Here is a 72,089-nt window from a genome sequence, read left to right as displayed (position 1 = left end):
AGCTGAGGATCCAAGACACTGAGTGGATGTGTTTTAATGTGTGAAGGAATCACCAGGAAGGTGCAGGTCATCTCCGCTTGCTTCTTGGGAAGGTGTTGTTATTGTGCCTTCCTAGAAAAGCTTGCTTTGATTGACATTGAAAGGGGTGTGTCCCTAAGTAGCATCTCAGAGAGGAAGTGAGACAAGTGGTACTTGAGGGGGTCACCCAGGGTGAAGTGGTGACTTCTGGCCAGGGGATGACTCTTGAGGCAGGTCCACTCGGTGCAGAGAAGCTACCACTGCATTTGCACACTCAACCAGAACATGGTGTTGACTAAGAGTCCTGGCTGGTGACATTAACATTAGATGGCAATGGCTGACACTTCAGTTCCCACCCGGAGGGACTCTATGTGTGGTCACAGCTTTATACATGAATAAAGGAAAATAAGTTCCTTCCATTTTGATGTTGATTTTAGTGACTGACTTGGGCCTTGGGCAAAATTTGAGAAGTTCTGGATGTCCACCATGAAGCAGCACCTGGGACATGCTTCACAGCAGCAGTTAGTATCAATGATTCACCGTTTCTTGATCCAGGAGACTGAATCCAGAGGCCACGTCGAATAACAGTGTGTGGTGGAGGGAAAGTGATTCGGTGGTTGCTTGTTCCTGTTCCACACTGTGGGGTGGAGCGAAGAGGAGACCAGGCTCCTACTGACTCACCTGCAGATCAATCGCAAACAGATATTTAAAAAAAACAGTGCTCTGTGGCCTTCGCATTCTAGGGTAAGATGCTGTGGATTTAGTTTGATAACTAATTTTCTTTAAGGCTTGGTTTTAAGCAGCATTTTTGAAATAGCATATATTTGTCCTAATATGAGTCCTGGCTAGGTGTCTCCAAAGACAGGAGTGTATTACGGGAAAGAGGAAGAAGCGGGGAGAGGGAAACCTTTTTTTTTTTTTTTCTCTGACTACTATTTATTCTTCTTTTTAAATTTATATATAACAGCAGAATGCATTACAATTCTTATTACATATATAGAGCATAATTTTTCATATTCTGGTTGTATACAAAGTATATTCACACTAATTCATGTCTTCATACGTGTACTTTGGATGATAATGATCATCATATTCCACCATCATTAATAACCCCATGCCCCCTCCCTTCCCCTCCCACCCCTCTGCCCTATCTAGAGTTCCTCTATTTCCCTCATGCTCCCCATCCCTAGCCCACTATGAATCAGCCTCCTTATAGCAGAGAAAGCATTTGGCATTTGGTTTTTTGAGATTGGCTAACTTCACTTAGCATTATCTTCTCCAACTCCGTCCATTTACCTACAAATGCCATGATTTTATTCTCTTTAGTTGCTGAGTAATATTTCATTGTGTATATATGTCACAGTTTCTTTATCCACTCATCTATTGAAGGGCATTTAGGTTGGTTCCACACTTTAGCTATTGTGAATTGTGCTGCTATGAACATTGATGGGGCTATGTCCCTGTAGTATGCTGTTTTTAAGTCCTTTGGGTATAGACCGAGGAGAGGAATAGCTGGGTCAAATGGTAGTTCCATTCCTAGTTTTCCAAGAAATCTCCATACTGCTTCCCTATTGGATGCAACAGTTTGCAGGCCCATCAGCGGTGTATGAGTGTGCCTTTTGAGTGTGCCTTTTCCCCACATCCTCACCAACACTTATTGTTGTTTGTATTCATAATAGCTGCCATTCTGATTGTAGTGAGATGAAATCTTACAGTGGTTTTGATTTGCATTTCTCTAATTGCTAGAGATGAACATTTTTTTCTTATATTTATTGGTTGATTGTATATCCTCTTCTGAGAAGTGTCCATTCAGGTCCTTGGCCCATTTATTGATTGGGTTATTTGTTTTTTTGGTACTTAGTTTGAGTTCTTTATATACCTTAGAGATTAGTGCTCTATATGATGTGTGAGGGGTAAAAATTTGCTCCCAAGATGTAGGCTCTCTATTCACCTCACATATTGTTTCTTTTGCTGAGAAGAAACTTTTTAATTCTTGTGCTACAGGGGTCTTATTAAGGAAGTGGGGGCCTAATCCCACATGATGAAGATCAGGGCCTACTTTTTCTTCTAGTTTAATTCCTAGGTCCTTGACCCATTTTGAGTTAAGTTTTGTGTATGGGGAGAAAGATGGGTTTAATTTCATTTTGTTGCATATGGTTTTTCACCTTTCCCAAAACCATTTGTTGAAGATGCTATCTTTCCTCTAATGCATGTTTTTGGCACTTTTGTCTAAAATAAGATAATTATAATTTTGTGGGTTAGTCTATGTGTTCTGTATTCTATACCATTGGATTACCAGTCTGCTTTGGTGCCAATACCATGCTGTTTTTATTGCTATTGCTCTGTAGTATAGTTTAAGTTCTGGTATTGTGATGCCACCTGCTTCACTCTTCCTGTTAAGGATCGCTTTATTCTGGGTTTCTTATTTTTCCAGATGGATTTTCTATTTCTATGAGGAATGTCATTGGGATTTTGATCAGAATTGCATTAAATCTGTATAGTGCTTTTGGTAGTATGGTCATTTTGATATTAATTCTGCTTATCCAAGAGCAAGGTAGATCTTTCCATCTTCTAAGATCTTCTTTGACTTCTTTCTTTAGGGTTCTGTAATTTTCATTATATAGATCTTTCACTAAGTTGATTCTCAATATTTTATTTTTTTTGAGGCCGTTGTAAATGGGGTAGTTTTCCTTGTTTCTATTTTTGAGGATTTAGCTTATATACAGAAATGCCTTTGATTTATGGGTGTTGATTTTATATCCTGCTACTTTGCTGAATTCATTTACTAGTTCTAAAAGTTTTCTGGTGGATCTTTTAGGGTCTTCTAGGTATAGAATGATATCATCATCAAATAGTGCCAATTTGAGTTCTTCTTTTCTTATGTGTATTCCTTTAATTTCTTTCGTCTAATTGCTCTGGCCAGTGTTTCAAGAACTATATTAAATAGAAGTGGTGAAAGGGGGCATCTGAGAGAGAACTTTTACCAGGGCTGAAACCCATGTATGGCCTCACATGTAAGCATCTCAAAAGACCATCACTATATTTGGACATCTATGTCTAAAAAACATATGTTGAATGTAAACATTTAAAATATTGCATGTTTTAATGACGTTCTTTGATTTTAATAGAGTTACGTGTTAGTCAGCTTTTTATCACTATGACAAAATACCTGAGAAAGTCAACTCAAAAGAGAAAAGGTTTGTTGGCTCATGGTTTCAGAGGTGTCAGTCCATGGTGGTTTGGCTCTGTCACTTTAGGGCCTGTGGGAGCTTAGCACGTCATGGCGGGTGGCACAGCGGAGAGGGCCACTCACCTCATGGCATCTGGCAGCAAAGAAAGGAGAGATGGTGTCCCCATGATCCCCTTGAGTACACACTTGCAGTGATCTAACCCTCCCGACGAGGCCCCACTTCCTGAAGGTTCTACCACTTCTGAGTAGTATCAAGCCTGAGCCTTTGTGGGCCTACTAAAGTCCATATCCAGCTTTAAGTAGGCTTACCAGTCCCTCTGGGCTAGGCTTCCCCAGTCTTGGGAGATAAGACCTAAACTTTCTGGAACTCTGACCACCCCAGCCTGTCACACCCCCTTCCACTGAGTCAAAGAACTTCATAGACTTATCTTTTCTAGAACTGAACCAGCAACCCCAATATCAGTGGGATGGCCAGGGGTCTCCTCTAGGAAGCTCCCTGTGGGCATCCATCTCTGCCTGCAGACTGGGAGCTCTGTGACCCATGCAGCTTGTCCTTATCGTGCTCGGTGTGTCCACACAGGGCTGGGTGGACACAGTGATTGTTTAAAAATGGACTTATGGGGACACAATGCAGCCTTAGGATCAGTGAGAATATAGATGCAGACAGGAAGAATGATAGTGTAGGACATGAGCCAGCTGGGAAGTCGACTTATAGTAGTCATTTGTGGTCAGTAGGCAGCATCAGTGACCCCAACATTGTCGTTTCCTGTTCCTTCTGGTTCTGAATCACAGCCCCAGCATTGCGACTGGCTGAAAGGCTTCTGTACCTGAAGGAAGCCCTTCCTGAAGTCTTCCCCTCCTCCTGGCAGGAATGAGCTCCCACCGCGCTCTCCTGCAGGAATTCTCCCCACTGCTTGCACAGAGTGGGGTGCGGGGTCCTCCTTCATCTGCCCCGCAGGCAGACCACTCAGACAGGGGAAGCCCTGGGGTCTCTTGGGGGGAGGCACCAAGGTCTCCAGGGACACAGCGGAGGACGTGGATGTGAGTGGAGACAGCTGTCCTGGATGGCTGAGAGCTGCCCCGTGGAAGGGCAGGCCCATGCCAGGCCACCGCTGCAGGCCTCCTCTGAGTGTCCAGGGAACTCAGAAATGTGGGTGCTTTTATGTAGCCATCACCTTTTAGAAACTGTTAAGCACCACGTAGGAGCGTGCAGGGGGCTTCCAGCTCAGCAGGCCTCGTCCTCTACTATACAGATTTAATGCAATTCTGATCAAAATCCCAATGACATTCCTCATAGAAATAGAAAATCCATCTGGAAAAATAAGAAACCCAGAATGCTTGAAAGTTTTGATATTGTCAAATGTTCTTCAAAAAGTTAAACTAATTTATGACCCTACCAGAAGGATAGGAGAATATTTGTTTTCGAATGCTATAAGCAGATGGGATGGTATCAGGCCTCAAACCCTGCAAAGTCAGGTCCAGCCCTTGGCCAGTCCTGGGCCACAGCAGGTGACCTGTGTTAACACTGAGACTTGGGGCATTTGCTTGAAATTTGGAGGGGCTGAGGGTGGAATAGGGTGCAGGCCACTGAGGTGGACCCCAGTGCAAACTCTGGCCGCCAGGCTCAGGTGAGCTTCCTCGGTGTCAGTGCCTGACACTGCTGCCACCGGCTCTGCTGGGAGGCTGAGCACCATCAGTGTCACCTCACAGGGACAGGTGGGAGCTGCGGTGTGGCGCTGTGCTGGCTCCATTCTCTGTGCTTTGTACCGATGCCATCATTTTGCTTCAATCCACCATTCCCCTGAGCCAAATGGCTTCTGTGAGTCTGGGTCCTGGAGACCCCTTCACCCTGAAGGCAATCCGAGGGACACCTGGCCACAATTTAAAGGAAAATGTCCATGTGTGGTCCACACAGTTGTCCTGTGATAAAACCAGCTCTGAGCCGCCTTTTCAGCATCTCTGATTCATCATCTTAAGGTACCAGGTGTCCTTACGGTGAAGCTGAGAGTGAGCTCACCTGAGGCTGAGTGGCCTCGACTGGCTTTGCACAGTCTGTCCCTGCTGTCCCCTCCACCCAGCTGCATCCCAGCCAGGGCAGCCCCTGGGAGGTTCATGGTACCAATCAAGTGTGTCATTAGAGATAATACAGATATTGAAAACTGGTGGTCCTTGAGCTGCCTCCAAATCATAGACCTGCTCCATTTGACCTGCTGCATGAGAGATGGCCCCTCAAGGAGCCTGCTCTCAGCTCAAGTGTCCACCTTTCCACTCAGTCACTTATTCATTCACTCCACCAGTACCGAGGGGGCATCTCCCAAGTGCCAGAGCTGCTCTGATCCCTAGAGATACAGCTGTGAACACAAAACTTGCCCACAGAGAGCTTTCCTCCCAGAGGGGAGGACTCAGACAAGAAGCACTTTAACAATCAAGGATGTTCCAGGTGCTAAAAGTTATTAAGGGAAAAACTAAATAGGAAATGGGAACAGCTTCTTGGGGGAGAGAGAAAACAGGTGCACCTCACTTTGGGGCAAACACCTGAAGGCGGTGAGGCTGTAGCATGTCTCTTGGGGTGGAAAAGGGCCGCAGGTGGCATTAGGGCAAATGCTATGGTCCTTAGTGGAGGTGTTTTAGGCTCATCCTGGGGTCAGGTGAGAAGGAGGGCAGAGAAGTCAGGCTGGGAAGGAACAGCAGGCCTGGGCTTTGGCTGTTGCTCTGATCAGGATGAGGGTCTTGGAGGGTGTGGGGCAGAGCATGACAAGATCTTCATTGGGCCTGAGGGGAATTCTTCCCTGCAGTGCCTCTCAGAGCGGCCCTGCCCCACCTTGTCTGCCCTGTTGTTTCTGAGGCCAGAATCGCCTCTCCCAGGACATCATCTCTCTGGCCCTGCAGCCATCCACTCTGCAGCCCCAGTTGGCTAGCAAAGGGCAGGACTGAAAGGTGTCTGGGGTGAAAGGGAGGGTTCACTCTTCCATGTCCCCTCTACAGAGCCTCCTCCTTATTTATGGGCTTTTCGGATTGGGAAGAAATTAGCTCACAATCAGGACTGACATATTTTATAAGGAGAAAAATGCAATACAAACAAAAGTTCATGCATAAAACATTATTATTTTATCCTCAGACCCTGAGGATTTTAACTGAGAGGCCAATAAACATACCATTGTGTGTCTTTCCAGAATTTAGAAAGTTTCTGGCAATACCGGTGACATTTAGACACATACATCCTGATGACAATTTAAAGGTCAGAAAAATCTCAGGGTCAGATGCTCTTGCCTTTGCCCTCAAACAATATGGAGTAAACCTTGGCACCTTCTTCTTAGCAGTGCTTGTTAGAGTTTAATAGGCCTGCAGCCAGGATCTGGTGGGACTAGCCTGGGAGCTTTCTCTGGGTCTGGGCTCCTCACTGGTGATGTCTGGAGCTGTCCTGGTACTCTGCACTTCCATGGCCCTCCCCACCCAACAGCCTCTGTGGAGAAGAATTACCTTGTGGGGCTGGTTTTGAGACCAGGACCCAGGCTGGGCTTCCTTTGAGCTAAGGAGCCAGGTTGAACAGTACTACAGGCTGAAGCCATCCCACTGTGTTTAGATTGAGTTGATTGCCCTCTGTCCTACAGTAGCCCCTGGCTTGGCTTTTGAGTTTCACTCACTGGCCCCTTCCTTGGGAACTTTTACCCACTGTGCTGATCTGCAACCTGATACCTCTTTCCTTAGATCCTGGCCTGGCTGCTCCACTCAGATGCTCCCCCCTCCATAGGCAGCTCCGCTGTCCACCCAGTCACCTTCTATAGCACCACTCTTTGACCTCCTGTATAGATGTACCTCTGTTTGAAATTACTGTGTCTGGTTCTTTGCTAATGGCTATGTCCTTCCCCTCCCAGTAGGATCAAATAGCTCCTGTCCAGGCTAACAATTCTGGTTGTCACCAGACTACTCCTGATTCCTAACAGGTCCTCAGTAAAGATCTGTTAAGTAAGTAAGTAGGCTGAAGCTACTACACAGCAAATGGTTGCCATTTCTACTGAATGGCTGATGTGACTTTATGCAAACATCTGCCCGACTGCATTTCCCCCGAATAATGCAGCAATAAATACTCTTGTGCATATAGTTCTGGTTGCTTGTGAAAAATGTAAACTGGATATATTCTTAAAAGTGGATTTCTATGTGCTTGAAAGTTTTGATATTGTCAAATGTTCTTCAAAAAGTTAAACTAATTTATGACCCTACCAGAAGGATAGGAGAATATTTGTTTTCGAATGCTGTAAGCAGATGGGATGGTATCAATGTCTGGCCTTTGGAATGGAGGTTGAAAGTAGTGTAAAAATGTCTTCTCCTTCTGGAGAATTTCTTGGGATACAAGTCTCAGAGATATTTCAGAAACTGAATATGATAAACATTTGTCAAAATGTGTGTGTGTGTGTGTGTGTGTGTGTGTAGACTTGAATTCATAGAAGCTAAGCTCCCAGACATACTCACAAGCTGCAGGGAGTGCCATGCTGATCTGGAATTAACTTCCTTCAGGTAGGGTGCTGGAGGGCAGTCAGGACCTCAGGCCCTGCTGAACTCCTTTGAGGCTCAGGATTGGCAGCAAGGTCAATATTATTAGTCTGTACTGGAAGAGAATCCGAGGGTCTCACCTTACAGGACATGGTTGCATGACTACCACAGATGAAGAAAAGTTATTCCAGGTTTAGAGGAAGCCTGAAAAGCATAATATCTGGTTATTCAAAATTCACATCAATGTGTCTGGAAATATTAAGCAAGAACTCAGATCCGGCACGAAACCTGACATTCTTTAAAAATTTCAACTTTAATAATAATAATAATAATAATAATAATAATAATAATAATGTTTGTACTTAACATATAAATGTATTTTCAAATCTCACTTCAGTGCCCACTTAAAATGTAGTCATACCCCCATTTAATAATTCATCATAATTTTAAAGCTTTAAAATGGACAGATTTGGTCATCACAGTGGTTTTGCCACATTGACTAATAAACAGATACACCTCTGCCTCTTTATGAGGATTAAATTAGATTTACACAAATGTATTATTTTCCACTTTGAGGAACACAGTCTCACAAAAATTGGCCTCCTCTGTATTAAAAATTTGGCAGAAACAAAAACCTTGGTACTCCTTGCCTTGAATAAGCACTAAAATGATTTTGAAATGGCTGGATTATGGCAAAAAATGAAGAGGTTAGAAGTGGATGAACTATTTTAAAATCTGCATAATGTAATAGATTTTTACTGAGTACTTAATAAGTTAGTACTTCATGTTCTAGGAAATACGTTAAATGCTTTGTGGGCATTTACCTGAGTTAATACTAGAAATAATCCAAGAGATGGAGCCATTAACTGAAGAGGACACAGGGGCTTAGGAGGTCAAGGACTCCTTCTCTACTTACACTGTCAATTCCAAAACCAGCCTTGAGCAAAGACTCATTCATCTCCTTCTCCCCCCAAAGAACAAAAGTAAACAAATAAGTAAAAAGGAAATGAGAGGATTCTGGGGAAGGGAAGCAAACTGTCATCTCTACAGCCACAGTGTAGACTAATGTGTGTTTGAGAAAATTTCTGAGAAAAGAATCATCCTGGGCAAAAGCATTAGCCATCTCTAACACTGAGTGTATCAGGCAGCTCAGGATTCTATAATAAAATACCATAGAGGGGTGCCTTTAAAAAACAAAAACCATTTCTAACGTTTTAGAAGATGGGAAGTCTAATGACAAGGTCCAGCATGATCAACTTCTGGTAAGGGCACTCTTTCTAGCTTACAGATGGCCACATTCTCACTGTGTCCTCACATGGTGGATGGAGAGGGAGTTCTGGTTTCTCCTCTTATGAATACACTAGTCCCACCTTCTGACCTCATCACAAGATAAGTGCCTCTCAAAGGCTTCACCTCCTAGTGCTACGTCATAAGGATTATGGATAAAATATCTGAATTTTAGAAGTTTCTGTAACACTGAGAGAGAGGGAAAAAGGACAAAGGATACCCTACTTTGAGATGTGAGGACAAAGGGAATGTCTAAATCTGAGGTTGTAGCAGAACAAAAAGGACCCTTCCACCCTCGACCACCAGGAGTAACAAGGGTAGTTACCTTCCCCTGCCTCTGGAGATGGGACCCTCTCTGAGCTTCAGAGGCCCAGGGATTGCCTAAAGCTTGGGGTGAAGACAGGATCACCAACACCCACACTTGGCATAGCCCATGTCATGACAACCTGAAGCCAGTGATGCGCACAGGACCAGAAAACCCAGACTTGGCTCCACCCTGACTAGGCTGACGCACCCCGACCCCAGCAGCAGAAGCTCCTCCATGAGAGTAGATGACACACCTACCTCAGTGACTGTGTCACACAGTGTTCAGCTTTCCACCAAAGATGATGAGATGGAGGAAAAAATAATGACAACAATCAAAAGCAACACACTCCAGAGAGAGAAACCCATCACAAAATCAGACTCAGTTGACCTGGGTGTTGGAATTATTAAAAAAAAAAAGAAAAATAATGATTAATGTGCTAATAATTATAATAGTAAAGGTGGGCAACATGCTTGAACACACAGAGAATCTCAGTGTAATGTGGAAATGATGATGTTCTAGGAAGGGTAACAGATGAAGAATGCCATCAGTAGATTCATCTTAGACTGAAATGGCATTGGAAGAACAGCAAAGTGCGGGTTGGTAAATAGAAACCCACAGGAACCTGAGGAGGAAAAGCAGGGGGTAGCAGAGCATCTGAGGAAACCATATTAAAGTGGTCTAAGACCCAAAGAAAACAGAAGAGAAGTCAGATGACCTTAGAGGCAGAACTAATATTACAGCTGGCTTTTCCTCAGAAACTAGGCAAACCAGAAAACGGGTGTGGCTTCTTTAAGATGTTTTGGATGGAGGGAGGAGAAAAGTTGTCAATTCCCTAATTCTGGGTGCAGAGAGACTATCTTTTGAAACAGGTAAAATAATAATGAAGTTTTCGGGGAAAATAAAGCTTTAGAATTATCAGCATATCTGTATTACGTGAAATGCTAACTTTATATTGAATATTAAGTTCTTCAGGTAACAGGAATAAAATACTAGAGAGAGCTTACCTGTACACAAAGAAATGGAGACTCAGGATAATGGCTAAAGGCTCTTAATTTTAATCATTCTAAGCAACAGTTGCCACCTAAAGAAAAAATGCCAGCATGAATTATGGCTTTAGCATATGTAAAGATAAATTAAGCAACGCTACTACTAACAGAAGATGAGATGGGGGTGAGGCTCTTACACCACTTGTGAAGCAATATTACTTCAAGGCAGTCTGTAGTTAATTAAACTTATGCTCCGTAAACCTCAAGGAAACCATGAAGTTTTAAAAATGACTCAATAGTAAACATGAAAATATATTTTAAAAGTCAAAACTATCCAGAGAGATCAAGCAAAAATAAAATACAAAATCAAGGAATGAAAGAAAAAATAAATAAGAGATCCAAATAGAATGCACATTTTACGTGGGGGCAGATCTTCAGCCAACCGTGATAATTACACTAAGTGTAAATGATCTAAACACACAAAGTGTGGATTTTCAGACTGGATTAAAAGTGATCATATGTTATCTACCAAAAAAAGCACTTTAAATAGTTTTCGATAGACTAGAAGGCCAAGGATAAAAACAAAAAATATGTATGATGAAAATACTAGGAAAATGAAAGCTAAAACAACTGTGTCAAAACCAGACAAAGCAGATTTCTGAAGGACTATTTCCAGGGTTAGAGTGACATTAAATGATGGTGAGGGGTCAATCTGCCTGGAAGGCTTAACAAGCTGAAATGAATGTACCCTTAAAAACTGACTTCCCAAACAGTCAAGATCAGTAATAGAAACGAAAAGAGTAACAAGAGGAATGCCAAAGATTCAGCTGCCAGTGACTCTTCTTCCAGTGATGGATAGAAAATCCACTAGAAATTGGTAACAAGTTAGGAGCCCTGAGTGACTAGGAGACCTCATCCACTTCAGTGCACTTGATACTTATTAACATTCCGCTCACTAACGGCAGGATGCTGATCTTTTTCAACAGTTGGCAAGATCAAAGCTAAGTCCAACATCGATTCCCTTTATGAACACAGAGGCAAGATCCCCATGAAATAGCAGACAAGAGAACATTAATATTGATATATTACTATTAATTACCCATCATTAATATTGGTATAGAATCATAATATTGGTATATTTCTAATATATATAGAATTGTAACATGTTCTGCCCAAGTTGGCCACACCCTAAAATACAGTGTTGTTTCAACAGTCAGTCATCATAAAAACCATTTAACAAGAACAGATAAAAATCCAGTCTGGGTATAAAAACTTGCATAACCTAGGAATACAAATGCTGTTGTCTTGTAAAGACATCTGGACTGACGGCAAACAATGACCCTATGGGTCTGCCTTCCCTTATGGTCCTGAGCAAGACAGGGTGACCCACCCTCATGGCACAGAGGAAGACAGTAGCGTTAGGAGAGAACTAGATGGCATGCTTACTGGAGAGGAGGGGAGAGCTGTCGACAAACAGCACATAGAAAATGCAAAAGAATCTCTAAAAGCTACTGAACTTGCGAGTGCCTTTAACTCTGCCAAGGTACATGTGTTCATGTGCAAGGATAGAGGGTATGCTCTTTGTTCTAACAACGGACATGGGACGTTGAAATTCAGCAACCCCTTCCACAATAGCAAGTGATCTTGGAATTCTTAGGTTTAAATCTAGAATAGATGAGCAGGTTCTTCAACTTGAAAATTATAAAACAGTGGTGAAAAAAATCCCTTAAAAATCGTGGCGGTCATATGCTATGCTCACAGTCGGATGAGCTGTCAGTGCACGCCCACATAATCTGCAGGCTCAGTGCCACCACCACCAACACACTGGCAACATTTTTATAAGATATTGACAAGGTGGATCTAAAACTTATATTAAAAGGCAAAGAAAATAGAGTAGCCAAAATGATTTTTAAAAGAACAAAGTGGAGCACTTAGACTGTCTGATCCTGAGACTTCCTATGTAGCTGGGACAGTTAAGACAGAGTGGTATTTGCAGAATCCTGCAGCTGTCAGTCAACAGAATGAAATGGAGTTCAGAAATGGCTTGCACATGTATGATGCACTGAGTTCTGTCAAAGTTGCAAGGACGATTCAAAATATAAAGGATGTCTTTTTCAAAAAAGTTTTTGAACAAATGGACACTCATAGGGCTAAAACATACCTCAAATCTTAGCTTATACCATATAAAACCCTGAAAGAATCATAGCTCCAAATGTAAAATGCAGAACTATACAACTTCTAGAAGGAAACATAAGAAATAAAAAGTCTTTCTTTTTGACCTTGGGCTAGGCAGAGACTTCTTATGTATCCCACTGAAACATAAAAATATATAAATGGGACTTCATTAAATTTAAAAACTTCTGCTTTTCCAAAGGCACAATTGAAAGGATGACCGGGTGATACTGACTTGGACAAAATATTCATAACACACTTATCTGATACGGGACTTTTATTGAAAGTATATAAGGATCTTTCAACTCAACAATGAAAAAATAAACCAATTTAAAAGGGGGAAAAATATTTGAATGGACATTTCACCAAAGATGTTCCACTGATTCCTAATGCACGTCAGCATATGAAAAGGTGCCGAACATGAGGGTCACTGAGAAGTAGAAAATAACTTCATAATGATATTCCACTTCATACTTACTAAATGGTTAATAGTTTTATAATTCTGACAATAGCCCAGGCTCCCAAGGGAGCTGCAGGCGTTGCTAATGGGAATGCAGAGTGGTGTGGAGTGGGGGGTGCCTGGTGGTTCCTGATGAAGTCCATCATGTCCTTACCAGACTGCCATCACCTCTCGGCACCTCTACCCCTAAGTGTTCAGCCTCAGCAAAGAAATGCTTCAGTACACATTAAAACTCATAATCTCCAAACACTATCTGTGTGTAAGAGCATGGACACATGTGCATGTGTGTGCATGCATGTATGTGCATGCATATGTTTGTATATGACCTGGGTCCCATGGTCAGTGCCCTTCATTACTTGCCTGTAGTAGGCAGAGGTCCACTTTCCCCTCTCTGCAGACTCACCTTGTGATTATGTTCCACTCCCTGAGAGAGTCAAACTATTTTTTTTTTTAATTATTATTTTTCTGAAGTCCATCTGTTCTGTTTTTCTTGTAACTAAGAGCTTCGGGGGAAACTGACACCCAGGCCGGCTTCAGTTCCCTGCATTCTTTGTGATCTTAGGAAGAAGCTACGTTGGCTGCTCTTTTGTTGAATCATCGTGTTTCAGGATGCCCCAGGATGGAGTTGGAGTGGGCAAGCAGGGGCGTTTGTCTCAGCAAAGGAGACTAAGGGGCGGGCTTCACCCCGTCTCCACATTTCTCTCCAGGGAACTATAAGTCCTAAACAAGAACGGGCACAGTGGCCCTTTTCGGTGGTACATGGCTGCCTTGCAGCCGGTTTCCTGTCACCTGACCTCTGGGCAGAATTTGGAGCAGGAGGCTCTCTTCCTTGGCTAAACTAGACTTCTGTGACAGGAGTCGTTTTTGGTTCCCCTCCTACCTCCCAGCTACTCACCGCCTCTGTCACTGATCTTCACTCCTCCTCATTCTAGATTTTGGAATCCCCTGGGCATCAATTCCTGGACCTCCTTTCCGTTGACACGTACCCCTAGGTGATCTATGTCTGTCTCAGGGCTTCAAATGCCAGGTGGCTCTTCAGTGTCCCTCAGTAGCCCACATCCCTTACTGAAGTACAGACTCCCACTTCCAACTGCCTAACATCTCTCACTGCCTGGTGAACAGCATCTCAAGTACATGTCTAAGACCAGCCCATAAGTTACCCACTAAATCCGTTCTATCCAAACATTTCCTCATCACAGGAGATGCTACCTCCATGCTTCCAATAGCACAGGCCAAAAGCTCTTGGTCTCCCTGGACCCCTTTCTCCCTCCCACTCCAAACTCTCCAGAACCAATTCTGTCCTGTCAATCCCCCAAAACACGCTAAAAACCCAACAGCTCCCCTCTATTTCACCTGCCCTCCTTCTGGCCCATGCCACATTTCCTTTCCTTTGGGTTGTTGCAGGAGCATCTTGCTGGGTGTTTTATTCTTCTCCAGCCCATTCTCCATGCAGCAGCCAGAGGATCCTGTTAAAGCACAAGTTAATCATGTCCCCCAGTTGCTGGAAACCCTTTAGTGGCTCCCTCTCCTAGAGGTATTGTTTCCAGTGGATGATTTTTGAGCATAGAGTTTACACATGAGCCTAGTGGGATCAGAGTGGAGCTATGCTGGGGGCGACAACTTTTATCAGTACTTGTAGGGTGCGTCTGCCAAGGTCAGACTGGTTTCCTTGAAAGACAGCGGTGATGGGTACTTGATAGTACTGAAGAAAAAGATCAGAGAGCCTCAAGATAAAAAAAAATGTACATGGTAGTTCTGGGGAAACCAGGTGCTGGAAAAATCAACTCTGCCAATTTTGGCTTTGGAGATGCTCCATGTAGGACTTAAATTCTATGGAAAAACCCAATGGGCCTGGCCTGGTCACACTTTTATCTCTGGTGATGGATTTACCATCGCCAGCTGGGTGGGGCCTGCAAGATGATGCATGCAGAGGAAACAAGAGGTCCTGACTCTAATGCCATCAGACAAAGATAGGAGTGGAAGGGGATATATAAGGAAATGCTTGGTTGCCATTCTCTATGGAAGCCCTGAAGTTTGAGAATTATTTACTTTCCATACAAACTAGAATAGGTTATCCCTTAAAAAACAAAACAAAGCAGAAAAACCCCTTTCCTGGCATCCTTTCTAGAGTAGGAAAGAAAGAAATGGAATCAGAGAGGACACTCTTGAAATTCACACTTGTGGTGAGAATTTCTGCCCACGAGTCCTGAGCAGTTGTGACTGTCTTGGGTTACTGTGGGGTTTTCTTTCCCCCACTAGTTTCTTTGGAGTTTGGCTTAAGTGATGAAAACGTGTGTCACCTAACACTTGTAGCATGGCTAAATAAATATATAACAAAAAAAGCAGTAAGAGATTTTCTCATTTATTAAGACACAGGAATTGGAATATAAAGATCATAACAGCCTGGTGACTCTTTGATCTCTGGTATAGGGCAGATTTGGGAGAAGCACATGGAGGACATCCCCAGGTCTCTCAATATGGAGGTCTTAGAAAGGCTTGGGATGGATTTTGGGTGGTCTTAAGTGCTTTTGGGGAGTGTTAAAGGCGCTAAGGCTTTGGTCTGGATTAGACACTCTAAGAAATTGGAAGCAGTTCCATTAGAGGGCATCTCAGAAGGTCTGTCCTTCTGCTCATGAGTAGTAACATAGTCCAGGTCAGTGGAAATGACAGCCATCCCAGGAGTTGCTGACAAATGCCAATGAAATCAAAGGCAGTTTTCATTCCCCCTCCATCCCTGGCTGGTGTGTGTGCCGACTGCTAAATGCTTCTCGGTGGCACAAACATGTTGTTTCATTTGTCACAATTAAGAGGCCTATTTTGATGATGCACATATAGTAACCTCAGATGCACATGCTGTTAGGGAAATTTCACAAGAGATTTTTATAACTGTCATTTTCCCTCAAGGGTACAGTGGCCAAGCGACACACCCTGAAAGATCTTATATTTTCAGCATCTGGAGCAAAAGAAGCCATTAGCCTGCGAATGTGTTTCTACCTCATTTCTTGTGTTTCCTATTTTTTTTAATTGTTATTATTTTTATTAGTTCATTTTAGTTATAGATAATAATAGGACTCATTTTGACATAAAAGAGAAGATACAATTTGCTTGTTTCCTGTTTTTTAAAGTTGATAGTAATCTTGAGTTCGGGAGCTGACAGATGTTTATCTAATTCATTCCTCGGAAACTGACAGAAAATAGTTGATATTTGAAATATGAGGTTACCTTCCCCTTTACATTAAGTAACTATTACATCATCATAATCTTCTCCAAAACCTAACGTTTAAAGCAGCCAATGTTTCTTACCTCACAGTCCCCGTGGGTCAGGACCCTGAATGCAGCCCAGTAAAGGCCTGGCCTCATGGCCTGGGGGAGGCGCCACTGGGCAGGAGCCAGGGCTGCCGCATCTTGCGGCTCCTGAAGGATCTCAGGGCCCTGGCCATCCTCCAGCAGAGAGAATGAACCAGGGAAGGCGAGAAGGGCAGAAGCTCTTGTCCTTCTATAATGTAACCTTGGCCGTGATGTCTCCTCTCTCCTGCCATGCTCTGGGTGGTGAGAGTCTGTCATTTGATCAAACCTACCCTGCAGGACTTCAATTCCAGGGAGAAGGGGTCTTCGGGCATCTTAGAGGCTACCTGCCTCCTAGAACAAGAAGGTGAGAATCCAGGGGAGTGGGTAACTTTGTTTTTGCCTGGGTGCTGAGCTCCTATCTAGCTCCTTGGTTTCTGTGAGAAAGAATATCTTCTCATCTGTAGAGAAATCATGGTAGCTATTTTAGAGCCCCTGAGAAATGACCCTCCTTTTTCTTTTGGGCACAGACAGAATGTAAAGACTCAGATATTATCAAACTACTTAGCACTACGTCAGTCAGGTTGGGATGGCCATCCCATCTCTGGGGCCTAGCTGTGGGCTCATGTATTTCTATTAGAATCAGAATCCTTCAGATTCCTAAATATAATCCCTTTGGGGGGATAACAGATGCATTTTTCAATTTTATCTTGCAAATTATTCTGGGGCACAGTCTTCTGGAAACATCCAATATAGGAACCTTGGATGATGATGTCATCATCCTGATCCTCAGTTAACTTCCTTATTGTCAGAAGTGGGCAAGGAAATAGCATTCTAATGATCAAACTCCATGAGAATTTGAAGCAGCATCTGCAGAACTAAAGCCATACCTCGGGGCCTTGGTGAGTAGGGGGCCAAGGCCTCATGGGCCAACAAGGGTCCTCTGAAGAGCTCAGGGTCAGTAGGGGCTTTGGCCCAACTCACACTGCTGCGGAGCCATGCCTTACTGCCATACCCTCTGACGCCACCTTATAAGTGGGTAGTTGAATGTCAGACCTGTTTCCTGGTGGCATATTCTAGGCACCACAGGGGGCTGCAAGACATCTGTAAGTGCAAGGCTACCTCGTAGAACCCACTGCCTCGTTAGAGGAATGTCAGGCTAGCACAAAGGTCTCATCCAACCTGGAGCAGGAGGAAGTCTGGCAAACAGAACGTCCAACAGCTAAGAACGTACCAAAGTCCATCAGAGGTACAAGATGCCGAGTTCTGATGACCCACAATGCCAAGAGCGATCCAGGCTCCCTCAGCTTTCCTTACTGTCACCGTAGCTCATCCTGTTGTTGCTGATCCTACCATGAGCTCACCCCATGGCTGGTTTTCTCCACAGCAGGATGGCAGCTCCACATCCCATCCTCCACCCCAATGGGAGGGGAGATGGCAAAGGATGAAAACCAAGTCCTCTGCTGTGGTCATCCTGTCGACAGCTTCTGGGTTAAGCTCTCAGTCAACATCGGCTTGTATGTATTTGGTCAAAACTGTGTTATAGATGTTAGCAGAAGAGAGGCTGGGAAATGTAATTTTAAAAAATGTGAAATAAACTGTCACCAAGAAGGAAAGACTAAATATGGGAAGGCCACAAAATGCACTTGGCAGGAACAGAAGACCAAAATCGAAAGATCATGGCTCATGAAGGGCAGTGAATGCAAAGTTACCCAGGAGAAGTGTGAATGCAGGCCTGGGAGAGGCGGGGCACATTCTACAGGAAGTGGCCTCCAGCAGGGACTTACGCGGCTGGCACTGGAGAATACAGACCTTTTTTTGGTTGTCAGAATCGGTTGCTTCTTGTGCTTCTTGCGTTGAGTAATGGAGGACATGTGGAAAGATGGTATTCTATTTTTAGGAAACTCAGCGTCCCAATTCTATTTCCACTTCAATCACAAGAAAATCTCCTTAGCTAACCTTCAGTTACTTATCTCACATCCCACCCAATGGAATCCTTTTGGATCCTTTCTTATGGATAAGCAGAGTCAACCCTCCATGCACACTGAAATCCTCCTGGGGAATTTTTAGAAATTTTATGGCTAGACCATTCTCCAGAGAAATAATGATGTATAGAAGGAGCTTTGGCGCTTTAAAAAAAAGTCAACATTGAGAACCACTAGTCTAGAATCAGGGTCAGAAGAGTTATGACCTGTGGGCAGAAAAGAGTCGTCATTCTGTCTCTGGAGATAGTTTTACTGGAACCCAGCTGCGCATCCTCCATGACAGCGCTCACTCTGCAAGAGCAGAGCTGGGCAGCTGTGATGGAGAGTTTAGGTCTATCAAAATCTGAAATATTTACTATCTGGCTCTTTTAAGATAAAATTTCCCAGATTCTTGTTTAGGCTATAGGATGATAGCCCACAAGAGTTCATCTGGAAACCCCTTAAGACAATCAGTGTGATCGTCTCATTTTATAGTTCCAGGTACAGGGAGGAGTTTGGAATTACCCAAGGTCAGCGGAGAAGATTTTGACCTCCAGGCACCTTCTAGCTCCAGCATGTGTGTGGATGGTTCTTGCATAGAAAGTGTAAGTTTCCCCCATTGCAGTGGTCCTCCTTAACCTCAGCTTTGTTTTCATCTATCCATGGCCTGAAAATATTAATTACAAGTGTATGGAAATAAATAGTTCATGAGTTTTAAACTACACTCTATTCTGAGTACCATGAAGGAATCTTGTATTGTCTTGCTTCATCCTCTCAAGACATGGATCATCCCTCTGTCCAGCGTGTCCATGGTGTATAGGCTACCCACCCATTAATCAGCTGTCTGAGTTATTAGATCAACCATGGTTATAGCACAGTGTTTGTGTATGAGTAACTCTTACTTAATAATGGCTCCAAATTTCAAGTGTAGTGATGCTGGCAAATGCCATAGTGAAGTTGTAAAGTGCTTCCTCTACGTGAAAAGGTAAACACTCTCAACTTAGTAAGAAAAAAAATACTGTGTGAAGGTTGCTAAGATCCATGGTAAGTTCTTGCTTTCCTCTTACTGTGCCTAATTTATAAATTAAATGTTATCGTAGACAACTATGCCTTGGAAAAATGGCATATATGGGCTCCATGCCATCTGAGGGGACCCAGAGTGTGTCCCCTGTTGACAAGGGGGCTACAAAGATATCATTGTGTATAAGTATGCCATTTGTCACAGCCAATGAGCCAGCACTGTGCACTATTATTAAACTAAGGTTCACTCTCTCTTCAGAGTTCTGCTTTTACCTAATGTTCTGTTTGGTTCCAGGGTCCCACCATGGCGCCTTGCTCATCATGTCACTTGGGGTCCTCAGCGCTGTGACACGTTCTCAGTCCTCCCTTAATTTTGATAACTTTGGCAGTTGTGAGGGTTATTGATCTGGGCTTTTCTGATGTTCTCCTCATGTTGTGTTGGGGGCTGTGGGTTTGGGGTAGAATGACATGGTCATTACGTCTCACCACATCAAGGCCTATACTGTGGGGGCAGCTTAGCATGGTGGTGCTGCCCTTTCTTACCTGGCTAATGTGATGTTTCTCAGGTTTCTCCACCACAGTGTCTGTCTTCCCTCCCTTTCCATACTGCACATGCCCTGAAGAGGAGGGGGATTGTGCTCTGCCTTCTGCCTTGAGGATGCTTTATTGACGTAAATTATCTCTCTGAGTAGGAGACTTGTCTGCTGACCCCACTTATCTACGCCATGATTTATTTATGTTGGTGTAGGCTCATGGATGTTTGCATTCTGATGTTCATTCACTCACCAGACATTTATGGAGCATGATTTCTGAGCCAAAGACTGTGCCCATAGGCAGAGACAAAGCAGTCACTGGGCCCCAGAGAATGCAGGTCAGTGGGCCCAGCATTGGGTGTGAAAGGCCAAGTTTCATTGTCGGAGATTAAAATGCACACATACAGATAGCAGTGACAAAGATGAAGTACTTTAGTGCAAGCTGGTTCTAGCTTATATAGAAAGTGAGAGTCAGTTATCTTAAACCAGGAAGCTCCCTGGGCCAATCATAGTAAAGGTCAGGTCATCACCTATGGTGCACGCACGTCTGCCCTGCATAAGATTCATGGGGGCACGAACTGTCCAGCAGCGCGGAAGATGGGAGGACCAATTAGAAAACTTTCAAAACAACTTGTTATCCACCCACTGGAAACTTGCCCACCTCCATGTTGTATTAGGGGCTCCTTATCTGAAAGGCCCAGGGAGTTCTCAGGGAGACTCCCAACAGGGTGAGCAATCAGATGCCGGCCACGGGGAGGGGTGTGGTGATGCAGGCTCAGAGAGGGGTTGGGGTGTATTGTACTGTGGACTCACTCCTTCCTCAGGGTGCAATGGATGCCACTGTCGCCTCCATGTGTTCATGGGGAAGAGGAGGTTGAGGGCTGGAGGAGCCCCACCATGGAGCCCAGAAGTTCTGCAGACACCTGCACCAGGAGGAGAGGACAGGGAGTTCCAACGGCCAAGCTGGAGCGCATCTGGCCTGACCTTGTGCCCTCTGTAGCGTGGTGAGAATTCTAAGGGGCCAGGAGGGCTCTTACCGTAGGACAGAGGTGAGTGGGAGGCTGGTCCAGTGAAGGTGATGGGTAGGACCTGTTCTCTGCCTGTCCCATGCTACTGGCTTCTTTTTGAATAAGAGTGTGTGCCTCTTCCTGTGAGCCACAGGCAGGCTGTCTGGGTGGCCTGTCCTCCTCCTCCTCACGTGCTTGGCTAGTGTGATAAACACAGGTCTGCAACCGTGGGAGACACTTTACAAAGGATGACAGCACCTGTTCCCCTCAGCCCGGGAGGTCCTCGAAGGCTGGGAGTCACAAGGAGGCTCTTGATGTCACAGCAAGGAGTCAGGAGACATGAAGACAGAGCTGTCCTTCCTCTCTGGCTGCCATGGTCAGGACACTGAGCATCCTGCCACAGGTCTGAACAAAGAGGGCACAGCTCAGTCCACTCCTGAGGAGGTGATGGAGGGTTGGGAAGGCAGGGGAAGGCAGGAGCCAGGGAAGGGAGGAGGGCATTCTGCAGACAACCAGGGGCCTGGAGGATCAAAGGCCATAAAGAGGGTTGGGGGACAGCTCCTGTGTGCAGGGCTCTCTGTCTAGTCTGGGGCTGCAGGGATGCAGATGGGAAGGTGACTGGGAGTCCCACCCCCAGGGGAAGGGTCCACTGCCCACGCAGGGGAGTCGGGGAAAGCCAGTGTTTGACTTGGAGAATGGCAGAGAAGGTACCATCTGGGAGAGGGGAAGGGCACTCCAGGACAGGCACAGGAGATGGGGCATCATCTGAGAGAGGGGAAGGGGGCTCTGGGACAGGCCCAGGAGACGGGGAACCATGAAGGCAGTGGAGGCGGGCTGTGTGGGGAGGCAGCATGTGTCTGTAGGACTCCCCTGGTGGCCGTGACTGAGACCACTCCTGCTGCCACAGGGAACAGGGTACATTATTGGGTCCAGGACCCATCTGCCCCTCAGCATGGGTCCTAGTTTGCTCCTTTCTCCTGTGTCTGCCTCATTGCCTGATGGCTTCCTCCAAGGGGGACGAAGAGTCCCAGCTGCAGCAGTTCCCATCTGAGAAGCTGAGGCACAGAAAAAACATCTTTTCCTACTGGGCTGGTGAGAGGCATGGGCAGGGCGTGGCTTGTATGCTTGTCCCTGAGTGGTCACTGTGGCCAAGGCACTGTGGTGCTTGGTTTTGGGTCTAGAAGTGGGGCTTTCCCCGTGGTCTGCAGGTAGGTCACCAAACAAGGTGTGTGGCGGGGGGAGGGGCTTCTCCCCTAAGACAGCAGGTTCTGCTTAGAGAAGGGACATGGCCGGGTCAAGGAGAAGGGTTGAGAGTCCTTAAGAAGCAGGGGTTGGAAGGTGAAATCAGAAGGAAATTTGGGGTCAGCTTGTTCTCCAAACTGAAATTTCTTCAGCTTTGGGCCTCAGAGAATGCAGGTTAGAGGCAGGATGTCAAGAGACAAAATTCCAGTTCTTTTGGTATTGTTTTACTCTGTTATTAAAACAAACGGTTGTTAAAGCAATTCAATATATGTGTGTGTATATATATATAAATTTTTTTTGGAACAGAGGTATTGGATTTTCCATCTGCCCACAGTGTGCCATGCTGCAAGAACAGGAACATGCAGTGGTGTTATTAAACGGAGGTACAAAGTTTTATTTGTCAAAGTTGTGGATGGAGGAGACTGGATGAGTGGTGGATGAGGGCACTTGAAGCCCGCCCACCTCCCCTCCCACCCACCCTGCCCTCCTGGCCTCGGCGAGGAAAGCATGGCTTCCCTGGCTGGGGTTTCACCTGCCTTTACCACAGTGGCAATGAGACACCCCTGGGATTGTCCTAGTGGAGGTGGAAAGATGCCACATTGGGTGAGTCAGTCATGGTCGTGGTGTTTGGATGGAGCTCCAGGAACCTAATGTGCAGTCAGGAAACGTCAGGAAGCCAGCCAGTGGGCCACAGGCTTGAAATGCACCACAGGCTGTCCAGAGGGCAGGCAGCACCCAACCACATGCTCTGGTTCAGTAGCTGGGGGCCCTTGCGGGTGGCTTCACGCCTTCCTCATGGGAGGGGGCCAGCCAGCGCCAGAGTGCAGCGCCCTCTTCTCTCTTCTAAACTTGTGTTTGCAGATTTTGCAAAATTTCCCCCTTTTTTGTTTTGTGAATTCTGTCTTTAAGTAATTCTGTGCCTCTCTTTCAGGCACCTGCTTACCTTCCCACTCTCTGCCACGAGTGGGAGCAGCATGAGGACCTCCCCAGATACAGCCACCCAGTCCTGGGCTCCCAGCCTCTAGAACATGAGCAATAGGTCTCTTTCCTTTATAAGTCATCCAGTCTCAGGTATTCCCTTATAGCAACAGAAAGTAGGCCAAGACAAGGTGCTTCTGAGGACACACTGTGACCTCTAGCTCTTCAGGGGCAGGCCCTGTGCAGCCTGGCTTCAGGCACAGAGGGCCTTCATCATGACAGCTTTCAGTGTCCTGTTAGTTGACTCCATTGGCATCAGGCCTACCAATGGCTAAATGGTAACTAGGTTCAGATCAATCAGGTGGTCATAGGGAGCACCCAGAAGTGGCCACACTTGCCATTTACAAGCTTCTGAGGGATGCAGAGAATACAAAGAGGCTATGGACAGCCCAACTGCAGGCCAGTCGTGGACAAGTAATTTCTGCAGCCTGTCTCCAGGGACCATGGTGAAGCGGAGCCCTGTTAGCAGACTGGTTACTATTTCACGAGGGTAGGTTTGCTGAGGTCCTTCCTCTTATGGAAGGTTCTCAGGTGTTCTCTGAAGCTCAGCACACAAGCTGGTTGCCCCTGCTTTAGCAGCCACCTGAAAACTGACGACCCGTGTGTGGAGCCCTCAGCTCCCTGCACCCATCAAGGCCCCTGTGGCTGTAGAGCAGGGGCAGCTAAAAGCCACCCTCTCCACCACTGAGGCCACGGGAGCCCTTGGTGACAATAGGGATGTCGAAGACTGGGAGGCGGCAGTTTTCCCTGGGGGTGGGTGTGAGACACAGGCAGGGCCCTCCTCCTGGGGTGGCTGCGATGGCAGTGTTTGTGACCATTTCTCTCTGCCCGCCCCCACTTGGGAATGGCTCTGTGCTAGAGCATTGTCGTGTCTGTGGACCAGAGTGGCTGTGCTGGCCTCAGGATTCTCCTGCTGCTTTCCCCTGCAGCTCACAGGGGCCATGCCCTGTCCATCTGCGTGCAGGAGTGACACTTGATGCCTGTCTGCGATGCTCATTCTCTGTCATTAGGGTCATTCTAGGCCACCGAGCAGGTCAAGAAGGCAGGAACATGCAGGCTATGGAAAAGTCCTCTGGGCAGGACAGACCTGCCCCCTGGCTCCTTGCTCCGCGTCTCTGCAGTGCTGACAGCAGGCAGTGTCCTGGCTGCACACTTGATACCATGTCTCTTTAAAACTACGTGATATGGGAGTACTTGAGCTCCTCTCAGCATTCTGTCATGGTTTACAGCAATCTCCCTTTTGTTTGGCCAAGTTTGCAGAGGGAGAGAGGAAGGGGGGCATGGAAAGAGTGAGGACCTGGGAGGAGAGATCCAACGCCTATTTAGAAACCTCTGTCATTACTTGGGAAAGGATCCATGGAATGCCAGTGGCTGATGGAGACTTGTCTTCAGGAGCCTTCCCCATTGTTTGTTTTCTGAGAGGCACCAGAACCTGCATCTGTAATTCCACCCCAGCTCCTCAGCCGGGGGCATTTTTAAACATGCAGCCTGAGGTCCACAAACACCCAACAAGGTACACCTCTGCCCCAGGGCCAGCCCAAGGTAATGTTCCCAGCTCTGTTTGGGCAGCACAAGTAAGCAAATGCACCAACATTCTTTCTGCTAAGTTCAAAGTATTGACGTGTTTTAGTCTCCATAAAACCAGGGTGGCATTTTTCTTCTTGCATCTTTTAAACCCAGAAGACCTTGAGCTACTTTTTAGGGGGTACTTGGGCTTTATGTTAACATTTATTTCACCCCTGGGAGCCATGAAAGTGCTTAGACTGGTCTTTGAGAGGAAAGACACGGCATGTCCTTAATTCAGCTGTTTTGGAGCCTACAAACTCCCAGTTCTCAGCCCGCGGTGCAGCATGAGCCTGCAGCAGCCACACCACTTGGTGGCACGTGATGCATTGTGCAGGTAGCTGCATGCAGGACACCTTCAGAGCATGCAGACCCCCAGAGCTGTGAGCACCATGCACTGTGACTTTTGGGCACTTGGAAGACTTCCTGAGTTCTGACAGAAATGTTTATAAAGTGCAGAAGTTAGACTGAAACTCAGACAGCACTTGGCATCTGCAGATTTTCTTATTCTTTATTGTTTCCTTTAAGGGACATTGTTTTATTCTCTGTACAAAGTGCAGAATATGAAAATGGGCTTTTAAGAGAGGCAGAAATAGGAGAGACTCTCAAAGTGGAGTGGTGGGGGAAGGGTGGCCAGGACTTCAGTGACGGAAGCTCTTGAAGGAGGATGAATGCAGGGTCCCCTCCCCTGGCTCTCACAGGATAGTCGGTGTCTGGGTTACCCTGTAGCCAGCAGCGAGTAGTTGCTGTGAAGTACAATATTTTACTAAGAACAGTGACTGTTGCAGTTTAAAGTCAGGGAAACACCTCTGTCATAAACTCCTGATGAGCTGAACCTACAATGTGTTGTAGGGAAGCCACTTTGGGGCTAGAAATGACTTTTGGCAGATTCTACAGATGCTGAGCTTAATTCACCTCACAAAGCACTGGCTTTGCTCCCAAGTGCACACCTGAGAGAAATGAGCACACCTGTCCCTCACAAGCTGCAGCCTGGGTCTGTGCGGCAGGTTTGTTAGTAACCGCCCAACTGGAGACAGGGCAATGGAATGTCACACAATGGCATAGAGAACAGGCGAGCCTTTCAGTTCTGGACAAGACAGAGGGGCTGAGCCTGGATTTGCCCTTCTACCTAAGAAAACAGGAAATAGACAAAACCCACACGCCACACCAATGGCTGAGAGTGGTCCTGGAGGGGTGGGAGGAGTACAGTGAGCCGCCTGGGCACGCGCCCTTGTTTGAGAAGTTTCCAGATCGGGGGTCCAGGTGGAGCTGAGCCCCCTGCCCTGAGGAGAGGGAGTTGAGAGCTGGGGATGCCTGGGTGTCTGCAGAGGGCTTCCTCGAGTGCTCACAGGCTCCTGGGGGTGGAGGACAAGACTCTCTGAATGAGTCAGAGGAGGGTGCTGGGAAGAGGGTCTGTTGAGGCCCTGGGGTGGGAAATCGCCGTCCATCCTTAGGCATTTAAGTGAGCATGAGTAGCACCTCCCAGGAGCGCACCCACTCTGACTAGGTGTGGAAACATGGGGAGTCCCACAGGCCCTGCATGCCCAACCTACCCTGGCCAGTGGGTCGGACTCTCTGGGAGGGGTGGAGATCCCCCACCCCAGGGAGTCCTTTTGCATACTGTGGTGATAGAACAGGAGAGGCCAGCTGGGAACACAAACTTTGCTTATTATTGGCTGTGCTCAAAACCACTGGGATGCACAGAGATATAGGCTGTGCCTGAGGTTCCCTCCTGACCGACGCCATCCAGACCGTTTGTGCTGGGTGCAAGTGAGTCATTTGAGTCACTTCCCTCTCTGCCCACAGGCTTGTGCCCAGGTTGGAAATCCAGCATGGCCAGGCATGGATTGACTTTAGTCTGTACCGGGTCCACTTGCCTAAGCTAAATCAGGGTCCCAGGAAAAGTAGTGGCTTCCAGCAACTCGATGAGCAGCAGCAGAGGGGGTCTCATAGAGCAGCGAGGTGCCCAAGTCTCCAGTAACTGGGGAGAACCTCAGACGCTGTGTCCTGTTGCCACTTGGCTAGTGGGCAAGCACCAGCTGCTTGGAGGCATCCTGGTTGGTCAGGGAGAGGACATTTATGACACAGCCTCCGAACACTGGCAGGATTTTGCAGTAGCCCATTGTTCCTGGGGCTGAGGGACAGCGCTGAGGATGCGGCTGCAAGCCCAGAGATGCTCGGGGAAGGGCAGGAAGATGGACACCCTGAGGGACAGACAAGGAAGGGCTGCCTCATGGCAGGGGCCACAACTGGAGTCACTGGGCATCCCAGAGCTGGACAGGGAGGTTCTGGTCCTGACCCAATGAGCAGCAGGGCCTTCAAGTTTCTGTTTTTATTGAGGAGGAGAGGACAGACAGAGCCAGTGTCCACAGCCTGGGCAACGTTCTTGATGGAGTGTTTATTCAGAGAGACAGGATGCGCATGCCCCACCGGAGGCCTGGCTTACAGCCCCACCTTATCAGCAAGCCACCATAACAGCAGCACCAACAGCCATGTGTGTCCGTGTGTACCAGTGCAGCAGCCTGCCTTCTGGTCACCTGGGTAGCAGCTGAGACCTCCCAAGTGCATCCCTTTGCACTCCCATGGCAAGGTCAGCCTTCTCAGATAAAGAATTGGACTCAAACGGAAATGTGCTCAGGGCCCAGGCAGTGAAGCAGGTTTTGTTGAATTGTGCCGAGTTCTTGCTTCCTGGCCCCACGTGCTTCCCCTCCGTCTCTGCCTGTGTACCCCGTCCTTGCGGTGCTGCTCTTGGTGGCCCTGGTGGCTCCTGCGTCCTAGTTATCTTCCTCTCCAGGAGGCAGCTGTGGTATTAGCTGCCTGTTCTGCACCAGCTGTTTATTAACATAATCCCATCATAAAAGCAATACTCCCTCCAACAAGAGATTGTAAACAAAGTCTTTCATCTCCTTACAATAGGCAGGAGAGTGGCAGCAGGGTGTCAGCGGATAGGTGTGGAGTGCCTCCCCATGCCAGGCACCATTGTAAGCCTTTGGGATTAGCAGCTCCTGTCATCCTCTCCATGACCCTTTTTGCTAGTGCATCACAGTCTTGTGTGGTGTTGGGGTTCTTCTGACAGGGTCACACCTGCAGGGACGACAATTTGTCAGTTGCCTTCCCTCCTTCCCCCCTTCCCTACCTCTACCCTCCTGGTCTTCCTTCTATTTATCGATAGGTCTTTACACTGGTGTTCTAGGTCATCCATGAAGCTGTCAGAATTCCCTGTGGTGCACTCACACAAGCATGTGGCACAATTTGGTCAATTTCATTCTGTTTCTCCTCCCTCCAGTCCCAGTCTGTTTCCGGGGATTCCCTGACCCTCTCCCTCCTTTTCCCTTTTCTGGGTGAGGTTCTGCATTTAAGAGCTCTGAAGGGAGTTTGGAGAGACTTTGTACGTACGACCATTTGGATTTACAGGAACCAAGACTCCCTGTCACCAACCTCTAGAGTTAGTGCATTTGCTGCCTCTAAGGAGCCACACTTTGCTGTGCCTGGCTCAGGCCCAGAGCTGATCAGCCTCGCAGCCTCTCCCTCGCCGTCTCTTTCCTTGATCCCATCTGAGCTGTGGGAGTCACGCGCTCATCCTCCTCCTTGGGCTCCTCATGTCTACGGTGGACTCTCAGTCTCCCTAGTTCTGGTGGCTGGTGGCTGTAGGGATACTCGCTGGGTGTCCTGCAGGGTGCCTCACTGCAGGGTGGTTCTGACTTTGTTCTTGTGCTTCCCCAGCCCTGGGGTTCCAGGGAAGGACCTCAGAGGCCGACTGCTTGGTCGTGCTGCTGAGAGCCACCAGCTCCACTGTGACCTGGCAGTTCCTTCCTGTGTTTGCTGAGTAACTGTTTCTTCCTGAAGCTGCCCCTGTCTCAGTGTATTTATCCCCTCACCCACTTGAGGTATTCGGGTCACTTCTCACTTCTGGTTATTACAACGGAAGCTTCTCTGGAATCTTCCTATGGTCTCTGTGTGGCCCTGGGCTTCCTTCTCTCAGGGGCCATTGCGGGAGGTTGGATTGCAGATGTGATAACTTAGAGCCACCGTGGCGCAGCCTCCTGTCCAAGCCCTTCAGTGGTCAGAAGAAGACTCAAGATTTGGGTGTGAGAACTAGAGCCTTAGTTCTTCAGACCACCATGCTCTGTGCTTTTTAATCACACAGCCATAGTAACAGCAATACCTTCCTCGACTGAGCATTTATCATACATGAACTAATGGGAAGTTCTGCACTTCATCAGCCTTAACATCCCCGCCTCCCTGTGTGAGGGAGTGTCTGTCGAGACCCTTCATTAACAGATGATTAATTTCCCCAGGATCAGACTGATGTGTGGGGGTTACAGCCAAGGCCCAGGGTCACTGCAACTGCCCTCCCAGAAGGGAGGGAAGGAAGGCTTTGTCCTTGGCCATGAGGTATTGACCAGGAGCACAAAGGTGGCCGTCCCCAGCTCCATGAGGAGATCTCAGTGGTGAGACCTGGGACCACAGGACATTTGGATGGGGCACCCCCTGGGAAGCAGAGTCCCTGTGTTCCTGTCTGTGACCTGGGAAAGCACGGCGTGTGGATAATTTGTTTTCCTGAAATTCCAGGAGGATTTTGGGGCCTTGAAGTGTCTCACAAGCCCCGAGGATGGGGAGACGTTGATTTTGTATTTGTTCTAAGCATGAAGTTTCTTCAGTCCACGCAACAGGAATCGTCTCTGGTTCTCTTAAGAAATAAAAGAAGTAATTGGAAGGACACGAGGTGGTTCTGAAAATCGACAGGACTGGAGGAGAAGCCTCAGAAGAGGAAGCTCTAGGGACCCAGGTGCAAGAAGCTACCCCAGATTTTCTCGTGATGATTGTTGCCAGAGGAACCCGCAGACCTGCCCACTCGCTTGTGCTTCTCAGGCTGCTTGAGCTTCTGCCCTCAATTAAGTGTGTCCACATTTATCTCCCAGGAGCTACTTACAGCTTCACCCAGTTTCCATTTAGAGTTCGAAAACACGTGCTATTCCCAGATCAAGGGCATCTTTTTTCCCACCGACTGTGAACAGGTGGATAAGGACTTTCTAGCAAGGGGCCCTCCTTCCACATCTACAATCTTCTGACCTTGCCCCTCCCAGTGATGGTGGGTAATTACAGTATTGGGAATGTCCATGCCCCAGGAATGGGAGGGAAATGAAAAGTTCCTGTAGAAACAATCAAGAATGTGGAGAGAGGGTCTACAGAATGGGAGAAAATCTTTGCCACCTGCACCTCAGATAGAGCATTAATCTTCAGGATATATAAAGAACTCAAAAAACTTAACACCAAGAAACCCAAATAACCCAATCAAGAAATGGGCAAAGGAACTAAACAGACACTTCACAGAAGAAGAAATATGAATGGTCAACAAATATATGAAAAAATATTCAACATCTCTAACAATTAGAGAAATGCAAATTAAAACTGCACTGAGATTTCATCTCACTCCAGTCAGAATGGCAATTATCAAGAATACAAGCAACAATAAATGTTGGTGAAGATGTATAAAAAGGTACATTCGTACATTGCTGGTGGGACTGCAAATTGGTGCACCCACTCTGGAAAGCAGTATGGAGATTCCTCAGAAAACTTGGAATGGAACCACCATTTGACCCAACTTCTCAGTATATACCTAAAGAACTTAGCATACTACACTGACACAGCCACATCAATAGTGGCTCAATTCACAATAGCTAAGCTATAGAACAAATCTAGGTGCCCTTCAACAGATGAATGGATAAAGAAAAGTGGTAGATACATGATGGAATATTACTTGGTTATAAAGAAGAATGAAATTATGGCATCTGCCAGTAAATGGATGGAGCTGGAGAGTATCATGCTAAGTGAAATAAGCCAATCCCCCAAAACCAAAGGCCAAATGTTCTCTCTGAAATGTGGATGCTAATTCATAATAAGGCGGGGAGGGAAGAATAGAAATTCATTGGGTTAGACAAAGGGGAATGAAGGGAAGGGAAGGGGAGTGGAACTAGAAAAGTCAGTAGAATGAGTCAGACATAACTTCCCTATGCTCACATATGAGTCCACAACCAGTGAAATTCCACATCATGTACAGCCCCAAGAGTGGGATCCTAAGTAGAATAAGTCATACTCCATGTATGTGTAATGTGTCACAATACATTCTATATTGTGTCTATCTTAAAAAAAAACAACAAAAATTTCCTGCAGACCTAGTGCAGACTCGCTCCCTTGCCATATGCACTAACCCGGGCTGAGGCCCTCCTCACTTCTGCAGGGCGATCGCTCTTGCACACCAGGTCCAAGTCCATTTCCTCCTCAATGGAGCGAGTGTGGGATCCAGGGATTACGTGAGCTTCAGTCCTGGATTATGACATAAGACCTCTGGTGATGAAGGGCACCCCCTCTCCTACCTCATGCCACAGTCAGAAGGAAATGTTCAGGATGTAAATGTAGCTCTCAGTCCTTTGGCTTTCAAGCCCCTCTCCCCACCCATGGCTGAGCCAAGAGAGTCTGAGGCTGCCCCTGACACTTGGAGGCTCCTTCCCTGAGGCCACTGCCCTGCTGGCTCCACCCCTTCCATGCTCTGTCCTCAAGACATGGTGATCTTCCCATCAAGGAAAGGCTGGTTTTCCCTAGAAGTCCTGCAAGTCACACTCCCTCTCAGCTGCGGGCAAAGGCTGTCTGGAGACATCAGCACCCCTGTGAGCTCCAGGTAGTGGTCTCTCCACCAGTTTCCATGAATATTGTCACCAAGTGCTTCTCAGGAGGGGAGGAAAAAGTCATATTGCATTAGGTTTTGTGTCTGCTCACTGAGGTGTTAATAGTTGAACGGACCTGTAATGAGGAAAATGGACACATTGGTTCTCAAAATATTGCTCTAGTGCAGAAATTGTATTTTGTCGTGATAGATACTTGTAATAATTAGGGGGTGGTGGCTAGCTGCCTCCTCTTTGTCACCCTGGTGTTTCCTGAAGGCTTGTTTGCTTGGGCTCTTGTTTAATCAAAGCTGAAGTCGTGATCCCCTCCCCATCCTTGGGAGGAATGAGTGAGGGTGAGAAGACCTGGTTTGGAAGAAGAGCTAACGTTAATTATACACTTAATATATTTCAAGAGTTTTTTCTAAGTCCTCATGTGAGATTTAATTTTTTTTCTTTTTAGTTGTAAATTAACACAATACCTTTATTTTTTTTATGTGGTGCCAAGGATTGCATCCAGTGCCTCACGTGTGCTAGGTGAGCACTCTACCACTGAGCCACAACCCCAGCTCCATGAATTTTATTTTTAACAAAATCTACATAGTAGCCCTCCTAATGAAATAAGTATTTGCTTCTATTTTCCAAATAAGTAAAGCCTTCTTTAAGTCTTTAGCCAATGTTTTGTAGTTTTCTGTGTGGCACATTTCTCACCTGCTTGGTTAAATCTATCCCTTTCTGATGCTATTGTAAATGGTGTAGTGTTTAATTTCCTTTGGGATATTTCATTTTACCAGGTAGAAATGGATTTTTGTATGTTGGATTCTGCAACTTTACTGAATTTATTAGTCATAACAAATTTTTTGAATGGCACGTTTAGGATCTATACATAAGATCATGTCATCTGCCAAGAAAGACTGCTTTAGTTCTTCCTATCCAATTTGGATGTCTTTTTTTTTTCTTTACTAATCACCTTGGCTAGGGCTTCAAGGACTATGTTGAATAGAAGTGGTAAGGGTGGGTGGCGAGAATGGGTATACTTGCTTTGTTCTGGAACTTAGGGGAAAACTTTGTCCTCCACCCGTGTGTTTGCTTGGGCTTTTCCTCTATCAGCCTCAATATGTTCAGGTAAATTCCTTCTATACATATTTTTATGTGTGTGTGTGTGTGGGGGGGGTGGGTACAAGAGATTGACCTCAGGGGCAATCAACCACTGAGACATCTCCCCAGCCCTATTTTGTATTTTTACAGACAGGGTCTCAGTTCTGCTAAGGCTGGCTTTGAACTTGCAATCCTCTTTCCTCAGCCTCCTGAGCCATTGGGATTAAAGGCAAGTGCCAGCATACCCAGCAATACATTTTGCTAAAATTTTTTTTTCATGAAATGTGTTGATTTTTGTCAAATATATTTCCTGCCTTTTTTGGGGTGATTGTGTGATGTTATCCTCATTGTTAACATGGCTTATCACATTAACTGATAGCTCAAACGTTTTTTCAACCCAGGGGTGGCCTCACAAAAGAAATCTGCGAGAGTTGCCTCTTTGGTTCTTCGAAGGCATTTGAGACGTACCGTGTCAACACTTACTAACATGTCTGCAGTTACCAGTGGAGCCCTTTGGTCCTATGATTGTCTTTGTTGGGACGTTTTTGATTACCCACCCAATTTTCTTATTCTCTATTGGTCTGTTCAGAATTTTAGAAACACCTCCGCCCCTGCGTTCTTATTTTCTGCCAATAACCAGCCCACCCCAGCACAGGCAGTGCAAGGCGTTACGAAGGGGGTCCTGTGGGCCGTGCAGTTGGCCAGCAACTTCCCCCACCCCAGAGGCCCATCCCTGTTACTCTTTGAAAGAATTCCCCACGCAAAGACACTTCGCCGGGAGAATTCCAATTTTATTGCAAAAAGCTGTGTGCTTATATAGAACTAAGGGGGAGATGGTAGGGCTTAGATAAATGGCAGGCAACCCGTTTATTGGCAAGTTCTTTCAGATATCAGCTCCGGAGCCCAGGAATTAGTTCTCATTGGGGCTAAGGTTCCCCGCCAGCGAGATTTGAAATTGGCGCCGGCGGGAGAGTTCACACGGGCGGGAACTTTTCGCGCCACTGCAGAAAAGAAGAAGGTAGGAAGAAGAGGTGCTTAGGCGCCATGTTGGGGTTTTTTTCTCTGGGGTATGGCTGCCATTTATACTTTTCCCAACACTCTCCACCTGCTGTTCTTCCCACAACCCCGCAGAGAGAGCCTCGTTACCAACTGTGCACTATGCACCCTCAGATGCCAGATGGATATTTACTTATTTAAAAGAGAGAGCCGGCCTGGTGTGACAGACTACAATTGTTTTCCCATGGTGCCTCGGCACAAGGCCCCCAGCAGTGACAGATTGGAGCCTCTCATGGTGCACATCTTGAAGAGTCACCAGGATGTGGGCTGACTGAAGGGTCAGGGCGAAGGAGCCACAGTGAACCTGGTTTCCAGTTCTTTCCTGGTCTCCGTTCATTTTGTGTCTGCTGTTCTGTGGTAGGCAGATGAGGGTGTCCTGAGGTGTCCACATCCTGGCCCCCGAGCGCTGTGAATGCTGCCTCCCACCACGGAAGGGGCTTTGCTGATGTGGCTAAGCAAGACTGTTGAGACGGGGTCACCCTGGGTTAGCTGTGTGACCCAGGGTCATCATGAGGTCCCTACAAAGGGGAGCCTCAGAGCTAGAGAGATGTGATGAAGGGGAGGGAGGGCTGGTAGCTGCTGTGTGCCTGGCTTTGAAGGTGGGGGGGGAAGAAACTGGCAAGTCCCATCCCAGACTTGGCGAGGCTGCATTCCTTCCAGAGGCTGTGAGACAAGAGTGTTTGCTGCCCCGGCAGCTCCTGAGGGCCGGCTGCCTTCCTTGACTCCTGGCCAGGGAAGTCCTTGCTTGTAGGCAGATTCTGGACCCTGCGGTAATTGCTGAAAGTTGCTTTGCCGTCTCACCCCAGGCTCTGCCTGCACATGGCTGGTACTTCTACTGCTCTTCTGCCCTGCAGGCCTCAGGTGTCTGAGCCAACACCATTTCCCTGTAATGGAAAATAACTGGGTACTCTTCCTTGGACTCTGGGCTGAGCTGGAGCCCTGTGATGTTTCCTGTGCGCCACCTTCTCAGCTCCACTCAGGAACCTTGCCTCAGCCTTGAGCAGGGGGTAAGGCAGATCCCCACTCCTAGGGGGTCTGTGTCTTCTGTCTCTGGGGGTCTATGGCGTGGCATCCTCCCCAGATTCCAGCACGCCTACCTCTGCCTCGCCTACTTCCCAGACCCTCATCAGAACCCAGAACCGCCCGCCACCCAGTGGGATAAGGGAGGTAAAGAGGTTATTTGGATTAATATACTTTTTTCCTCAAATTTCTCCCATTATCTTGTTTATGTGACTTTGGAAAGTTTAATTTTCTTTAAACACAAAAGTCAGGAGGATACTCTTGTTTTTCTCTTTCCATCAGTCCTATATTCCCAGGAACAATGAACAGTGCTACTCCAGGTGCTTCCTAAATGTGGAGAAACATCACAGGGCCAAGTTTAATATGTGGGCTCATATTCCAAAAAAATCATTCCATCACATATGTCATATTTTAAGATCACATTTAAAGATCTTGATATGAAGATTATATATGTATATATATATATATATATATATATATATGTATTTGTGTGTGTGTGTGTGTGTGTGTGTGTGTGTGTGTGTGGTGGTGGTGCTGAGGATTGAACCCAGGGCCCTGTGCATGCAAGATATATTTTAAGACGACTCTAGGAGAAGTGTAAGGAAGCTGGTGAATCAATTGGGTTGAGCTCTTATAACTTGCTGCTCCTGGTGTGTCCTGCCATTGTGTCATCCTTGGTGACTTCATCATCATTCACAGAGTGTAAGATTATGTCTTGGTTCGTTTGCTGTAACAGATACTGCAGGTTGTGGGAGTTATAAACAAGGGAAGCTAATTTGCCCCAGGATTCTGGAGGCTGGGAGAGGACATTTCCATGGCATCGTAATCTGGTGGAAGGGCAAGCTACTTCATATCAACAGGAGGAGGACAGGAGCCAGAGAACTCATGCAAGAGAGCCCTCACTTTTATATCAAAGCCACTCTGTGGTGACTAACCGGTGCCGGAGACGGCAGCATTAATTCCTATGAATCCCTAATGCCCTCTTGAAGTTCCGACCTCCCGTACCATCGCAGCACAGCATGATATCAGCATGCATTTGGGAGGGAACATTCAAGCCACCACAGATTCTGTGCCTAAATGAGACCGCATTTCCAGCCTATTGCTGTCACCCTGTCCATTCATCCAAATCAGAACTAAGGAAAGCTGACAGGGGCTAGCCAGCGGCCACATCTAATCCAGTCCCACCTTCCTGGAATCCATTTTTGCTCTTGGATACAGCTTCTTTTTTATTAAGTAAATTTCTCTTCATTCTCCCATCCTTTAATGTCAGCAATGCCCCCCCCATTAGTTTCTCTGAGACTCTTATCTTTAAATACCATCCCTACCATGATGCCTCTAATGTATGTCTCCCACTCGTCTCCCTCCGACTCTTGAGTCAAAGATCCAATTTCTTCTTGAGCCTGTCTTCTGCCAGAAGTATGAAAGGTCCCTCAAGTAGAACACATCCAAAGTCTACCCTGTGCATCTGTGACACTCCTTATTGCCACAGGCCAAAATCTTTGGAATTGTCCTTGACTTCTCTCTTTTCATTATGGCCCACAAGTCTGTCAGGAACTCACATCAGATCCACTTCAGTGCACCAGAATCTGGTCACTTCTCAAGACATCGCTACCACCTGGTCCTTCTGCCACCGCAACTCCTGCCTGAATTCCAAACAGCCTTGGACCTGTTTCTGCATTGCTTCCCTTTCTCTATGGGAATGTGAGCACCCTAAGGACAGAATGGGATTTTCCCCTTTTGAGTCCTCAGTGTCTAGAGCAACAGTGACATGTCTCAGGAGCTGAAAGTTTTTATCAGTGAGTGAATGAATGGAGCTTTTAAGTAGCCTATTTTAGAGGTTTTTTTTTCCTTCTTCTAAGAATTAATAGGAATGAGGTTGCTTATATTTACTTTCCAAATCGCAGGCCTAGCAAGTCAGTGTGGTTTGTGTGTTTTGGACCAACAGCATCTGACACTGTGTCTCTGACAGCAGAAGGTTGGGAAGACTGACAGAAAATTCTGGGGACAGGGCCATGCGGGTGACGAATTTACACCACAACCTTTTCCCAATGACATACAGAGAAGAGGGAACCCAGGACGTGCTCTACAAAGAGCTTTCCAGTTGCAGGACAGTCTAGTCCCCCAAGGTTTTGCCTGTCACAGGGGACAGCACAGTATGCTCAATCAAAAATACACTGTTCCCTTGAAAGTCACTGTCATCATAAAACACTATTTTAGAACACAGGTGCCACCTCTTATTTTTAGCTCTTGGTTTTGGATAAGGAAGCAACAAGAGATTTATGTGCCTGTCAAACCAGGACAAGATAAAGCACACTCTCCTGGTGCCTCATATATTTTCCTCATATATTTTTAGTTATATATTTTGCTCATGTGCCAGTGATATCTCCTTCTTTTGGTGTCTGTCTTCTCATTCTCTTTTGATTCTTATTAATGAGGGAGAGACAAGATGTTATTGCTATGGGCAAGACTTAATGAAATTAAAAAATGAAGGAGAACGTCATTTTGTACTTTTCCTTCTCCCACAATCTCAGAATGTAGTCTATTTGGGCTGGGATGTCACTCTGTGGCGGAACAACACGTGCCTAGCTGTGCAGACCCTGGGTTCTATCCCCAGTACTGCCAAATAAATAAATGAATCATGGAGTCTATTTATGGCAGCTGTGGAGATAGGACACCCATTCTTTGCACACACTCAGATCTTTTAACACTTGTGTAGTTCAGAAGAAATGGCCTGTGGTATTCATTGCTGACCAGTGCCAATGATTTAAGATCAGTCAGAGTTGATGGATACCTGACTCCCAGGCTCTCGGCAGCTAAATGTTCGATTTGCATTTTGCTTGAACTTTCAATAGCTGTAAAAAATTTCAGCACCCACAGGATAAATTGGGCTTTGAATTTATGTTTTTGTTGCTATGGTAATTTATATTGGCACCATTTTAATACCCTCATCAAACTTGGGCCTTTTGCCACAATGTGACCCTGCCTGCATTTAATGACAGACCTTCAGGACAACTTGAAAATCCACTTGATTTTTTTTCTCCCAAAAAAAATTAAAGTAGAAATAAACCATCTCAAACCTAAGATGAGTGAATATTTGAACTATGAGAACGGACATTACCTGAACATGATTTTACGGTTGGCACGGTTACTCTGTAGATGCTACAAGGCATTGATTAGCTGCAGTGGAAATACCTTTGCATGGAGCCTGGGCCTTGCCTCACTTTCAAGAAGCGATGGGAGACATCCTTGCTAATTATTAGGACATGTTGCAAAAGGATGTTTTGGCAGGCTTTAATGATGGATTTATAACAACTGACCACTAGACCATGGGGCCTTAGTTTTTTGTCATGGATATTTTTATTTAAAGGTGTGGCTATTACACACAGAATCTGAGCCCAAAAGATTGCCTATGGAGTCACCTGGGAATAGTGTTATTCTTGGCCACGTGATTAAGTTATATGTATTCCCATATATTATTGTTTTTTAAAACCCAGATTCACTGTGTTAATACTCTGTCAGTATTGTCTGGTGTGGTGTTCTGTTCACTAAGATGAGTGGCATAATTTAGAGTTGTCATTATTTCAACTCTATTGTAAAGCAGATGCTTTTCTTGCAGCAAAGGGAGAAGCATTTACATCACTGAGGAAAACCTTGGCCAACGTGGAGTTGAGGTGAATTTCGGAGCTGGAGGGCTGTCAGCCCTGTTGCACGCCATGAGCCCAGGCTTCTCGTTCCCACCCAGGGCTGAATGACAGGGTCTCTGTTTATGTTGAGTGGAGCCAAGAAGCGGCTGCTGACATGGTGCATGGACAGATGAGGTCTTTGGAGATACAAATCACCATTGCACTCTCCTTTTCCCGCTGTTGGATTCTTCTGCTCCTCCACATGTAGAGCTCTGCCTTGGGCTGCCCTTGGTCCCCTGACACTTCCATCCCCCCAGGTCCCGGCCCTGGGAGACACTGCTTGTTGCTGGACATGTTTCCTGGCAACTGAGCTCAGCTCTTCTTAGCACAGAGTAGGTTCTAAGTCAACATTTTGAATGGGACTCTAAGTCTCTTGGGGTTTTGAGGAATAAATAGGACATAATGGTGTTAAAATTTTGTTTTGTTTTGTTTTGTTTGAGTCCTGGAGATTGGACCTTGCAAATGCCACATTCCCCACTGGGATCTGCCTCCAGCCCTAATATTTCTCTAATTTTATGATTAGATGTGGGTTTAACATCTTTTGTTCATGAGATATTGTGAACAGATATGGCAGGAGAATAATCAATGCTTGTCATCTTGTCTTAAAGTCATCAAAATGGTTATTTCCATACACATCAAATTATTTCAATTTCTGAGTGTAAGAGAAGCATAACTATCAACCCAGCAAATCTTCTGTTGCCCCCTTCCATGAAGAATATGTGAAAAATAAGCACACATTCCTAAAAGCGACGACTGGCCCCTTCCCTTCTGTGTGTGATGCCATGTCTAGATGACTGGCTGGCGGTCAGGCTGGGGATAAACCATCCTGTCAGGTGTCTGGCTGGGGACTCAAGTGACTGCACCCCCGTGGATTAGTGTAGAGCTTCATTGGCCCCGATCATGACCCGCGCTCATCGGGGGTTTCATGACGCCCCTCCACAGGTAGCAACGTTGGGGGACAGGGGCTGTGTATTTGCCCTGCTCTATTTTGTGGGTGGGAGGATACTGGGAAGTGACCTCTGGTGTGCCTTGCCTCTGCACCATGCCTCCAGTCCTTTTAAATTTTTTATTTTGAGACAGGGTCTTGCTAACTTGCTGAGGCTGGCCTCAAACTTGCAATCCTCCTGCCTCAGCCCCTGATTGCTGAGAATACAGGCTGTAGGCATGTGCCATTGTGCCCAGCTGTGCTGTTCTAGCTCTAGCTATTTGCCTCTGAGGCCTGGTAGTCTGTGCACGGTCCCCGACCTCCTGCTTTGCTGATTGCTGCTGTGCAGTAATCCCCGCCTGGTGTTGAGGTGATTAGATCAAAGTGAACACTTCGGCTAGAGTTGGGCCAGGCCCTAGCTCTTTCCTGGAATATGACTGAGGACTCAGATTTTCTGTCCAGCCTCTGTTGGATGGTCACAAATAAAAGTGTGACAAAGTCTGGGTTGGGATGGCCATGATTGGGTCAGAGTCACCAGCTCAGAGAGAGCACATCTGCACAGAAAGGAAAGAACAGGGACTGGAGCCAGTGAGAAGCGGAGCGCAGAGACCAGGAGCCACAGAAACTGGAGGAGCTGTCCTGATCACTGTGAGCACCACTTTCTGAACCCTGGCTGTGTGATGTTGAGTTGCCCTTTAAGTTTTAGAGTGTGTGGTCCACTCGTGTGTCTTCCAGGTGAGTCCCCTACTTGCCTCAGAAGGCCAAGCAAAGTTTGTTCCTCGCCAACAAAACATGTCACCAAGTCATGAACTTCCCAGGTGCCCTCTTTAGCACGAGTCCCCCCCCAGTACGTCCAGTGGGTTCCTTCTGCAGGTGTTGGTCCGTCTGCTTTGAAATCTGGTTCTATGGGATCCTGTTGCCAGAGACCCTCAATCCGCAGGGACTGAATGCTTTCTGCTCAGTTGGCTGCGGATGACTGGGCACGCTAGTTAAAATGTTGACCTGATCATCTGGTGAGCTCTCTTGCACACTGATGAGAGAGCTGCATGTAAAATAGGACATATGTTGACCAGAACACAGTCTGCTTCATAATTGGGTTAATTGGGTAAAAATTCACATAGGATAAAATGCCACATATGTACTTGGCATTCATTTAACGATAGCACACTTCATTATTTTATAGACCTTGCTTCATACATGCTGCAATATGATTACCCAGCTTGGTTTCCATCTCCACCATTAAGTGAATTACATGTCCTCGGCAAGGTAAGTCACTGAACCCGTGTCTCAAGGTAAGTCACTTAACCCGTGTTTCTTGATCTGTAAAATGGGACTACATCCACCTCATAGCACTTTGTCATCATTCATTTGCAGTTAAATGAGTTTCTATGTTTAAAGCAAGTTAAGACCTGTGTGGCACAAGGCACTTTATAACCTCATAATTATTGACTATTATTATTGTTACATTAAACACACATGACTAACAAGTGGCAGATTTAAATAACCAGTTCCAAGGACTCTCATGTACATTAATTCCTTGCAGTGTAAAATATTTTATTATGATGGTGATTTCAGCTATAGGGGTCCAAACTCATGTTATGGTTGGAGATATGGAAGTTCAGAAAAATGAAGAGATTGCTCACAGTTATAGATAGTAGATATCAGAGGACTTCAAGTTCTGTTATTCAGTCTCCTAGTGACATGTTGATTCTGCTTCACCACATGTGTGTGTTGGAAGGACACCAGTTTATTTTTTAATAACTATAAAAATGGAGGAGACTATTATGTGAACATTTCAGTTAACTTTAATCAACTGAAATGCTCAGAGAACAGCATGTTCTAGTGAACTAAAAATTAACTAGGCAGAAAAGTCTTCAATTATTAGTCCTTAATGAGGCAAAGTTGAAGTTAGATGAGTCCATTTCTTGTAGAAGGCAATTTATCACAATTTGCACTCTGCCTGACACCGTGATCATCATATTCAAAGCTCCACTTCTCATCCCACAGACTGGCAGAGGGACGAAGGAGAGCAGAGGTGAAATTGCCATGTTCTGACCCCTCTGTTCCCCAAGTCCCCGTCTCTCCAAGTCACCTTGTCATCCTCTGTACCTTCACATGCCGCTGCCTCTCAAAGTGGGTTCATGGTTCTGGTTGGTCAAGGTGTCCTCTATTTGCTTTTGAGGCTCCGGGCTACATCACACTGGGTCTGTCCATACTCGGCATGAAGTGAGTTGTGCAGGGGTCTGCCCTGCCCTCCAGCCTGCTGATCATGTGGGGAGCAGAGAAACAGAGATTTAAAAAAGAATTCAATATTCTTGGGTCCCCATCTTTCCATCATCAGTATTTTCCAGTGCAGGATGGAGGATGCACTGAGGGCTGTGCTGAAGGAGCGGGGAGCTAGAGGCCCCGAGCAGGTGCACAGGAGTCGGTCAGGCAGGAGAGCAGGAGGAAGAGTTTAGAACTCGGCACCATTTTCACTGAAACCCTTGGGCAGTGCCACGTGGTCCCACTGTGTGCTCTCCGTTTTGCAGCTCAGTTGTTTCCCTGTTTTGCGCTTGGGAGTCTCAGAGCCGATGGAGAGGAGGGCCTGGCGATCCTCCTCACGTTGGGAGCCCTGTGAATAGCTGGTGGAAAGCCACTGTGTGGGGAGCGAACTGTGCCCACCTCCTCTTGCCAGGGATGCTCTCACCCAGCCTCTTCTTGGGGACCCTCAGTCTCTGCAGCTGGGTTCTGGGTAGAGCCGGTGCCAGGCCCCTGCAGCAGCCCAGGAGGCAGCCTTGACCTTAGAGCCCTCGGGCGGAGATGCGAGGTGTTCCAGGTCAGGTGCGCCCGAGCCTGTGTCCACCTGGCAGCCCCCAGGAGTACGGAGCACAGCGGCCATCGGCCTGGTCTCCACCAGGACAGCCCGATGCTCGCAGTTGGCTTCCAGGTTCCTGGTGGTCACACCACTCATGCTTGGCCCAGTGTGGTCCGCGACGCTGCCTGTGGGTCCACATGGGTCTGTGTGGTCCACAGGCGTGGTGGCCCTCGTGTGTCCGTGTCCTTCGGTCTCCACCTGCTCCACTCCTAGGGGGCTCAGGCCTGGAATTGAAGACATCCTGCCCCTGTCTCCCTGAAGTCCTGCTGGGTCCCCTGAGGGTCTGGCACTGCCTGGGTGCAATGGCGTCTGTGGCCAGGACAAAGGAACCACCCAGCTGACGCCTCCCCAGCTCCTGTCACAGGCTGCACTCACAATGGGAGGGCACCAAGGGCGGGGTGGGGCAAGGTGGGCCCCCTGTGCAGGCACAGAGCAGGCCAGGGGCCAGTTGGCAGGCCACCCAGCAAGCAGGGCCAGCCTGCAGGGTGGCAGGACCAGGCACCCTTTGGAAGAGTCCCAGAAGGGTTATTAAGATATTTGAACCTTCTTTGAAAATTTCCCTTTGAGAGCGAACGGTTACCATCTTTCCTGGCAGCAGGCCACTGGGCTGAGCTGCCGTCTTAGTTGGCTGCAGACTTGGAGAGGGGATTGTAGATAACAGGACCAATTTTTAAGAATTTGTTATTTTCAAGTAACTCTTGACTGATCCTCCTTCCCCATTCTTATTCCCTTATGGCGACATTTAACTAGTCAGCCACCCAGAGTGTTTCCAGTTTTGAGGGGAGCATTGGAATAGAATTAAAAACCAAGTTTTCTTAAGCTGATAACCTCACCACACAGGCTGTCATGGAAGAAAGCATTTGTATTAATGAATATGTGCTCCGCCACTGGGGTGCACCCCGCAGGCCACCCATGAAGGTGCTGTGAAGACAGATCTCTGCATAGCAGGGGAGACTACGTGCTCTGCATACGTGGACTAGATACCTGGTCCCCAAATGAGAGGGCACAAGGCTACCATCTGTCATCCATAGCTCATCCTGAGTTCACCAGGTACTGGGGGGCAGGCAACATCTCTGTTGCGACTTGGCTTTATCTACAGAAGCAGCTCACTGATTGATATCTTTGTCACAGAGGATGGCTTTGCAGTTTAAAGACAGGCACTTGGGGGAGCTAAGCTGTCCATCCTACAGAAATAGGGAGGCCTGGCATTATCCTTCCAAGTCTACTTTCCAAAGAGGTGGCTCCCAGGACCTTCAGGAAGACATTCCCAAGTCATAAAGATGATGAGGAGCCTGTTGAGTCTTCAGAAGGTTGTGTGTGCATTTCAGAGAGAGGAGGAAGTACTTTAAATCCCCCAGTTTTCTAACATAAATGCTTTGAGAATTAAGGGAGGCAAATCTCCTCCCTTATTTTCGACATAGAGCACTAAGCCTCTTATTTTTAGTTTGTATTTATCTTTTCCAGGGACAGCAGACGGTGAGCTGGAAGAGCCCCCTTCTCTGCATTACAAATCCATCTCAAATCCAACCACATACGGTTTGATTTTTAACTTGAATGGAGACACCCAAGGTAAAGCTTCACCCAATTCTAGTTGTAGAAAACTGTTTCACATTAATGTTTTCTTGGGCTGATGTTCTTAGCAGGTGTGTTTCAAGTGCAGAATGTGCTGCAGGAGCTGAGGGTAAGATTGTAAGGGAGAGAGGCTGTGGGGGCCTGGGGGAGCTCAGTCTCCACAGCGCTGACCTCCGAGCCACATGCATAGTTTGTTACACATTAAAAGCAGAACAGAAACTAGTTTTAGTAATGTATTTTATTTGACCCATTTATCTAAACCATTTTCATTTCTACGTGTTTTACCATAAAAATGACCAATAAGGGCTGGGGCTCAGCAGTAGTGCACTGGGTTTGATCCTCAGCACCACATATACATAAATAATGAATGAATAAGTAAAGGTCTATCAATAACTTAAAATATTTTTTAAAAATCACTAAAAATATATTCAAATTATTATTTTTCTCTTTTTTACTAAATCCTGGAGGTCCAGTGTATATATTTACACATGCTCCCCTCTCAGTTTGAACTAGATCATTTCACATGCTTCGTAGCTCCCTGTGGCTGATGGTGACCTTACTGTGTGAGGACAGCATGGACCTGCAGGGTGAGACAGATGACAAACGAGAAAACAAAGAAATCCTAGTTCAATTTAGATGAGGGCCAGTGCTCGCCAACACCCAATAAATCAAGACGAGTTGTCTTAAGAACAATACTGAGAAAACGCCCTGAAGGGTTGTATTTGGACAGAACTCTGAGGGGAGGTCACCAGCTCTGGAGGGCTCTCCTTACACAGGCCAGAGACCTTCTCCACAACCTTGTGAGTTGTTGGACAGCCTGACAAAGAGACGGGGCCCTTCTCCGGTTCCTCGACACCGTGAGGTCCTGCAACCATTGTTTCAGAGTTTAAAATTCTCCCAACCTGAGGAAGTGAAAGGAGGTCTCATCTACCAGTAGGTCCATAAGTTGGTACAGCCACATAAGAAAACAGCTTGGGATGACCTGATGGAGGAGAATAGTCATGCACAACGACCCACTACTTGCACTCCTTGGTCTTCACCCCTGGTGTATCCTGGAGGAACACTTGTGGGTGCAGAGCAAGAACCATGTATCAGGAAGCTGATACAAAGTTCACCCTAGAAAGGGTCATAGTGGCTTTGACAGGAGAGTGAGTAGATGTATTAGGTGGCACAGCACAGCGGCAAGAAGGAAGCAGCTGAACTTGGACCTCTCAGCTTGGGTGAGTCTTTTGATCTTGATTTCAAGAACAAAATCTGCTCCACATAAGACCAAGCTGTGTATGTGTCTGTGCGTCTGTGTATATGCATGTCATAGGGGTAAGCAACTTAAAGTAAGTTGGGGGTAAGAAAAGGAAGTGACTTCCATGTGTTGATGAGTGCATTATGGTCATACGTAGTCGTGGGTTCATTGTGACATACACAGAAATGCACGTGACCTACCTGCTCCTTTTCATTCTCCTGCACTACTACTTTCCCTCACCTCTCTGCCCTACCCCTGGTCCTGCAAAGCAAAGATTGTTTTAAAAATAATGATCATGGCTGCTGCTGGGAGGCAGAGGAGGATATGTGATCCACCGTCCCCACCTGGGCGGAATGTTCTGGTTTTCACTTGGTGTTGGGTGTTGGTGAGGGAGCTCGTGCTCACTGTTCTCTGTGTGAGGATATATTTCACCACTTCAAAAAAAATTCTGTTTTTTTTTTTTAATTTCACATTTTAGTGAGGAGTGGGGAAAGGTTTTGTGGCAAATGAGTATAACTCTGTGCTGGGCACACTTCTGACCCTGTGGTCTAAGACTCCCACCCACTATGTGAATCATGCCTGGAAATAGCCACAAACGGCAGCAAAACCCACGAGCTCCTTGGCTGCACCCCAGTGTCCAAACCATGCCCAGGGTTTGCTCCACCCAGGAGGGCCCTCTTTAATTTCCCTGCATGACTGATGCTTTCTAAACCCCATTCCCATCCCAGCACACCTTGACGATACCCCGGTGGGTTAGTTTCAGAGAAAAGTATGAGGATTGAGAATAAACGATTTAAGGGCGGGGAGACCATTGAGGATAAGTGGGAGGCAGAGATTCTTGGGGACTCTGGTGGGACAGAAATACAGGCAACAGGAAGTGCATGGAGAATAGCCTAGCAACAAGACTGGAGGCAGGGAGCATTGAGTGGCTGTGTTAGTGGGAAAGAGGGAGGGAGGACAAGATGCCGACTAATTGTCATCATTCCATCCTTTCATGTGGACTCTGCTGAGTGGACCAGGTTCTCTGTGTGCCTGTTCATTAATGCTGATTTAAAATTGACATGAAGGCAGCTGCCCCATACCAAATGTGTAACTGGAAAGACAAAGAGAGAATTGGCCATTTGTCCAGAGGAAGAGTTGTGGAAGAGTAAACACCAGAAAAAGCTGGTTCTGGTAATGAGCCCTCCCTGGTGCCAGGTGCTATGGACCGCCCGTGTTTAGTTTCTTGCTCTTAAGCATTTGGAGTAGATACTGTGGGCACCCCATTTATAGACAAGGACACAGGTTAAGCTACTGCCTGCTTTTCATAGGCGGGAATGAGAGCTCCAGGGCCCATCTCCAGCTCTGCAGTCTATTCTTTCTACCACGTTGCCACATGGGGCCCAGAAGGGTCAGTGCAAAGCTGCTTGGCTCTGGAAGGGAGATACCCTGAGTCTGTGCCAGGAAGGAAATAGCCATGCCATCATCAGCCCCTGGACACTGTCCTTCAATCCCTCTGCCTCCAGCACCAGGTCTACAAATGGTTCCAGAAACCCCAGGGCTGAAGTCTGGAGGAGAGGTCCAGCCTGGTTGCCATGGTGATCCTTAATCATGGGGTGATCCAGGCTTAGTATCATGTATCCTTTCACCTTCCATGGATGGTAAAATCGAGGTCTGATGTGAGGCTGTGGTCTGAATGTGTGGCCCCCATAGTCATATGTTGAAATCTTGTCCTCCCAAGTGTGATGGTATCAAGAATTGTGGCCTTTGGAGGTAATTGTGACATAAGGGTGATGACTTCATGGTTGGGATTAGTGCTTTCATAAATGACACCCTGGAGATTTTCCTTGCCCCTTCCAGCTTGTGAGGACACAGCAGAAAGACACCTAGGAACCAGAAAGTGGGTCCCCACTAAACTCCACTCTTCTGACATTTCCATGTCAGACTTCCTGCCCTGCAGAACTGTTATTTTGTTCTAGCAACCTGAATGGACACAGATAGTTGGCCACAGCCAAGAATAACCAGGCAGGACCTTGAGTGGCTTTAGCTCTCTAGTAGGAGCAGGAGAGGATAAAGATGTTAGTTAAGTCACAGATTTCTACAGGATATAGGTAGGATTTCCAGCTCTGCCATGGATCAGCTTTGTGACGTTGGGTGCTGACTTAATTTCTCTGAGTCTTCATTTCTTGTTCTGCAAAATGAAGGGTAGTGAAAAGTCCTGCCACAGAGGGCAGCTGTGGAAACTAACTGGGCTGGAACTTCTAGCCAGGGCATTCCAGAGCCCAGGGCCATTGCTGAGCTGTGTGCCTGCTTGCCTTCACTGTGGAATTGGAAGGATTAACTTTCCAAACTCGCCGCATCTATCTTAAGTCATCTTGAAGATTTAAGATTTCCATTCTCTACATGTCATATTTGATACCTGCAAAAAATATATGTAAACTATTTTAATTATGGAATATAATGGGCTGGGGGCTTTTTCTGCCTGCCTTCACTCCGGGTCCCAGGCTGAGGATGAACCATCAGTGGGCACACAGCTGGACAGTGCTGCTGGTGGGAGACAGATTTACAGAGCAGCCACCGACTCTGGATGCTCCTTGCCACTGGTGATGTGTTCCTTCTGCTCACCTTTCACAGGCCCCAGCGGGTCACGGGCCATGCTCGCCTTCGAGCTGGTGGCACCTTATCCAGCTCAGGCTGCTGTGAGCAGACACCATAAGACCGAGTGGGTCGAACAGCAGACATTTATCTCTCACCGTTCTGGAGGCTGGAGGTCCAGGGTCAAGGTGCTGGCTGCTTGGTTCCCAGTGAGGGCACTCTTCCTGGGTTTCAGATGGCCACCTTCCTGCTGTCCTCACATGGGGGTGGGGAGAGAGAAAGCCAGTTCCCTGCTGTCTCTCCTGACCTCATTTAAACCTATTCTCCATAAAGAGCCCAACCTCCAAGGCCACCTCACTGGGATAGGTGTCATGAATTTTGGAGAGACATATGCATTGGAAACCCTTTGTATGTGACACCTGCCATGTCTTGGAAGGCGAACTTGATGACCGGGGAGGGACTAAGTGCCATGGGATGAGCATCACCAGGGTTGATTCTCAGAGTCTTAGGACTCTGTCCCCACGCAGCTGCCACTCGCACACACAGTCATGTCAACAAGTATTCAGTAGAAGATGCTGAAAATAGCTTCCCGAGGGTTGGTCCACAAAGCCAGCAGCTGGGAAGGTCAGGAGGAAGGGCCACCATGGAGCGTGGGATGGGGACGGGGCCAGGCCCTCATGTTGGGGAACGGTTGCACTAGTTTGGGGACCATCACCATGGAGCTTGAAATACTAATCAGGGAGAGCATCTGGCATCTGTGCATGGCAGAGACAAACCTTGGAGCTGCTCTTGATGAGGGAAGAAAGGAATCGCACCATCAGCAGAACGGAGGCATCGCTCACGTGGTGAGGGCGAATGCGAAACTCCCCCCTCTGTCGTCATTTGGTGTCTTACTAATCAGTAATAAATAAGATCCTGATAAATCGGGCCCGATGTTCTGCTCTAAAATTAAATGGAACAAAAAATAGTTGAGAGCATGATAATTTTGTCTGTGGCACCTTAGCAATAATGGAAAGTGTCCTATTATACCCAGATCATGTATTTCCTATCTTGCCATTCCCATGCATGACAGCTGTCCCCAAAGATGTCCAAGTGGCGGCTGCTGTGTGGATGGTTGGCTTAAAGTGCCAGTTGTATTTCTGCATTGCCAAGTATGGCCAGGTCAGGTGACTTACCACTGATTTACTGTTGAAGACCTCATAGTTATTAAAGCACATACGTTTATCATAGAAAACATTGAAACTTAAGAAAAATTTAAAAAGAAAAATCATCTTGGTTCCCAATAGAGACACTACTGTGTTTTATAGGTTATTTATGTATGACTGTTTTAGGCACAAAAGAAACACATGCACACACCAACACATATTTGTAAATAACATTAATGAGTGGGGTTTTTTTGGTATCAGAGATTGAACTCAGGGGCACTGGACCACTGAGCCACATCCCCAGCCCTATTTTGTATTTTATTTAGAGACAGGATCTCACTGAGTTGCTTAAGGCCTTGATTTTGCTGAGGCTGGCTTTGAACTCATGATCCTCCTGCCTCCGAGCACTGGGATTATAGGCATGTGCCACCGGGCCCAGCCCATTCATGGGCTTTTGAAGAGTTTTACTGCTTTTTAAAAGAAGAACTTGTTAACTTCTGAACTTCAGCATATTTTAAGCATTTCTCTGTCATTAAATGCTTATTTGTAGAAAATCTGATATTTTAAAGTGATCTCAAGAGTGAAAACACAACTTGTTTTTATATTTTGGTATGTTTGCTTTCTGGCAGATGTGCCACTAACCCTGGACTCCTTATCCTCAGGACTGACAAGACATCTCGTGGGCCCCCATGTTGGGTAAGATGTGGTTGTGTTTGATATCTGCTCAGCACCCCAGACAGAGAGGGGTTAAGAGAGTAGTTGTTTAGGAGCCTTTGCTGTGAGCAAGCTCGGGTCTCAGTGCTGTCCTCGTCACAGCAGAGATATGAACTAGAGATGTTTTCAATACAAGTAATATTCAAAGTGTTCTGAAATCAGTGGACCCTTAAGCAGCTGCCCATGTTGCACAGCTAACTGGGACAAGAAGACAGGCAGGAAGCTGGCTACCCAGATTCCAGAAGCCACTGTCCTTGATACCCCTTAACTTGTGCCTAGTCTCGGGGAGTCACCGTGGAGATGTGGTTAACCCTGCATCGGGGCCCCTTGATGTTTCTTCAGGAAGCTCCTGTGTGGCCATAGGTGCGTGGAGTCACCTTGGGCTCTGGAAGATACGGGGACATGCCTGCAAGCCGTGAGGAGCACCACCAGCACCAGGACACTCACTTCCCATCCGACTCCAGAACCAGCATCTGGACTAGAGCTCGTGCAGTTAAAGGCCACAGAACCTTCCCTGTCTTCCTGCAGGAGCCTGGTGCACACATGTGTTCACATTTATTCCACAGTATTTACGAGCACCATGTGGGCCGGGGCAGGGAGAGCTCTTACCATGGAGCCCTGAAGACCTCACGTGTCCACACAGTCACGCAGGCAGAGCTTGACCCAGAACCAAGCTGTCTTGGCGGAAATGCTTCTGACCCTCCTGCTCAGCCTGTCTCCCGAGTAGCTCCCGCCTGCCCTGCAGGGAGACGTGCCCGTGCTCTCCTGGCTTCTGTGAGGGATGGGCATTCCTGGCCTGCCCATCTCAGGATGGAGGGAGGGGACTGTATGCCACTCAGTGACATCCAGACCTGGCTCCTGGGCATTGCTGCATCCTAAGACTGGCATTGCATGTGCAGTGATGTTCTTTTGGAGAGTGGGATGCGACCATGGAGAGCGGGCACCTGGGGCTGTTCTTTCCTCTGTGATTTGAGAAGTGCATTGTCCACAAGATACACAGAGCTGCTGTGTATCTTTTCCAGCTGTCCCAGTCACACCTGTTTATGCCAATTTCATTGCTTTGCCATGTGTAGAACCAACGCATTGAGCAGAGCAGACGTGGTGGCTTTTCTACTCAGCTGTTGTGCATGTGTGCAAGCACGTGTGCATGGGTGATTACAGATTATACTAATACTAGATTCTGTGCAATAGAAAACTTGATATGAAGACTTCCGTGAGCTGTGTGGAGCAGTGAGGAGGGAGGAGGTGGGGCAGTCGGCCTTGCTCTTGCCAGGTGCTTCCCATCTGAGCCCACCTCACACCAAGTGTGGGGAACTCCGGTGCCCTTCATCCCAGGACTCGCAGTGAGGAGCCCTCACTCTGCAGCTGGAGTGCCCAGCACAGGAGAAGCAAGGTTCCCTGGTCCAGCCTGGCTCCTCCAGGAGGGATGGTTTGGGTCTGGAAAAGTTGCACTGCCTCATGGACAACACCACTGAGCTGTGCAGGGCAGAGCTCACCTTCCCTTTCGCTCGGATGGCAGAAGAACCCACAGGGGTGAGGAGACCCAAAGTGCTCCTGCACCACAGTATCCTCTGACTGAGCACTAATTGTTGGGATGAGACAGGACAAGGTGAGCTCAGGGCGGCCCACGGCTCCATCAACTTTCCTCTGTTTATGCTTGGAGGCCCCGAGCTTGGTGTTCAGCAGAGCAGCCTCTAGAGGCTTACTGAGAAGAGTTCCAGGGGCTACTATGCTGACCTACCAGAGCCTCTGAGCCTCTCTCTCCCCTGGGCCTTCTTGCTTTTAATCTTTTGTAGAAAGATTAAGAAAGACCTTCCCCAGACTTTAGCCCTGTCCTCGGGGGCTGCTCAAATGCATTTTGATAAGACCCAAAATATCGAGGGGTAAGCAGCACAGGGGATGGGTACTCCTCAAATGTCTCATGTCCTTCTCCTGGCTTTCCTTGCAGTTGTTAGAGGTCATGTGACTGGTCCTGACCAGTGGACAATCAATGCAATTAATGTGTGTCACTTCTAGATTGGGGTGGCTAAGAGCTGTATGCCTCTTCCTGATGTCCCCCTGTCCTCTTCAATGATTCTGGAGGCCAGAGACTGCAGATGGTGCCTCTGTAAGATTCAAGGGAATTGACTAACTCATCAGGCTTACCTAAATAAATAAAAAAGGTTGAGGCTTTGGTATTTGTCCCTGTTGGAAGGTATCCTGAAAAATACAGACTGCCCATCCCCAAGCCTGTCTCCAAACCCCTTCCAACCAGTGCAGGCAAGACAGTGTATTGGTAGAAGCCTCCTAGGACAGAAGTTGTGTGCTCAGTCAGAGGGCACTGTGCTACGAGAGGACTGTAAGTTCCCTGACTCAGAAAGGTCTCTGCACCTTGAGTGGCGTTAGTCTCAGCTGCAGGGGAAATGGAACTCCCTGGGTTAGTCATGACGAGAAGACATAGTCAGATTTTTCCAACAGAGCATGAGCTTTGAATAGAGCTGGACCCAGAAGGTCTGATATTTCATGCAAAATGAAAGATATTAAGTCTGTTCATTTATACGGTAAGTTAAGTCAGGTATTAGAACCAAAGGAGATTTTAGAAACAATCTGTTGAAACCGTTCAATCTAGTTCATACACTGGATGAGGTCCACTGGGATCCCAGTCTCTGCAGTCCCCTGGGAAGGCAGAGGTAGGGTTGCCCCACCCATTAACTCTGGCTCCTTCCTATGAGTTCTGGGTTGGGCATCAGAAGTGGACCTCATTGTCCTGGTGGCCTGCATGAGTATGTCCGGGTTGCTGGAAACCATAGCAGCATCTACCTCCATGGCTGTGCCTGATGCTCAGAGCTGCTGGGGCCAAACCTGCCCATGGGGAGGATACAGGAGGGGGAGAGGTTAATGATGAGGCTCGTGATGCGTAGGCTGGGAGCAGCCTTAGAAGGAGACGTGTTTTCAGTCATGTAACCAGGTCTGCCTACGTTAAGGTGAGAAATGCCACCTGCCCTCCTGGTTGAGGGCGGCTTGTTCTCTTTCCTGCTGTTCCTTCTCTTTCACCCCCAAGGGCCCCGTCTTTCTTTTTTGTCTCCATTACTGGTCTCTTCCTATTGCAGGTTCATGCTATGTTTCTCACTCACTGAAAACAGAAAATTATAGAAACTAGGAAGGGACTGAAGGGCAGGTTGGCCGTGAGGGGTTTTGTGGACACAGAGGGCCAGGTGGTCTTTCACGGTCACATCTTCTTTAGGGGGGAGAGAGTTTTCAGCGTGGCTGAGTGAGTTTTGTAAAGGAGGATAGTGGGCATTCAAAATCCAGTTTAGATCAGGCTTGGCTTTCTCCATATGTGTTCCCGCCTAGAATTGTTATGGGATGAGCCTTTCCCAGAAATTACCCATGAAACACTAGCCACAGACGATCTTTTGTAAATAACTGATTGGTTATAAAGGGGACTGCAGCCACACCTGAATGTCCACTCTGAAGTTCCCAGTGAGGCTCTGCCTTCAGTTGAGACTTGTAGCAGCTCAGAAGAGAAAGATTATATTCCAAGGAAGGGCAGCTGTGCTCAAGGTTAGGAGCACGCTCAGAACTTCTTCACAAACCAGTGGGATGAAGGAAGCTGTGGGTCTTATGAGTCTCATAACTATGTACCTGTATAATCTATGTAGTCGCACGACACAGTGCTAAAGAGCTACCTAGCCTTTGGGATGAAACCTTAATTTTTGTTCTGGTTTTTCCAATTTGTATCTTGGTGACCTGGGGAATATTCCTAATGCCTCTAACCTTCAGTCTGATGTTTACAAAATGGGGATGATAAATGGGCCCTTGCATTCGAGTTCTGGGGGGGGGGGGGTGTTAAATGTGAAGATTATGGAGAAGAAAATATGCCCTCTGAGCGGGACCTGAGATGCTCCGTGGGGAATCCCCCTGCCATTCGAGAAGCCCACCTCTGTGGTTCCTGAACATGCACCCCCTTTCCCTGGACACAGAGCTGGGTGACATTCCTCAGCCTCTGTGACAGTTGGATGTGGCTACGTGCCTAAATATTAGCCAATGAGATGAGAGCAGAGTCAAGGCAAGCCCCATCCAGCCCTGTCCCTCAGAACCCCACCCACAGTCTTGTGTGGCTTCCCCTGCACTGTGTGCCTTGGCTGAGCATGGCAGGCATGTAGCTGCTTGACGGTGGTGGGGCTGTGACCTGGAAGAGAGACCCTGTTCGACTAGAGTATCCGTTCTAACTCTGCAAGAAAGACAATACATATTATCTTGCTTTAGCCAGGACTCCTGTCACCATGCATTTGGAGCAACAGCTAGTCTGACCTCCCTTTATAATACAGCACCCCACTGCTCTGACGAGGAGGGTCGGTGATGGATCTTTTCACTGCCGGGTGGGGCCTTCCCCCTGTGACCAGTTGTGCCTGGATGTGAGGCCTGTGTTCTGAAAGTTTGCTGGCTCCAACTTAAAATGCAATTTCAGCACCTTGGGGCACATCTAAGCCACATCCCCAGTAGAAGTTGGGGTCTACTGACTACAGTGGTAGAAGTTTAGAAGGCAAAGTGCCAGCCATATGACTGAACTTTAAACAGAGACAGTGATGTGACCTACCTCAGATACACCTCTTGTGAATAATCATCACTGTCACCGTCACGTCACATTCATCTTCCTCTTCATTATCACCACCACCATCACCATCATCTTTATCACCATCATCTTCATCACCATCATCACCACCACCACCATCATCACCACCACTACCATCACCACCACCACTACCATCACCATAATCACCTCCATCATCACTACCATCACCATCATCACTACCACCATCATCATCCTCATGACTAAATCTACACACTTGTGTGTTCACTCACTAAACAGATTTTGAGCAGCTACCAGGTGCAGGACATGGTTCATGCTCTGGGGGAACCTATATTATGGAAGGGAAATATCAATAACACATAATCCAGGGAATGTGGGAGGGAGGTTTCTGTTGTAATAAGTGCTATAAAGAAATAAAGCAGAATAAGGGTACTGTGGAGGATCCTGTTATTTTAAATAGGGTGGCAGGAAGGGAATCTCTAAGCACAGACCTGGAGTTGAGGTGAAGCATAGTTCTGTCAGTTCTGTCATGATGGACAAGCATTTTGACATCAGTACTGTCAAGATGCGGGCCATCTCCGTCCCCACTGCTGGAAGTGATCATGTGTTGTGTTTTTCAAATTCTTTCTTCCTTCTCTCTCTCTCTCTCTCTCTCTCTCTGGAGACTGAACCCAGCATATTCTACTACTGAGTTACATCCCCCATTCCGTTTTATTTTTGTTTGGAGACAGGGTCTCACTAAGTTGCTATGGTTACAGTGTGGAGCCTTTCCTGATTGACCACTTTAACTTAGTAATATGCATTGAAGTTTTCCACATGTCTTTTCATGATTTGGTGACCCATTAACTCATTTTTCTTTTGCATTGAGTAACATTCCATTTTCTGGATACAATACCACTTACTTATCATCTACTGGAGGACATTTGATTGCTTCCAAACCTTGGTAACTATGGATGATGTTTCTGCAAACAACTGTGTGCAGGTTTTGTGTGGACACAGTGTTCAACTAATGTGGGTAAATACCAACGAGCAAAACAGCTGGTTGTGCCATCAGAGCATAGTCAGTTGGGTAAGAAGCCATCAAACTGTCTTCCAAGGTGATTGCACACTTGGCTCTCCCACCAGGAGCTGCTGAGCGCTCCGGCCCTCCACCTCCTCACCAGCACCTGCTCTTACAGGTGCTGTGGCTCTGGGCTGTTCCAGTTGTTGTTCAGGGCTTCTCGGTGGTGCTGTGGCTTGGGATTCTTATTGCCCTGGGACGTGGAATATCCATTCACCTGCTCACTGGTGATCTGATATGATCCTCGTTTTTAAACCAGACTGTTTCTTTTTTTATTGATGAGTTTTAAGAATTCTTTGCATATTTGGATAACAAGTCTCTATGAAATATTTCTTTTGCAAATACTTCCTGCCAGCCCATGGCCTGCATTCTTATTTTATTGGCAGTGTTTTCCAAAGGGCAGGTTTAATTTTAATGAAATCCAGCTCACCAGTTTTCTTTTCTTGGTCATTCTTGGGTGTTGAATCTGAAATGTTGTCACCACAACCAAAGCCATCCAGCTTTTTCTCCTATGTTATCTTCTAGGAGTTTCAAGTTCACATTTATGTCTACATCGTCCTGAGTTAATGTTCTTGAAGAGTGCAAGGTCTGTGTTTAGATTCTTTTCTATTTTTTATTTGCATGTGGAAGTCTAGATGTGCCCATGCCATTTGGTGAAAAGATGGATCTCTTCTCCCCATTGCGTTGCCTTTGCTTCCTTGTCAAAGATCAATTGATCATATTTACATGAGCCCCCAAAGCTTTTTTTCTTCATAAGTAGTTGGCTTCAGGCATTATGTTATAGTATGAAAAATAGACTAATGCACACAGTTAACGGGTGGTAGTGGTAAGATACACATCTGGATCCATGTAATGTAGGTTCTCCACAGAAGTATTGAGCTTTCCTTGAAACTCCTTCACACACCATCCCCACTCATTACTCCTGCTTAACATTAACTGTTACCAATCACCTCTGCCCCACACACTGTAAAAAGCATTCCCAGCTTTGCTCATCCCATTCCACCCAGGGTGAGGGCCGACCATGATTTGTTGGTGTTTCTTACTCTCTTAGTTCCTTTAGGGAAGGATCTAGTTGGTTTGTCCCAGAGGTCAGCACAAGGCTCCACCCAGAGATGGCGACGAGGAGGTAGTACTGGAACAATCACCCATTGAAGGTGTCTTCGTCGTATGGGGTAGGAGGGCTCTGGAGGGGCTGGTGCTTGGCGCTGAGTCCTGCCTCAGGCGGTCTGTGGTGTGACCTTCACGAGGCTTCAGGGGTGCCATGGTCTCTTTCAAGGGAGCCTTAAGCACACGGGCTCTTCCTCTGCTACATTGTTCTTGATGAAATGGAGATGGAGCCTGTGAAGGTAGGCCACGGGTCCCTGAGAGGTGAGTGTGTTTGCACGGACATGGGGAGAGGGCCCAAGAGCTTCTTAGACCTAAATCCACTGAACTGTAAAGATGGCTGAGCAGCAACAATAGTTGGAACAAAATCAATAGAAATTCAACGCTTTTTGATTTACTAACTCTTGTTTTTATTTTAAATAATACCTGTTCCAAACCTAAGTAAAATCCCCTCTATTTCTTCTACAAAATTAAACAAAACCCAATCTGGACTGTAACGTAGAAAGCACGGCCCTAAAGCGAGATCAGGAACACCGTTATCTGCCTCTGAAACCTCGTCTGCTTCCCAGCCTGATGGAAAGCAAGCAGGCTTTCAAAGCCAAGGGGACGGTGAGTCTCTGGAGATGTTAGAATTTCCACTTTGAAAGTATGTTTCCTCCAACTTCTATCATGAAGCAGTGAAATCCTCACCATCCCTAACCACCATGAAGGAGACCTTCCCCCATCCACAAGAAACGGGGGGGGGGGGGGGGGGGGGGGGAGGGGGCAGCAAGTTAGGCTCCTGGGGAGGAGCTGGAGCTGGGAGAGCCTCTAGCTGGTGTGAGATCGCCCACAGGTGAGGGGAGAGACAGGGGTGGTGAGGTGACAGGAGAGCCCCCCAGCCCACCTCTCCCACACCAGCGCTCTCCCCACAGTCCCTGGTGGGCTTCCTGCAGGGGCAGCTCACAGTAGGACACCAGAACAGTCTGCCTTTAAATATGGGAATCATTCCCAAAATGTCTTTGTGGGCAGCTGGTGAGGCACAAAATAAACACAGGCCTATTTGCAAGTAAGCAGGAATTAGCATAATCGGCAGCTGCAGCCTCACCCACGGACACAGAGCTCCAGAGAACCTCCTTCCTTCTGAAACAGAGTCAGGGACAGGACTTGCGTGGCATAATGAGTTACTTTCCCCCCGTGAGTGTCCTGCAGACCCCACGGGCTCCCAGCCTGTGCATCCTCCAAGGCTTCCAATTCAAACAGAAAATAGCTCAAGGACCTAATGCAGCATGCCAGGGGTTAAAAATAAGTTTCCTTTGTGCAGAATGAATTTTTTTAAAAGAGTGTTTTTATTTTCCACTGTCCAAAATGTAATAGGCAATTTTTAGTCATCTATGAAAAAAGGTTTGTTAAAAACCTCCTCTATTTTGTCAACCAGGAGAAAAATGTAAGAGCTAACAAAGGGGCACCTGGGAAACAAGAGCTTTAGATTTTCCTCTGGGGGAGGCCAGCCAGTGGGCCGCACGGACCACATTTTCCAAGCCCAGGAAAGGCAGTCTGGGTGCCCAATATTTAGAACTGGACATCACGCTGGGTGACCACGAGAGTTTTCTGCACAGTCCCAGCCTCCACCTCTTGGTGCTGGAGTAGCTGAAAATGAGATTATTTGCACACTCAAGACAAATATGTACTCACCTCCGCAGAGGAGGAAGCAACGCTTAAAGTAGCTTTTTATTGACCAAAAAGCTGTGATAGCAAATGGCTTTGGAGGGCAGACAGGGCTGTAATCAATCAGTGAGCTGTTTCTTTCTCTCTCTGCCCTCAGCCGCCATCTTCTTCTAATTCCATTTCCTAACCTATGGACTGGTAAATACCTTTTGGCTGCAAATTTCTGAGTTTGGAAGCTTGTCATGAAGATGCTTTATTCACAACAAACTTTTGCAAAATCCAATTACTGTATCAGATTTCCATCAAAATAAAGGATCTTTCCTAAAAGTCTCTCTCAGCTCATTTTCGCTGGAACCGTGCTCTGATCTCCCTGGCCGCGTTCCACAGGCCACTGCTGCTGCTGGGCTTCGCCTTGCTACACTTCACCGGCTTTGAGAGTCGCCAGGCGCCATCAGGGCCCTGACCTCTCCTTGTGTTCCCCCTGCATCTGCAGAGGCGGCCTGCCCCTGTCCATTCTCGCCAGCTTTAGGATTGGAAAGTAGGTCAAACTGAAAAATAAACACAAGCAAGTGGCCCCCGGCCCAGGAAAGGCTGGCTGTGCAGAGCAGGCCTGCGTGCAGCTCCCCAGCAGAGGGCTGGCAAAGCCAATAGGTGATAGTGTCGCGTGCCCACTGGCTTCATTTCCAGTGTCATTGTTCTTTACAGATGCAGGAGGAGAAAAAGGAAAAGCTTTGAAATTGTTTATTATTCTTTTTTCCAAGGGAAAATTTATCAGCCTGTGTGTACGTTCAGGGCTTCAGGCTTGACTAGTTTTTGGAGCTCCAATCACATAAACAGGATTCTGTCACCTGCTGGGGCCTCCCCCACCTCTTATTGCCCAAGTTCATTTCCCATAGAAGATTTGGAAAATACAGACACCTACAAAGAGGAGAGAAAATGGATATATCATTTCACAGTCGGAGGAAACTGGGGTTAAAATTTTGGTATGTTTCTTTTCGGTCATTTGTTCTTGGCAAAAAAAAAAAAATGCATTTAGCACTGTGGGGACCACTGGCCTTCTAAGTTGGCCTGGAAGAACCTTACTCCTTGGTAGATATGGTCATCTTGCATGTGAGTGAGACCTACAGATATGTTTACGTATGTGACAAAGGTCAAGGAATTTTGCAGGCATAATTAAAATCTCTAATCAGTTGACTTTGAGGAAATCAAATGAGAGGCATCCATGGCAGGCCTGCCCTAATCAGGTGAGACCTTACAAGGAGGCTAAGGACTTTCCTGTGCTCAGAGGCTGGACACAGCAATGGACACTTCCTTGCTGGCCTTAAAGAAACAACTCAGCATGAGTTCTTCAGCCACAAGAAAGGGATTCTGCCTACAGTCATGAACTTGGAAGAGCTCCAGTCTTAAATAAGACTCCAGACCTGGCTGACACCTATTGTCATCTTTGAGACCCTGAGCAGAGGGCCAAGTTATTCTGTGCCTGTGTGAGAGAATGATCTTGTGTCAGAGATGATCATTTGTGATGTAGCCTAAAAGACTAATACAGAGACATGCCGTGGAGGAATCACGTATACAGTGAAGTGGGACCCTCTTGTCACCTGGTTAATGGGTGACTAGCACTTCACTGCATGAGGTGCTATTGGCTTTTAATCCCTGGGTCATAGTCCAAGTGCTGATGGGATTCATACAGGTAAAGTAAATTTATAAAAATAATGGGCATGGTGGAATGAATGACGGGGGCATCCCGGAGACCTGGAAAGTGGTGGTCAGTCTAAAGGGGACAATATACCAGCTGCAACCGGGTTTCTGGTTTTACTAATTATGGTGACTATTTCTTTTTGATGATTTTTATTATCATTACTATTATTATTGTTTGATTTTGGAATAGAGAATTCCAGATATCCCCTGCTTTTTGAAGAGAAGCCCTCATTCTGAAATTTTATGTGCGAAATAATTTTTGTAGGTATTGGCACCTAATTTAGATTTTATTTACCTCACTGAGTGAGCCCAGTAGAAACTGTTGGTCTTTATGTTTTGTTTTTGTGGTGCTGGGGATTGAACCCAAGGCCTTGTGCATGCAAGGCAAGCACTCTACCAGCTGAGCTACATCCCCAGCCGATTGTTGGCTTTTGATATTTACCTCACAGTTTTCTCATTTGCAAGTTATGATGGAACCCGTCCCGTGTTGTTAGATGCAGATTGCCCAGCATTTCATTATCATAAACAGTGGATGAGTGAACATATTTGAACTAAAACATTGTTTGCAATCCATGATCAATTCCATAGCGTTCAGGTTGAGATGTAAAAAAGATGGGTCAAGGTTGAAATGCCGGTTTTTAACATTCTTAACGCACAAAACTGTGAACGTGGCCTTGCAAATGGCTGTGACACTTCCTGGCATCAAGCACGATTTTTTGTCTTTTTGTAACTATTTCAGTATTAGATAATATCAGACATTAGCTGTATACCTACAGACGTGCATGTTTAACATTTTCGTCTCTAATTGATACCTTGCCGAGTGCACTTGGCCCTCTCTATCCATGAATTCTCATCTGAGGATTCAGTTGACCTTGGATTGCAAGTATTTCTAAAAACTCCATCTGTGTTGAGCACGTACAGACCTTCATTCCTCTCGCTGTTCCCTAAATAACAGCTGTTTACACAGCATTTGTGTTGTATCAGGCATGTGGTGTGATCTAGAGATGATTTAAGGAACAGGACATGCACAGGTTCTAGGCAAATGCCATGCTACTTCATATACGGGACTTGAGCACCCTTGATTTTGGTGTCTTCAGGTCCCGGAGGAGACAGAGGAAGGACTACACTGTACAAGGACTTGTTACTGTTGAAGTTGAGTCTTTTTTGCTCAATATTGCTTATTGGTATTTGTTCTTTGATGAATCATCTTTTCATAATATTTGTTAATATTTTTTTAAATTTTTTAGGGCTCTTTATATGTTAGAAAACTCACATGGAGTCCTAGCTCTATATCATATTGAAGATGTGGACATTTCAATCTTGGCATGGAGTAATACCTCGCCACAGAGTATTATATGTCTTAGGTGATGTTTTAAATTGACACATTCCCAGATTTGAAGCTCAGCATTCTTAGCTCAAGTGCCTAGATGACAATTGTCATCCTTCTGGGGTCAGTCTTGTGCTCAGGTACATGCTCAGGTCTTGCAAATCGGAACCGAGTGACATATCTGGTTTCAGTGAAAAGAGGAACCCAGAATAGAAACATAGACATGTGAAGAATTGGAGAAAGAAATGCTAAGAATGAGCCTTTCCCCCTCTGCTTAGGATTTAGACAGGGGCCAAGAACACCTCACCTGGTACCAGGAAAGGCCAGGTCACCTACACAATCTGAAATGTTCCCATTTCCATCAGAGTGCCGAGGTTTGGAGGCTACCAAATAAACTGAATCCTAGGAAAGGATGGGAACCTTCACAGAGAGACAGGATGACCAGACGCTTTCACCTGTTAGAATGTGGGATGAAGAGGTGGCTGTCCTGCGGGTGGCCAGGGGTGGCCAGTGAAGATGTTCAGGAGTGGCTAAAGACCATGCATGAGTGGGCAGGACAGTCTGGAGAAGCTGCGGGCCCCAGACACACGGGGGTCCAGATAACATGGAAGTCCTTCCCTGGACCTTAGACAGGTGCTGGGGGAAGACTGAAGCCAGGGCAGCTTTCGCTAGGGTGGCCTGGCATACACATGGGGAGGCAGAGACTGGACACCACCACAGGAGAAAGGAGCTCTGGAGCTCCCTGCCCGAATAGACCCTGCCTAGGGCTGAGGCTGATTTAGGACAGCAGAGACACCCACATCCCAGTAACGAGTCCATGAGAAGTGACACCTTTTATACATAGATATTAAAAATGAAATAAACATACAATGGAATATCATAACTCCACCACAGAAAGAGGCTGATTATAAATTTGGCGATAATGGTTGCACAAACAGAAAGAATTCAGACCCAAAATAATCCAATATTATTCCATTTATTTTAGTTTTCTTGAGATAGAAGACTAATTTATTGTGTCAGAAATAAAATAGTAGCAGCTCAGGGCCAGGAGCAGCTGGAGGGACAGGCAGAGAGGGGCGGGAGGCTTTGGGGAGATGAAAGTGTGTGTATCTTAATTGTGGTGGTTTCCTCTGTGTCTAGGGTCTAGGCTTTGTGTAGATGTAGCTGGTGTGCTTTTTAAAGACATAAAGTATACCTTATTAGAATCAGTCAAAACAATGAGGTTGGTTTGCTGTAGAAGACTCCTCTCCCAAAACTGGACAGAGAGGAGCATCAAATGCTCGGGCAGATGGTTCTAGTGATGCAGAAAACCGCATTTGGTTCCGACTCCATCTCTGTCACTTTCTCCAAGGGTGCCATGTGCTCACCACTCTGTGCTCTGCCTCTGTTTCCATGGTGGCACGGTGGAAATCCTGTGAAGACCAAGGGCATGCCATTGACCAAGGGGCCAGTCTGCCCTGCCGAGGTCCCAGAGAGCAGCGTCGCGGGGGACAGAGAGCCCTGCTTAGCTGGAGTGTAAGGTCCAGCAGTGAGACCAAGATGACAACCCAGCTAATCACCAGGAAAGGCCCTGCTGGTGTGTGCTGCCAAGAAGGCAAATCTGAGCGGTTCCAGGGACTAACGCTGGGTGCCGCAGTCTGGCTGGGCACAATCAGGAGCCACTTGTCAAAAGAAACTAACTTTATTTTTAGAACCACACACGCCAAACAAAACAGCCTCTCAGGAAAAACCCTCAGAGCCTCAACTGCCACCACCGGCTTTCCACAAGCCTCTCTTTCTCACACAAGCTTCTCTCCACCTCCCACAATCCTCCTGCTCTTGAGGCCGATTGGCTGGGTCATGTGGGCGGAGCCAAAAAAGTCCCCCAATGAGCAGCTCCGTGGTCTGAAAGGGCAGGGAAACAGCCCAATGAGCATCACCGCAGAGGAGCCAATCAGCTAGATGTTGCTGGGGCCGCTGTGAGCCAATCATCAGCCGGCAGCTGGAAGTTTGCTGGCAGCTGGAAGTTTGCTGGGGCCCCTTCGGCTGTGGCTCTCAACACTGGGGTGACACTGCAGATGGATGTTTAGGACCGAGGGCTCTGAACATGAGTTTGAACAGAGACCTGAATGGCGGGAGAACCAGACGTGCAGAGAGAAGTGGAGGTTCCCAGGCCAGGGAGAGAGTGTCTGCAAAGACCTAAGGCAGAGAAGGAGGTGGTGCGCTGGGGAGGGGCAGGTTGGTAGCTGGGGTGCCGCAGGCCAAGGGAAGAGGGAGGTTAGGCGTGGAAGGCTGGCCAGGCCCAGGGACTTGTGAGCACAGGTACACTCAGCGATGCAGACAGGTTTGTTCCGACCTCATGCCAAGAATCTGGATGGCGAGCTGGTAGCCCCGACCAGAAGTCAAAGCCATCAGAGGCCATCACTGGTGCCATTGCCCTCCCACATCCTTGGTGTTATAGTTTGGATGTGACGTGTCCCCCAAGAGCTCACGTGTGAGACAATGCAAGATGGTTCAAGGGGAAAGACTTGGTTGTCAGAGTCTTAACCCAATCAGTGAATTAACCCCCTGATAGGGATTAACTGAGTGGTAACTGAAGTGGCGGGGTGTGGCTGGGGTGTGGGCATTAGGGTGTGGCTTTGGGTATATATTTGTAACTGGCAAGTGGGGTCTCTCTCTCTACTTCCTGGTCACCGAGACGTGACCTGCTTCCCTTGGCCACCCTCTCCAGCCTCACCTCGAGTCCTGAGGATGGAGCTGGCCTTCTCTGAACTAAGACCTCTGAAACTGAGCCCTCAAATCAACCCTCCCTCCTCTATAATTGTGCTGGTTGGGTCCTTTGTCACAGCAGTGAAAAAGCTGACTGAAACACTTGGCTAAGCTCTCGTGCCCCTGGGCTGAGGTCCTTTCTTTATTGAGTTGCTCTCTCCTGTGGAAGTGGTACAGCTGGACCCTTTGAAGGACATTTACTGATGGTCAAGGGCCACTGCTGCCCACCAGTGTGCAGAATTGGTGGCAGAGGAATGAGATGTGGGCCTGCATCCTGAGAAAACTCTGGTGTCCGGGTCTTCTGAGCTCCCACCAGAACCGCCCATCAAGCTCTGCAGACAACAGGCTGAGGCTCCCCAGCCTGCAGCTCCTGGCTCTCCAACTCCTCCCCCAAAACAGCTCCAAAGGCTTCTGAACCACACGGTCAGGTTAGTCACCGCAGCGACCCCACTTCTTGTACCAATTTCTGTGTTAGTTAAGTTTTTGTTGCTTTGACCAAAATCCCTGACCAGAACAACTCAGAGGAGAAAACTTTTATCTTGGGTTTACTGTTATAGAGGTTCAGTCCACGGTCAGCTGGCTGCATTGCTCCAGGCCCCAGGTGGGTGGAGCCTCGTGGAAGAGGGTGGGGCAGAGGAACACTGATAAGCTCATGGCAGCCAGGAAAGAGAGAAAGGGAGAGGGAGGAGATACAATCTCCAGGGGTATGCCCCCAGTGACCCGCTTCCTCTGGTCCCATGGTACCTGTCTACAGTTACAACCCAGTTAGCCCATTCAAATTATTAATCCCTCAAATGACTTTAACCCACTGATTAGCTTACAGCTCTCAGAATTTAATTATTCACCTCTTTCATGAATGCAGGAACTTTTAAGGGACACCTTATATCCAAAACATGACAGTGCTTATTTAAGCTGTGACAGTGGTTTAAATCTGAGCCAGAACACTGGGTACTGTTTTTCAAGGAGATTTATACTCATCCCTTAGAGTTTTTGCTTGCTTAGCATTTATTCTACCTTTTCCTCACTTTTTCTTTGAGGAAACCTCAACTCTATCATCTATAGTTTTGGGGTTCACATCGATGTCAATCCACACTGTCATACTGGCCTGGATGACAAAGTATCCTTTTCCTGATGGGTATGTGACCAAACACAAGTCACTAAGAGCCATCCTAGGATTTTGCCTGGAGCCACTGGAAAACAGTGTCTCTTCTGAGTGTGCGCACTGTGAGTTCTGAGTAGATATTACCCACATGCCACATGGTATGACTGGAGAAGCTGGGGGGACAAATTTGCCATGACATGTGGAGAGTCCACCTATAAATTTATAAATCCAACACAGAACTTTTCTTTGAACTTTTCTTCTTGTTTTCACATTCATCTTTAAAGGTGAGCCGACAACCACGTTCCAAAAGAAAGCTCAGACCCTCTTTCTGGTTGTGCTTTGAGATGGCCTCTTATAGCCTCACATAAAGAGGTGGGCCTGGCCAGATGTTAACTCCTGCTGCTAAACTTACAGCGTAGGACACGTTCAAAGAGCTGGCTTCCGTGGATGCCTGTGGGCTTTGGGCATCAGGCTGAGCTGGCCATGAGTCTGATCATTTTCTTTCACTTAAGTATAAAACCTCTGGCCAGTGCTCTTCCTGGCCTCTGCTGGGTGGACCATATACTGACCAAGTCATTGCCTGCCTCTCTCTCCCATGTCACCAGAGTGACCTGGGCCTTGGCTGCTGTCTCCAGGCAAGGTCACCAAAGACCTGCTCAGTTTCTCAGGGATGGGATTGGTGGTCAGCACTGAGGGATCCTGCAGCTTGGCCTCTGGCTGCGGGTTGCTTGCTGGGACCTCCACAGGTCACCGCTAACCTAGTAGAGGGTTCTGCCTGGAACAAAAGAAGCACCTGGCAGCCAGAGGTGGGTGTCGCTGCAGGTGGAATAAGCCTGGGCCAGATGAGCAGGTGCTGCCCAGCCTTCTGTGGTCAAGGTGGACGTAGATGGTGGGGACATGCAGCACGTGGAGAGGAATGGGTGAGGACACTGAAGTCAGGGGTGGCCGGCCAGGAGTTCAGCTGACACAGTTTCCCCCTGGCAAGTTGAGAGGAGCCAAGCCAGTCCTTCCCCACTGCCCATCCTCAGCTCTCGCCTGGCCAAGCCCAGGTGGGTGCTCTGCAGAAGGGGGCACATGCCTGCGCAGGGGGGACTTTGCCCTCCTCTCCTGGCCCAGATTCTCATTCCTGCCTGCAAAGGCTGTGTAAGTAAGTGTTCCTCCCCCAAGAGCCTCCCCTGGTTTTATTAGGGAGGAAGGATGGGGGGGAAGTCTGGTCACAGTCAAGGATTTTTAACAAGGGTGTTTGTTTTGTTTTTTGTTGATAAACTATTTTCCCACCCAACCTACACCCATGCACCACACAGCCTACCCCCAGGCACCCTCTATCCTGGTCAAGATGGGGAACACTTCCAGAAGTGCATCCCTGAGCGGGGCACTCACATGCTTGGTGTGGGACTGTACCTTCACCTCTGGCTTCAGAGACTCATCCCACTCAACCCTCTTGGGACAACAGTAGAACCCAGCTCTAGGGCCACAGAGATTTTTCTCCAGCGGAACTCCCCAAGCACGTGTACAACACGTCACAGGCAAAGAGCTCCTCCCGAGGTCATCTGGACCCTGGGATCCTTTTCTATCTCCCAAGCCACAGAGCTCCTGGACAACTATCTCAACCATCTCTTACCAAGGGAGTTGAGGATCAAGAAAATTCAAGAGCGCCATAGTTACTTAGCAGCAGCCACGAGGGAAGAGTAGGGGATGCACATGGTCAGATCTTGTCCGACTACTTGCTTTTTCAAGATCGCGTGGCATTGTACGTGGGCACACACATAATGTAGCTTATGGAAATCCATCTGATGTATGGTGAAGGATCCAGCTTTGATAGATGGAGGGAAGCATCTTTCATTAATGAAAGATCTACTAAAAGAAACAGACATCAATTTTGATGGCACCTGCTCGGTGTCCACAGATGAGGCTGTGGTGGGCAGGGTGAGGGCATTAGCATTCTTCTTGCTGACTCGTCTTTCCAGATAAGCTGTAATTACTGTCTTTGGCTGTCCTCGGTCTGGAGAAACTGAACACACCAAGTTCAGGAACCAGGAGGATGAGACAGACAGAGTTAGCATGCCAGGCGCCCTTCCACGCCTGTGATTCCCCACATTTAAGTCAAGTGAAGGGAAGGACATGCTGGCTGAAAAGGACAGGCCCGGCTGACCCTCCTTCCTGGGGCATTGCTACTGTTGGGTGGGTCCTCACTCCTCACACTCTGTTGGCAGCTGTGATCATGGCTTGCAGGTGAACAGAAACCGAGCCCTCTGAAGCAGCCAGGTATGCTGACTCCAGGCTGCCCATCTGGGAGGAATATGAATCTGATGCCCAGCATTGCCCCATGGCCAAACAGTTCTGAAGTCACTCAGACAACTTCCCACCACAATTGCAACTTTTATTCTAGAGAAGTAACTATTAGAAGAAAATCTTTAGATGGGCTATATTTAGCAGAGTTTATTTGAGCAAGGGTGGTGAGGCTGCATTATGGACCCACAACAGAAGAGAGGCATGGATGGTTTAACTGGCCTCAGCCTGGGCTCTCCCTCGCTCTGACCAGTGGCTGCTGGGACCCACCAGCCCCTGCTGCTGCGATTGGGTGAGATGCCAGTGTTTGAAGAGTCAAGTTCTAGGGAGACTTCAACTGGTCAGCCCCCAAGTCAGGTTGCAGTTTGTTCTTTAAAGACTCGAGTGTGGAAGCATCCTCAGGCCAAATTTAGTTTAATACACAGAAAACAGAGTCCTAAAGCTGACTCAGTTCTGTGCCTTACATCATGCCCTGAACTGTCACATGGTGGTGAGGACACAGCCATTTATTAATGACTCCATAGAGATTTAGGAGACCAAAGCGAGCATCAAAGGGGGCCCACACCAGAGCCGTGTAACTGCTGAGGTCAAACTCAGACCCTTTCTAGGGAGATGAGTTATTTTTTTTTCTTCATGGTGCTGGGACTGAACCCAGGGCCTTGCACATGATAGGCAAGTGCTCAGTCACCAAGGCACATCCCCAGCTCCCTTTATACTATAATAATATTGTTTGTGTTATTCTATATATATCTTAAATATTTACATACATAATTCACAAAAATAATGGAAAAATCACACTACATTGTAACACCCACATCCGCAGCACCCGCGCTCACTGTGTGGCACAGAAGAGCAAGTGTTGCGAGGTCAGCTTCTGGCCTCCAGCTGGAGTCCCCTCCTCCGGGCGAGGGCGCCCTCGCCTGTTTTATTGTCATTATCATTCCTTTTTCTGCTCTTCGCCCCTGGTGCAGAGCTCCCTGGTAATTACTAACCTGTCTGTCATATTTTTCTGTCCATAGAAATGCTGACCTCATCCAACTGCTTTGAAGTTCAATTTTAATTTAGATGCAAACTACTCCCACAGTACCCATGGTCTAAACGGAACCTGGACAGACTGTAATTAGAAAGGGCCCAGGTTTTCCATCGGATTAGAATATCATTTTCTTTCCTCCCGCAGACAGCCACGGAGCCTCATGGACATCCGACATTTCCATCTCTTCCTCCCTGTCGCCTGTCCCTGGAGACACCTGTCCATCACACAGGGTTCTTCACATTTCTTTGTGTGTGTTTTATACTTAAATGTCAGTGAGCAACAGCGCCCAAACAAAGCCAATGCACTTAAAGGCACACTTAGAGAAATAAATAGATATGCATATGTGTTTATAATTGTGTGTGTGCGCCGAGAATAGATGAATCACATCTCCACATGTGTTAAGTCCCAAGACAACCTACTCTCTCGTAAGGGACTGAGTGACTGGAACTTTCTCAGTTCTGTAGAAACCCAGGCAGGTAGCGCTGGATTTGCCATTGAGACTGACAAGCAACAGGTGTTAACTTTAATTGAAAAGGATGTGGAACAGGCTTGGTCAAGCAGGAATCAACACTTCATCCTTTTTTTGTGAGTCAAGCCTGGCCTCCTGCAGGTGCTAGTCACTGAGAACCCATGGCCCAGAGTCAGGGTGGGTTCCATGTGGGATGTTCAGCAATCATGGGGATGAGCCACAAGCCACAGGGGCACTTCATTCTGATGGAAATTCGAGATTTGAGGAAAATGCTCTCCTGGGCTGAAAATCAAGTTGGGAGGCAACAAGTGTCAACCTCCTTTTCAGAGCCCTGAGGAGAGGGCAGTTAGCAGAGCGACATGACGTGACATAGGCGATTTCTGTCTTAGGGGCTTGTTCCAAGTGAATTCCCTCGAGACACAGGTGCCCAAGGCTTTCTTTAGGTGCTGAGCTGTTCCTGTGTTTCTGTCCTTGTGTCTGAGAAGTCCTGAGACATGGCACAGAGTCCCACCAACACCTCAGTGGGGGCAGTTTTCAGGGCAGCATTGGAGCCGGTTTTGACAACGAGGGTGGGCAGGAGCCTCTGAGCCCTGGCTCCTCCTGAAGGGTTCCTGCCTTCGCAGCTGCCTTCCGACCCCTTCTAGGGCCTGCGCTGGGTGAAGCCCCCAATGGCTGTTGACAGACGACGGGAGGGACCTGCAGGGGCTGCGCTCCAGGCCCACATGGCTTCAAAGGCAGATGCTTTAAGAAAACACGAAAGGGAGCTGCAGATGGGAGCTCGGGAAGACCTGCAAGGAGCGCACAGCTGCCGTTCCCCTGCGCCCCGCCATCTCCAGGAAAGGGCTCCCCATGTTCAGCCTCAAGGAGGACATTTGTATTCAAAGGAAAAATCAGAAAGAATAAACGAGAACATTTGGGCACCGCTTTGAACTTTAAAAGAAGGGTGCGACTCAGCGGAGCCTCTCTTTCCTCCACGGAGTTGACTGGCTCAGATAGGAAGCCCTCTGAAAGGAGCGGGTATTGGCAAGGAAGGAGCACTGGAGTGGTCCCCATGAGAACACCCAGGGATGCAGTCGGAATGCGCTCAGGGGGCACCCTCCCCTCCCTTGCTCTGCAACTTGACTAGCTCAGCACTTGCCACCGTGAGATTGCCCAGACAAAGCCCCCTAGATCCTGCCAAAGTTAAAACGCCCCGTCGGTCCAGGCCGTATCAGACTCCTACAGGCAGGAGCATCGACTGCTACCTTCGCCTTCTCTCTCTGCACCTCCCCAGCCCTGGTCTGGCCGCCAGGGCATCCCAGGGGGGCTGCCAGGGAGATGGGCAGGAAGGACAGGCCAGGGCAGGTACTGCACACCACTCAGGCTGGCTCCCTTTCCTGGCCGGGCTTCCTTCCTTTGCCTGGGGGCCCTGCCAGGTTTCTGGCTCCCGTTTCTCTGCTCAACTGACTAATGAGACCTGCTCGGACCAGTGAGTTCACCCAGGGATCTGACTTGGGACTAGGAGGAAACAAAGGCCTGTGTGTAGGGAGGTCCCAAGCTGCTGTGAGTGCAGAGGGCTGGATGTTTGCACCCCTGGGTGCCCGTGTTGGAGGCCCCGCCCCTGGGGCGGGGCCTTGGTGGGGATGCAGAACCACAGAAATGGGATGGGTGCCCTTCTGAAAGGGACCTCAGAGAACTCTCTCGCCTTCTTCCTACAGTGTGGGGACTCAGAAGAGGGCCCTCATCAGACCCCAACCATGCTGGCACCTGACCTTAGACCTCTGGCCTCCAGGACTGTGAGGAATAAACTGATGTCTGTTGTTTATAAGCCACACAGTATACCAAACGTTGTCCTGGCCACCCAAGACGACTATAATAGTGAGTTTCCTGAATATTGGGGGCTTTTTTCCACATCTGACTTAATAATAATGTCACTGCACCCTAGCTTGGGACTACTCTGTGCATTTTTATTATAGAATCACGTGAATTCTGAACCTTCATTTACTGGCTAATGTAAAGAGAATAATGATAGCAAACTTGTCTTTGGATTTCAGTTTCAAGGAGGCTCCCTGTCTAGCCAAGGGATGGTGGATAGGACCTGGGTGTTTCACAACTCTATATTAAAGTCTTTTCACACATGTTTCCGTGCAAATCATGGGTGTGGGGATGAGCTGGCAGGTTCCCTTCTTCATTCCTGAGAAAGTAGGCTCACTGGCTGTGAGCAAGAACCTGGAGCAGGAAGGGTGTCCTGGAATCCTTTCTGTGGAGACCAGATCTCTCACCCCACCATGTCGGCTGGCACACTTGGATTCACTGAGGTTCCACCTGTATCAGGGCCACTGTGCTGGCTTCTGAAGGGCAGTGGAGGTGATCTCTGGACTCAGCAGACTTGGATAAAGCCCACCCAGCTTGTCTCCCAGCTTCTCGTGCTATCTGCTCACTCCTGTGCATCTCCCGCCACCCGTCCCTTCTCCGCAGAGCAGATGGGTGGCATCTTAAAGCATAAGTCTTATCCTAATATGTCCCTGCCAAGCCACTCATCACCAGCGCCTGCATGATGGCATGAACCCACTCAGGAAGTGCACAGGTCTCAGAGGGGCCTGGCTGCCTGCCCCGGTGGCAGAGCTGCTGGGTCCTCTATGGGCAGGGTTCAATGTACACAGAGTATGTAGAAGCTAAGGAGGCTGCATGTCCCTGTGACCAGGTGTGGGCAGGCTTAGGGCAGCCAGGTAGCTTACTATTCAACAGGAACACTTTCAGGAGCAGAACTGTTGCTGCTAATCGCTAGGCCAAGACTGCCCTGGGCAGATGGGCATATGACCAACCTGCCCACGCAGGACGGAGTGCCAGCCTGGAGCCTTAGTAAGGACAGTCCAGGGGAGCCCCTGGGGCTCAACAGGACCCCAACAGTGAAAGTCTATGAGAAGTGACCGACAGATGGATGGGAAATGGACAGGGCTTCAGAATTGGGCAGAAGTGAAATGAACTTTTCCGGATCTGTGCAGGTCTCGTTAATTAACATGGCAGCTTTTGGTGATTTTTGGTGATAAAAACATGAGCCCTTGGCCTTTCTGTGTGTGTGGGGAGGGAGGGGAGAGAGAGAGAGAGAGAGAGAGAGAGAGAGAGAGAGAGAGAGACTGACTGACTCTGACTCTACAGCCCTACATCTATCCTGGTGTTAAACCCTCCTGGCATTTCATGTTACAATCTCCTGCTACTATTTCCTTAGAGGTGTTATTCTATATGTACCTTGTCACCTACTTAAATAGTTCAAATGCAGCCAGCAGAAAATGCATAATTTTGACAGAGGCACAGAGTCAAGCCCTGCAGCAGGCTGTGTTTACTGTGGAATGATTTGAGCTCGTGACTCACCCACACGAGGTGCCGGGACTTGCTGGAATATCAGCACTACTGAGCGGATATTTAACACCCCCCCTCCAAAATACCTAATAGCTAAGCAGTCTTTTAAATTGACCTCATGTACATATCTCCTGGGGCCTCGGATGTTTCTAAACGGAGGAAATGAGGAGATTGGATGGGAGGGGCGCCCTGGGTTAGGTGGCAGCTCAGGGGACCTGGAGGCCCATCTCTGCACAGAAGCAGGTGGGTATCTGAAGATGGAGAGGGCTGGGGTCTGACTTGGATATGGTCTACCAGATGGGTTAATGAGGATCTTAGTCGAGGGCTGTGTGGCTGATTAGATGCCTCTTACTAGAGGGGCCCTATAGATTGCTGACCTGATCATTTTGACCCGTGTGGTGACAATGTCACATGGCTAAGCATGGTGTATGGCTAAGATTTGTGTGCGATGGACTTCCTGCAATGGCTTTGTGTCCTCAGATGACAACTGTTATAAATGTTAGGCTGTTTTCACTTATTACTATTCGCTTATTGCTCTTTCAGTTTAGAGTAAAACTTAGTGAATCAAAGCTCTCGTCTAGCAGCCTTTATCCCTTCACAGACCCACATCCCAAGCATTCCATTTGGGAAGGTAAGTCTCACGTAGCACCT

General features: G+C 47.4%; 1 long non-coding RNA gene across 1 annotated transcript; it reads left to right on the top strand.

Moving 5' to 3' along the window:
• Window positions 1–20,531: 20,531 nt before the first annotated feature.
• Window positions 20,532–50,255, top strand: LOC114082036 (uncharacterized). Its single transcript, XR_011706811.1, has 5 exons — window positions 20,532–20,762; window positions 40,131–40,213; window positions 43,269–43,373; window positions 48,965–49,031; window positions 49,392–50,255. It is a non-coding gene; the product is annotated as an uncharacterized lncRNA (long non-coding RNA).
• The last annotated feature ends 21,834 nt before the right edge of the window (window positions 50,256–72,089 follow it).

Source organism: Marmota flaviventris, chromosome 1 (genome assembly GCF_047511675.1).
Source record: "Marmota flaviventris isolate mMarFla1 chromosome 1, mMarFla1.hap1, whole genome shotgun sequence".
NCBI lineage: Eukaryota > Metazoa > Chordata > Mammalia > Rodentia > Sciuridae > Marmota > Marmota flaviventris.
Note: the sequence above shows the minus strand (reverse complement) of the source record. Positions and strands in the feature narration are given on the sequence as shown.